Raw genomic sequence first — 72,089 nt, 5'->3', positions numbered from 1 at the left:
AGGTAAACACTAATCATAAGAAAGAGTTAGAATGTCCAACAAGAGCAGAAACAGAAATTAATGAACATAGTCCTAGGCCATGACAGTAAATGTATAGTCAAGCTCATCTTTTGTGAATATGGCCTGCTTCTGTTCCTCCTTTCTTAAGTCAACTGAGCAAGGGGTTGCATTTGATAAATCAGTTGCTGCCTGTTCTCTGAGATCAGCAGATTATCATTAGCTGGGTTCCATGTTTGTCTGGACTCTGCATTCAGGAGGGGTTGTTGGATGGTCTCCCTGGTCAGTCTGGGCCACTGGCTGTGCTCCTTGGTCTGATGGAGTCACTAGCAGAGCTCTGCAGTCACCTCTGGTCAGGCAAGACTATGTTCCCTTACAGGGTGGTGACGCTTGTTGGACTCCACTATTGGCAGGGTTTTGAGCTGAGCTCTGCAGTTAATCCTGGTCTGGTGGGGTCTTAGGCTGTGCTTCCTAACCAGATGGTGCCATTGACTGAACTCTGTGTCCAGGCAGGGCCACAGGCTGGGCTTTATGGTAAAATAAGTTCTCAGGTCATGTTCTGTGATCAGACAGAGATGCAGACTGTGCCCCAAAGTTAAATGAGGCTGCAGGATGCACTTTGTGGCCAGACAGACATCCGGCTGTACCCTGCTGTTGGGTGAGGTCACTGGCTATGTTCTTTAATTGGGAGGTGCCTGCAAGTGTATCCTGCAGCTGAGTGTGCTAGAAACTGTGCTCTGAGGTCAGATGGGATTATTGTTGAGACTTCCTAGTCAAGTGGGGCTGTGAGCTATGTTCCATGATAGTGCAGGTCATTGCCTTTCTGGGCAAGGCCACAGGCTGTCTTCAACAATCTATCAAAGCTATAGGCTGGACTCTGCTTAAGCTGGGCTTTGTGGCTGGGCAGAACCATAATCTGGGTTATGACATTGTTCAGGGTCACTGTTTAGACTTTGTTATGTGGGGCCAGTTGCTATACTTAACAGTTGTGCAGTTCTGTTGGCCTAGCTCCCTGTCCAATGTGTCTGTAAAGCAGACTCTGTGTCTGCCTGGGGTCTCTGGTCAGGTTTCTTTGTTGAGCAGGACCTGAGGCTATACTTCAGATTTGCTTCCCTGCCAGGGCGGGAAGTCACATGGTCTCCAGATCCAGTAAGACTTGTGCTAGGCACCTGAGTCAGGCAGAACTATCCACTGAGCTCCTTGGCCAGATGGGGGCAGGCCCTGGCTCTGCTCTGCAGATGGAAGAGCTACTTGTGGGAGCTCTGCTAAAGCACCACTGCAGGGAGGAATGCAGTCTGAGACCTGAACACTATTCACTTTAAACCCTACCCCTTCTCCATCTCTTTCTGCTCTCCAGAGGTGAAGATTAGCAGAGTTTCTAGTGATCCCTGTGAAATGAGATCTGGGTGGGCCTCCAAGGAAGCATATTGCAGTGCTGGCAAAGCAGGAACTGAACCTTAGGTTTTCTTTTTCCCGCTGGAGAGACGAGGTCCAGAGAGGCTCTCTTGGTGTGGTGCTATGCAGCCTAGCATAGGAGCATGCAGAGTGTAATCACTTTTCTTACTCTTCTAATGTGGTCTTTCTCCATCTCTGTGGTTAGGGGAGTGCTTCAGTCTCATCTCTGGGTACTGGGATTTCCTCAATGGTGCCTTGTCCTTGGGTAGTTGCTAACTGATATTAAGAGTAGTGAAGTCAGGAACAATCTGTGTCTCCATCCTGATGATGTTGCCCAGAAATATTATTTTCATGGTAAAAAAACAAAACTAAAATAAACATTAAATAAGCATGAAACAAATGGAATTTCTATTTCATTTTGAAATGAAAATTCAACATAGTCACTATCCACTGAAGACAAAACCTTAATTTGTTATAGCATCGTGAATAGAAATTTTAATTCTTATATTGAATATTAGATAACTATGTACCAAATAATGTGTTGGTTGATTAGAATGCTCATTCTGACCTCTCTACCACTTCTGCTCAAAGATTTCCATTTTTTAATTTAATATATAAAATGTACTAAATATGAATGAAATTTGGGAATTTATGAATGTGACTCCATTCAGACCATAAGGTCATTGGAATAATCATGCAAAATTAAGTTAGTATGTATGTCTTTGAAACTTGTTTCTATTTATTCTTTGTGTAGTTTAAGTTAGTCATGAGACTAGCAACCTCTCTGAATTGGCTTTCTTTTTAAGATGCATAGCAGACACATGTTAATATGTCTAAATGGTCCTTTTTCCCATTTTCCTGATTTTTGATTCATGTGCAAAATTGTGAATCAGATTGAATTGCCTAAACGAATCCTCACACTCCTGCAAACTTCCTGTGTGTTTGCACCCTGTCTGTTTGAACGTTTATATTTAGAATTCTCATCATGCCCAGGGAGTAAGAAATATACAACAGAAACATCTGTTCCTCTTGGCAAAATTATTTCATGCTTTTTTACTTTTGCAGGGTCAAGAAAAATACCTAGGGATTACTTTCATATCTGAGGGGTTTAACATTTCTTCTTTGTAATCTTAGCCTTATTGCAATGATTTAAACACACACACAAACACACACACCCACTGTACACATGAGACGGAGAAATGCACACAATGGTGAGATCAATAGAAAAAATTGTTTTCCTTTTTTAGATATGTGATTTTTTTTTCCTTAGCAGTTTTCCCAGCTTATTAAAGAGTAAAGAAACCACTTTTTACTGACCCAGCCCATGTTTCTGCTGCTTCATTCCCACTCTCACTCAGGCCACCTTTAGATTTTATAAGTATGAAATAGATATTTAAAAAATAAAAGCAAATATTTTTGACGTCAGCTTATCTCGTTTCTCCCCAGTTACCTAAGGTCAAAACTCTAAAGCGTATTTATATACTTTGGCAGAACTGGAGGTTGAATTCACTTTTTAGAAATATGATACAGATCACAGCTGAATGTGGTATGGTTTTCTGTTAGTTCTTGCTGGGTAAGGCCTGAAGCAGAGAGTTCCCTTTCTAAGTGGCTTTTGACACGAGTGCCCTCGGGAAAAGGAAAAAATGATAATTTTAACATCTTTCCTCCCTGTCTAATCCCTTCTTCAAAATTTAAAATCCATCTAAGCCTGCAGGGCCAATTAATTTTTTTGAAGGCTAAGGATAGCCCCGAGACAAGATAAAGCCTTTAATATTATTACTTATTTTATAGTGAATATCTCTAATGTATTATTATCTTTTACTTGATAGAAATAAAGTTGTTGCCAACTGTGCTGGAAATCACAAAGGTCTTGCTGATGGGAAATGGCTTTAAAAGTTAGAGGATGTGAATATTAAATTAATTATGGTTTAGAACCTTAAATTGCTAGATTTAAAATTATTGGGTATAAGAATTATGAATTCAATATTTATCTAAGATGTATTGTTAAACAACAATAAGAAGGTGGTGTTAGTGTTGTTGTTCAGTCACTGAGTTGTGTCCCACTCTTTGTGACACCATGGACTAATAGCACACCAGGCTCCTCTGTCCACAGGGTTCTCTAGGCAAGAATACTGGAGAATACCAGGTTGCCATTTCCTTCTCTGGGGGATCTTCCCGGACCAGGGATCAAACCAAGTCTCCTACATTGGCAGGCAAATCATTTTACCACTGGCCACCATGGAAGGTATACCAGAAGCAAATTTTAATATCAGAGTAAAATAAGACTGTGATGAAAAACATCTATTCCAGAAGGAACATATTTAGAATATTGTTGTTGTTCAGTCACTAAGTTGTGTCCAACTATTTGCAACCCCATGAACTGCAGTATGCCAGGTTCACCTGTCCTTCACTCCAGGAGTTTGCACAAACTTATGTCCATTGAGTCATTGATGCCGCTCAACAATCTCATCCTCTACTGCCCACTTCTCCTCTTACTTTTCAATCTTTCCTAGCATAAGAGTCTTTTCCAGTGAATCAGCGCTTCACCTCAGGTGGCCAAAATATTGGAGCTTCAGCTTCAGCATCAGTCCTTCCAATGAATATTCAGGATTGATTTCCTACAAGACTGACTGGTTTGATTTCCTTGCTGTCCAAGGGACTGAAGAGTCTTCTCCAGCGCCACAATTCAAAAGCATCAATTCTTTGGCACTCAGCCTTCTTTATGGTCCAACTCTCACATCCATACATGACGCCTGGAAAAACCATAGCTTTGACTGTATTGACCTTTGTTGGCAAAATTATGTCTCTGCTTTTTGATACCCTGTCTAGGCTTGCCATGGCTTTTTTCCCAAGGAGCAAGTGTCTTTTAATTTTGTGGCTGCAATCACTGTCTCTAGTGACTTTGGAGCCCAAAAGAAGAAAATCTGTCACTGTTTCCATTTTTTTCCCATCTATTTGCCATAAGGCTCTGGAACGGATGCCTTAGTTTTTTGAATTTTGAGAGGTTTTTCACTCTTCTGTTTCAGCTTCATCAAGAGGCTCTTTAGTTCCTCTTAGCTTTCTGCCATTACAGTCGTATCATCTGTATATATAAGGTTATTGATATTTCTCCTGGCAATCTTATGCCAGCTTGTGGAATGTCTTACATTATAGAATGTGTTTTATTCTATGGCACTCACTTTAAAAAATATATTTAGCAGCTTTTTGAGATATAATTCACATGCCATAGGGTTCTCTGGTAACTCAGATGATAACGAAACTGCTTGTAATACAGGAGACCTGGGTTCAATCCCTGGGGTCAGGAAGATCCCCTGGGGAAGGGAATGGCAATCCACTCCAGTATTCTTGCCTGGAGAATTCCAAGACAGAGGAGCCTGGCAGGCTAGGGTCCATGGGGTCCCAAAGAATTGGACACAACCGAGCAACAAACACAATTTACCCATTCAAAGTGTTGAATACATTGGTTATAAAACATCTAGAAGAAAACAGAGAAAATATTTACTTTGGTTTAGGTAAAAGTTTCTTAGGTATGGAAACAAAAAGGAAAATTGTTAAATCTGACTTCACCAAAAAACAAAAACAACAACAACAACAAAAAACAAACAAACCCAAAATCTACTCTTTGAAAGTCCCTACTAAAAGCATAGAAACATAAACCATAAATGGGAACAAAATATTTAGAAGTCATATAATTCTGTGGTCTCCAATCTTTTTGGCACCAGGGACTGGTTTTTTAGAAGATAATTTTTCCATGTACCATAGGGTAGGGAGATGGTTTGGGGATGATTCAAGTGCATTACATTTATTGCTCACTTTATTTCTATTATTGTTATATCAGCTCTACCTCAGATCATCAGACATAGATCTCAGAGGTTGGGGACCCTAGATATAATATGTAAAAGACTTTTTATCACATATGAATATTTAAGAAAGGCTCTCAAAGTATAATAAGAAAACAGAATATAAATTTTTTTAAGTGATGAAATATTTCTAATGCTTTATTTGAAAGAGCCCATGAAAATCCAAGGAGTGAAATGATACTCTACATCATCAGTCATTTAGATAAATACAAATTCAAATCACTTTTATATATCATTAAAGACCTAGAAAAATTGGTAAATTTTAAAGAATGACAATGCAAGTCATTGAAACCATGGGACATTAAAAATGGTACAACCACTTTGGAAAAAGATAGCAGTTAAGTTTTTAAAAGTTAAAAAGCAGTTATCTTTTTCTAAAGTTAAACTTCAGTTCAGTTCAGTTCAGTTGCTCAGTCGTGTCTGACTCTTTGCGACCCCATGAATTGCAGCACGCCAGGCCTCCCTGTCCATCACCAACTCCCGGAGTTCACTCAAACTCACGTCCATCGAGTCGGTGATGCCATCCAGCCATCTCATCCTCTGTCGTCCCCTTCTCCTCCTGCCCCCCAATCCCTCCCAGCATCAGAGTCTTTTCCAATGAGTCAACACTTTGCATGAGGTGGCCAAAGTACTGGAGTTTCAGCTTTAGCATCATTCCTTCCAAAGAAATCCCAGGACTGATCTCCTTTAGAATGGACTGGATGGATCTCCTTGCAGTCCAAGGGACTCTCATAGTCTTCTCCAACACCACAGTTCAAAAGCATCAATTCTTCGGCACTCAGCTTTCTTCACACAGAATGTGGTCCACTGGAGAAGGGAATGGCAAACCACTTCAGTATTCTTGCCTTGAGAACCCCATGAACAGTATGAAAAGTTAAACCTACTGCTACCATAATAGTCATTCTACTCTCCGCCACTTGAGAGGCAGGTAAGCATATTTCCATACACAGGTATATTCACAAATATATGAACATCCATACATGCAAACATTTACAACAGCTTTCTTTATAATGGCTCAAAACTGGATAAAGCTCAAATGTCCTTCAACAAGTGAATAGATACACAAATTGTGGTATAGTTGTGCAATTGGTTTAACAACTGGTAAAAACAAAAACTATTGATACACAGTCAATATGGGTGCATAATCTCAAAATAATTATGCAAGGCCAAAATATCTGTATGATTCCATTTATATAAATTATCTTAAGTACAAAATAACTTTTAGAAAGAGAGAAAGGATGGCATATATTTGCTCAAAAGTTGGTAGCTGTATAGTACTTCTCCTCCCTCCAAAATGTTAAATACATAACCACATGCATCTGAATAACTACAGATACAATTAAGACTTAAAAATTTATTCAGCTAATACCATCAAACTCTGAAAGTCAAGTCATCTGAGAAAAGTTTTTTTTTTCAAAAATGTTTTTCAACTCAGTTATTGAATGATTAAGTCTCCTAAAAGTTTGGTGAGTTCTGAGCACAAGACAAATGAAAAGGACAATAAAGAAGACCATATTGAGGCACTAAAATTATGGAACCAGAGTTAGAACTCTTTGAAGATTTAAAACAGGTGGGGAAAAGAATGAAAATACATTCATAAATATATTCCCCAGTCAAAAGCAGTCAGTCAGTTCAAAAAGTATGCATGAAAGCCTGAGTGATTTCTAGTACTTTTAGCATCTGCTGATACTACTGGTTGAAGCAGACAAGCATTGTTATTTCCATAATAATGACTTTTGAACGTGGGCATGACCATAAGGTAAGGTATTGGATCAATGAACAGGTACACACAGGAGACATATATTAAAGATTTTTTCTCTGTAACACACAACCAATTTATAGGCTTTAAACTGCAAAGAACTTGTTAGTGTCCAGTAATACGCAGCACGTAAAGCAGCAAAAACAACATATGGTTGTCAAGAGCAGCCATTTAAAGTAGCAGGGAGTGAATGAGTGAGAGGTGTATTTGCTTTTTATGAATACAGTAATGGCTATATATTTGTCATACTTTTCACTGAATTTAATACTGCTCTGTTTAGGCCTCAGTCTTTTTGAATATTGTACAGTGAGGTTTAGAAGCACATCCTTAATATCAACTCTTTACAGCAACTGGAAAATAGAAACTATAAAAATTGAATAACTAATAAAGAGAATATGGACATTAAAAGGTTTCTATAATATGAAAAAAACACAAAGGCAAATATATTCCAATAATTAAGTAACAGACAATAAACATTAAATAATTCTTAGAGTTTTCTCTCTCAACAACAATGATTTTTCTTTCTGGGAATTGCATACAAAGAAGACAAGGAAAATATCTTTAGTGCATTAAAAGTGATATTAGAAAATTATGTAAGCTTTTTTTTTTTTATAAAGCAGAGAAGCTATTTTCACTTAGCCATTTAATCATTATCTGTTCTTGCCACAGATTCACACTGTAGTTTTTATGAGGCTGATTATGTATTAGAGACACTGTAATAAGTCTGCTTTTTCCTTCATCCCTCTAATCCCTTCTCCATGATTTAACAATGTGGCCTTTCTTTCTTAATCAGACTGCTTGCCTTGCTCTCTATTTTCTCTCTAGAGCCTCTGCCTTCTCCCTCTATGCTCTGAATTTCTATCTCTTTACCTGTATGAGATTTTAATACATACTTTATCATTTTGATCCCCTCATTTCATATACTAGTCTTGTCTTGCCTTCAGTTCAGTTCAGTTGCTCAGTCATGTCCGACTCTTTGCAATCCCATGAACTGCAGCATGCCAGGCCTCTCTGTCCATCAGCAACTCCTGGAGTCTACCCAAACTCATGTCCATTGAGTCAGTGATGCCATCCAACCATCTCATCCCCTGTCGTCCCCTTCTCCTCCTACCCTCAATCTTTCCCAGAATCAGAGCCTTTTCAAATGAGTCAGCTCTTTGCATCAGGTGACCAAAGTATTGGAGTTTCAGCTTCAGCATCAGTCCTACCAATGAACACCCAGGACTGACCTCCTTTAGGATGATGGACTGGTTGGATCTCCTTACAGTCCAAAGGACTCTCAAAAGTCTTCTCCAATACCACAGTTCAAAAGCATCAATTCTTTGGTGCTCAGCTTTCTTTATAGTCCAACTCTCACATCCATACATGACTACTGGAAAAACCATAGCCTTGAATAGACAGACCTTTTTGGCAAAGTAATGTCTTTGCTTTTTAATATGCTGTCTAGTTTGGTCATAACTTTCCTTTCAAGGAGTAAGCGTCTTTTAATTGCATGGCTGCAATCACCATCTGCAGTGATTTTGGAGCTCCCCAAAAATAAAGTCAGCCACTATTGCCACTGTTTCTCCATCTATTCCCCATGAAGTGATGGGACTGGATGCCATGATCTTAGTTTTCTGAATGTTGATCTTTAAGCCAACTTTTTCACTCTCCTCTTTCACTTTCATAATGAGGCTCTTTAGTTCCTCTTCATTTTCTGCCATAAGGGTGGTGTCATCTGCATATCTGAGATTATTTATATTTCTCCTGTCAATCTTGATTCCAGCCCAGCATTTCTCATGATGTACTCTGCATATAAGTTAAATAAGCAGGGTGACAATATACAGCTTTGACGTACTCCTTTTCCTATTTGGAACCACTCTGTTGTTCCTGACCTGCATACACGTTTCTCAAGAGGCAGGACAGGTGGTCTGGTATTCCCATCCCTTTCAGAATTTTCCACAGTTTATTGTGATCCACACAGTCAAAGGCTTTGGCATAGTCAGTAAAACAGAAATAGATGGTTTTCTGGAACTCTCTTGCTTTTTCCATGATCCAGTGGATGTTGGCAATTTGATCTCTGGTTCCTCTGCCTTTTTAAAACCAGCTTGAACATCAGGAAGTTCACGGTTCACATATTGCTGAAGCCTGGCTTGGAGAATTTTGAGCATTACTTTACTAGCGTGTGAGATGAGTGCAATTGTGTTGGGGGCCGGCGTGAGGCACTCCGCCCATGGCAAAGGTCATGAGGAAGGAGGCTCGACATACGCAAAGGTGGGATTGAGCCTCAGGAGTCCCCCTGGAAATCCTTGAGCATCTACCCCCATAACCAGAGCCTGCCTACTTTACTACTTTGTGCTCTTACCTACACCTCTGACTTTATGGGGGGGCTGTCCCCCACCACCTCTTTCGGAGAAGGAGTTAACTTAGAGCTCCAGTTAATAATAATTCCTGGGTGTGATAGGAGTGTTTCAACCTACAAACTCCTCTGAAGGTTCTCTAGCCTGCCTGACAGTCTTGTCCGGCCACATGTGATTGCTCACAGCCTCCCAACCGTGAGAGGCACGAGATGCTTTAAACCTTCTAAAAACAGGTTCTTTAGAGAAGTTAGAAAACCATTAGCATAAGTATAGTGGGCTGATTAGAAATTGTATTGGTGAAGGGTTTTTCATTTGTTGAGCCAATGTTTGTTGCTAAGTCTCCATGTCCCCTGCCCTTACACACATTAATAAATATATAGAAGAAATAAGTATTAACCTTTGATATTAATCATGTTAGACCTTAGGCTAAGTAAATTCTTTCCTTAACTAAAACCCACTACACCCTCACCCTATAGGAATGTAACTTTATTTGGGTGGCATCTGTTTTAAGAATAATCACCCCTGGAGAAATAAGTGTCCTGGTTGACTGACCGCTGTCACAAGGAGAGGGTCATAAATTCTCAGCAGGCCCCCCGGCCAGAAGATGATGTAACACCCCTAAGACCTCTGTATACATTTGTATGAAGCACCTGACTGATAAAAGTCAAGACTGCTGACCCCGCGTGACTTTTGCATAACATCTCAGTGTATAAAAGTAGACCATGGAAAATAAAGAATTGGGATCAGTTCCTTGAAAGACTGGTCTCCCCATGTCTCTCTCTCACTCTGGCTGAGTCTCCGTCTGGAGTGCGGAACCCACCATGCTTACTGATTATGCCTGGGCTTCTAAGATCCGACCGGGGAGGCCTCAGTGTCTCCTCTCCTTCGGGAGAACTGAAGGATGCCTGTGGCCTACGTAAGTGGTGCAAACTTCTTGTCTTGAAGTTTTATTGGTCCCCCGCGTAAACCAAGCTACTCAGCCTCTTTTCTCCACTGAATTTTCCTACTGAGCTATCCTCATTCTATTACTCTTTATATCTTTGATGAATAAATAATTTAATAGGTCGCCGACGCCATCCCTGCTTCGAATACCCTGGATCAGCCAGGGCTGGACCCCGGCACAATTGTGCGGTAGTTTGAGTATTCTTTGGCATTGCCTTTCTTTGGGATTGGAATGAAAACTGACCTTTTCCAGTCCTGTGGTCACTGTTGAGTTTTCCAAATTTCCTGGTATATTGAGTGCAGCACTTCACAGTATGATCTTTCAGGATTTGAAATAGCTCAACTGGAATTCCATCACCTCCACTGCTTTGTTCATAGTGATGCTTTCTAAGGCCCACTTGACTTCACCTTCCAGGATATCTGGCTTTAGGTGAGTGATAACACCATCGTGATTATCTGGGCCATGAAGATCTTTTTTTGTACAGTTCTTCTGTGTATTCCTGCCACCTCTTCTTAATATCTTCTGCTTCTGTTAGGGCCATACCATTTCTGTCCTTTATCGAGCCCATCTTTGCATGAAATGTTCCCTTGGTATCTCTGATTTTCTTGAAGTGATCTCTAGTGCTCGCTTCGGCAGCACATATACTAAAATTGAAGTGATCTCTAGTCTTTCCCATTCTGTTGTTTTCCACTATTTCTTTGCATTGATGGCTGAGGAAGGCTTTCTTATCTATCCTTGCTATTCTTTGGAACTCTGCATTCAGATGCTTATATCTTTCCTTTTCTCCTTTGCTTTTCACTTCTATTCTTTTCACAGCTATTTGTAAGGCCACCTAACACAGACATTTTGCTTTTTTGCATTTCTTTTCCATGGGATGGTCTTTATCCCTGTCTCCTGTACAATGTCACGAACCTCCATTCATAGTTCATCAGGCACTCGGTCTATCAGATCTAGTCCCTTAAATCTATTTCTCAATTCAACCGTATAATCATAAGGGACTTGATTTAGATCATACCTGAATGGTCTAGTGATTTTCCCTACTTTTTCCACTTAAGTCTGAATTTGGCAATAAGGAGTTCATGATCTCAGCCACAGTCATCTCCCGGTCTTGTTTTTGCTGACTGTATAGCGCTTCTCCAACTTTGGCTGCAAAGAAGATAATCAGTTTGATTTCGGTGTTGACCATCTGGTGATGTCCATGTGTAGAGACTTCTCTTGTGTTGTTGGAAGAGGATGTTTGTATGACCAGTGCATTCTCTTCCCAAAACTCTATTAGCCTCTGTCCTGCTTCATTCTGTACTCCAAGGCCAAATTTTCCTGTTACTTCAGGTGCTTCTTGACTTCCTACTTTTGCATTCCAGTCTCCTATAATGAAAAGGACATCTTTTTTGGGTGTTAGTTCTAGAAGGTCTTGAAGGTCTTCATAGAACCGTTCAACTTCAGCTTCTTCAGCATTATTGGTTGGGAATAGGCTTAGATTACTGTAATATTGAATGGTTTGCCTTGGAAATGAACAGAGATCATTCTATTTTTGAGACTGCATCCAAGTACTGCATTTCGCAGACTCTTTTGTTGACCATGATGGCTACTCCATTTCTTCTAAGGGATTCCTGCCCACAATAGCAGATATAATGGTCATCTGCGTTAAATTCACCCATTCCAGTCCATTTTAGTTCTCTGATTCCTAGAATGTTGACAATCACTCTTGCCATCTCCTGTTTGACCACTTCCAATTTGCCTTGATTCATGAACCTAACATTCCAGGTTCCTATGCAATATTGCTCTTTACAGCATCGGACCTTACTTCTATCACCAGTCACATCCACAACTGGGTATAGTTTTTGCTTTGGCTCCATCCCTTCATTCTTTCTGCAGTTATTTCTCCACTGATCTCCAGTAGCATATTGGGCACCTACTAACCTGGAGAGTCCCTCTTTCAGTATCCTAGCATTTTGCCTTTTCATACTGTTCATGGGGTTCTCAAGACAAGAATACTGAAGTGGTTTGCCATTCCCTTCTCCAGTGGACCACATTCTGTCAGATCTCTCCACCATGACCCGTCCATCTTGGGTGGCCCCCTCCATGGCATGGCTTAGTTTCATTGAGTTAGACAAGGCTGTGGTTTGTGTGATCAGACTGACTATGGTTTCAGTGTGTCTGCCCTCTCGCAACACCTAAGGTTACTTGGGTTTCTCTTACCTTGGACTTGGGGTATCTCTTCAGGTCTGCTCCAGCAAAGTGCAGCTGCTGCTCCTTACATTGGACGAGGGGTATCTCCTCAGGGCTGCCCCTCCTGACCTTGAACATGGAGTAGCTCCTTTTGGCCCTCCTGTGCCCAGGCAGCTGATGCTACCTGGATGTGGGGTAGCTCCTTGTGGCCGCAGCCCCTGACCTCAGGCATGGGGTAGCTCCTCTGGGCTGCTCCTGTGCAGTCGCTTCCTGGAGCTCTCGGCTGCCGCCCCTTCCTGGTGCTCTTGGCCGCTGCCCCTCATCTAGGAAGTGGTGTAGCTCCTCTTGGCCGCCACCACTGACCTCGGACGTGGGGTAGCTACTCTTGGCCACGCTTGTGCGTGGTCCGTCGCAGTATCAGTGTGCTAATACAAACATTTAGGATGGCGATATGAAATGTTGTTGTTTTAGTTGTTAACTTGTCTCTGACTCTTTTGCAATCCCTTTGATGATAGCCCACCAGACTTCTCAGTCCATGAGATTTCCTAGGCAAGAATACTGGAGTGGGTTGCCATTTTCTTCACCAGGGGATCTTCACGACCCAGAGATAGAACCCACATCTCCTGCACTGGAAGGCAATTCTTTACCATTGAGCCACTATGGAAGCCTGACATGAAATATTATAAAACACATTTTGCAAATGAAATGTACAATGAGGCCTCTACGTTTCCCATTTGTCCACTTTAAATACTATATGCTTTGAAATAATTAAAAGAGTATTCAAATTTCCCTCATAGAATACTTGCATGCAAGAGCTACTAAAGATTGATTTAATTGTGTTGATTAACCACATGAATTTTACAAATTGTGTTGACATTGATGTTGCAGTATTCTGAAATAATGAAACAAATTAATAAACTATAAGCAAAATTCAGTCTTATTTAGATTTACATCATAATTACATTCCTGAAAATTATAGTTTATAAATCCATCAAAAAGTATAAGCTCAAGAAATTATAAAATGATTCTTTAAGTGACAGTATGTCACATCATGTTGAAACTATGGTGGCTCAGCTGGTAAAAATCTGCCTGCAATGCAGAAGACCTGGGTTTGATCTCTGGGTTGGGAAGATTGCCTGGAGTAGGGCATGGCAACTGACTCCAGTATTCTTGCCTGGAGAATCCCCACGGCAGAGGAGCCTGGCAGGCTACAGTTCTTGGGGTTGCAAAGAGTTGGACACGACTGAGCAACTAAGTGCACATACACACTCTTACTGCCAATACTATATTAGAGTGACAATAAATACTTTAAATATATATGTGTGTGAGTGTGTGTACATATCCACACATGCATAAATACACCAGGAGAAAAGAGAGAATAACTCGTAAGAGATTTCAAAAAAGTTTAAAAAAAAAAGGCATTAAATTATTGGAGGTGTGGTTATTAATACAACCAAAGCAAGGAAGTTAAACTTGGGTATGTGTAGAATGTGACACCAAAACAAGAATTTAAGTCAAATAATATGTTCCTTGACAGTGGAATGAACTATAAGAATTATAGCAGAAAAATCTAGATAATGTCTACATAAAACTATAGCCATAGAATTATTTAAATAAACACTCATATTACTCATGGGTTGAAATCAAGAGAAAAATTTGAGAGTGTTTTGAATCAAATGAAAATAAAAACACTACATATAAAAAATGTTGGATCCTACTAGAGCAGCACATGGAAGGATATTTTAGCACTAAAAATATTTATATATCTGAAAAAAATTGTCTAAAATCAATAATCGTAATTTATACCTTAATAAATCCAATCCTGATGCAATCTCCGAGTAAAATGAAGAATAAAGGGTAGTTTCCTCAGTCCCTTGAAAGCACCAATGAAAAATCTACAGTTAACAATTGAGTGGAGAAAGACTTTTTTCTAAGATGGAAATTATAGAAAAAATGATGTCTGCCCTCATAACTTCTCATTATATTTGGGATTCTAGCTAGTACAGTAAAATGAAAAAGAGTTCAAGGTAACCAGATTGGAAAATAAATGGTAAATCTAGCTTTATTTGTGAGTAAAACAAATGTCTATATAGCATATCTATTGGAACATGCAAAAACCCAAATAAGCTAGCTCTGGTTACCATACCTACCAGAGCTATGACGTGATCTTAGCAAGCTTTCAGGATATACAATCAGTATAAGATAACCACATGTACTACTATAAATAGCCAAACAAACAAACAAACAAAAAGAAATCAATTGGACAATTGAAATTAAATAATATTATATAAAAACATAATGTACTAGAGACATGTTACAAAATACATACAAGATCTACACGTTGAAAACAGACACTATTTAAAAAATTCAGGGTCTAAATACAGAGAAAAATGTACTATATTCAACTGTGAGAAATTTCAAAACTATTAAGATGTCAAGTCTCCAAGTTGATTAATAGGTTTCATGCAAGTCCAGTCAAATCCTAACAGGATTTCTTTTTGTGAAAAGTTGAGAAAAGATTTTAAAATTCACATTAAAAATACAAAAGACCTAAAAGAGTCAAAACAACTTTAAAAAAGAACATATTTCAAAGATTAAAATTATATTATTTCAAGTTTTATTCTGTTCCTGTGGCTCATGTGGTAAAGAATCTGCCTGCAGCATAGCAGGCCTGGTTCAATCCTTGGGTCAGGAAGATCTCCTGGAGGGGACCATGGCAACCCACTCCAGAATTCTTGCCTGGAAAATCCTATGGACAGAGGAAGCTGGTCGACTACAGTCTATGGAGTTGCAGAGTTGGACATGACTGAAGCAACTTAGCACATTATAGTCATAAAAGTTTAGGACTGATATAAAAGATAGGAAAATAGATCAGTGGAGTAGAACACAGTGACTAAAAATAGAAGATTCATTAAAAATAGAATTGATTTTCAACAAACTTTTAAAGATAATTCATGGGAGAAAGGTTAGTCTTTTTAGTAAATGACACTAGAAAGCTGTGTGTTTTTATGTATATATGTAAAACAAAACAAAACAAAACAAACAAAAAAGAGGAAACTATAATCCATACTTCACATCTTATATAAAAATTATCTTAAAAATGATCATAAACCTAAATAAAAAATTAAAATTATACTTCTATTAGAGCACATAGGAGAAATTGTTTGTGTGAGTGGGTTTAAAACTTTCTTCATATGAGACCAAAAGCACAATCCATAAAAGGAGATAAAACATATATTGCTTATCATGAAAATAAAACTTCTAGCTGTTAAAGACACTAAAGAGGATAAAAGACAAATTGCATATTGACAGAATATGTTTGCAAATTGTATACCTGATCAAAATACTTTTATCTAGAATATATAAAGAACCCTTAAGATTTAATGAGAAAACAAGCAATTTATTCTTCAATATAGTTGAACAGAAACTTCAACAAAAGTAGACATATGAATAGCAAAAGTACGTATGAAAAGATGTTCAACATCATTAGTAACTAGGAAAATCCAAATTAAAACTTCAGATTGATACAATGATAAATATATTCAGTTCAGTTCAGTCGCTCAGTCGTGTCTGATTCTTTGCGACCCCAAAAATCGCAGCACACCAGGCCTCCCTGCCCATCAACAATTCCTGGAGTTCACTCAGACTCACGTCCATCGAGTCAGTGATGCCACCCAGACATCTCATCCTCTGTTGTCCCCTTCTCCTCCTGACCTCAATCCCTCCAAGCGTCAGAGTCTTCTCCAATGAGTCAACACTTTGCATGAGGTGGCCAAAGTATTGCAGTTTCAGCTTTAGCAACATTCCAAAGAAATCCCAGGGCTGATCTCCTTCACAATGGGCTGGTTAGATCTCCTTGCAGTCCATGGGACTCTCAAGAGTCTTCTCCAACACCATAGTTCAAAAGCATCAATTCTTCAGTGCTCAGCTTTCTTCACAGTTCAACTCTTACATCCATACATGACCACTGGAAAAGCCATAGCCTTGACTAGAAGGACCTTTGTTGGCAAAGTAATGTCTCTGCTTTTGAATATGCTATCTAGGTTGGTCATAACTTTTCTTCCAAGGAGTAAGCATCTTTTAATTTCATGGCTGCAGTCACTATCTGCAGTGATTTTGGAGCCCCCCAAAATAAAGTCTGACACCGTTTCCACTGTTTCCCCATTTGCCATGAAGTGATGGGACCAGATGTCATCATCTTCGTTTTCTGAATGTTGAGTTTTAAGCTAACTTTTTCACTCTCCACTTTCACCTTCATCAAGAGGCTTTTTAGTTCCTCTTCATTTTCTGCCATAAGGGTGGTGGGCATCTGCATATCTGAGGTTATTGATATTTCTCCCAGCAATCTTGATTCCAGCTTGTGCTTCTTCCAGCCTAGCATTTCTCCTGATGTACTCTGCATATAAGTTAAATAAGCAGGGTGACAATATACAGCTTTGACGTACTCCTTTTCCTATTTGGAACCACTCTGTTGTTCCATGTCCAATTCTAACTGTTGCTTCCTGACCTGCATATAGGTTCCTCAAGAGGCAGGTCAGGTGGTCTGATATTCCCATCTCTTTCAGAATTTTCCACAGTTTATTGTGATCCACACAGTCAAAGGCTTTGGCATAGTCAGTAAAGCAGAAAGAGATGTTTTTCTGGAACTTTCTTGCTTTTTCGATGATCCAGCAGATATTAGCAATTTGGTCTCTGGTTCCTCTGCCTTTTCTAAAACCAGCTTGAACGTCAGGAAGTTCACGGTTCATGTATTGCTGAAGGCTGGCTTGGAGAATTTTGAGCATTACTTTACTCGCGTGTGAGATGAGTGCAATTGTGCAGTAGTTTGAGAATTCTTTGGCATTGCCTTTCTTTGGAATTTGAATAAAAACTGACCTTTTCCAGTTCTGTGGCCACTGCTGAGTCTTCCAAATTTGCGGGCATATTGAGTGCAGCACTTTCACAGCATCATCTTTCAGGATTTGAAATAGCTCAACTGGAATTCCATCAACTCCACTAGCTTTGTTCATAGTGATGCTATTAGGTAGATACAAAGACTGACCATACCATCTATTAGTGAGAAAATGAACTGGGACTCTAATGCACTGCTAGTGAGAACTTGAATCACACAACCACTTGGCAAAACTGACAGTTTCTTTAAAAGTTTAAGAAATACATACTATGTGATGTGGCTCTTATAGTGTAAGATATTTACTTAAGAAAATTTTTTAATTGTCCATAAAAAGCTTGTATATGTGTATATTCATAGAAATAGAATTTAAAAATTTTTTGCATTAGCTAAATCTGTATCAACCCAAATGACCATTAATAGATGAATAGATAAATTGTGACATGTTGTTTTGTTCAATTGCTAAGTCTTGTCTGACTCTGCAACCCCATGAATTGAGCATGCAGGCTCCTCTGTCTTCCGCTATCTCCCAGAGTTTGCTGAAATTCATATCCTTTGATGCTCCTCTGCCACCACCACATCCTCCTTTTGCCTTCAATCGTTCCCAGCATCAGGATCTTTTCAAATGAGTTGGCTCTTTGCATCACGTGGTCAAGTATTGGAGCTTCAGCATCAGTCCTTCCAATGAATAATCAGGGTTGATTTCTTTAGGACTGACTAGTTTGATCTTCTTGCAGTCCAAGTAACTCTCAAGAGTCTTCTGCACCACAGTTGGAATTGTGATATATCAATACAATTAAGACTTTCTAGCAATAAAAAGAAAAAAGCAATTATTGCACATTAAAGCAGTGATAAATTTCAAAATAATTTTTCAGCAGAAAAAAATCCAGATAAAAATACATACTCTATGATTCCAATTTGTAAATTTTCAAAAAATGTAGACTAATATGTAGTAATAAAAAAGAGATTGATGGTTTCCTAGTTATGTGTGGGGTAAAAGGAGGGAAAGGAGAGATTACAAAAAAAGCCTGAAGGAACTTGGGGGAGTAATAGATATCTTTATCTTGATTGTGTTGATCATTTTCCAGGTATGTATGTAGCTATGAGTATAAGTATGTATCTTTAATTATACATTTAAGATATATGCAGCTTATTGGATATTAAAATACATCCAACAGAATTAATTGTTGAAGACAATTACCAATAATTTTCTGAAACTGATGAATGCAGTACCTTTGTGCCACACGTTTAATAAAGATAAACTGAGGCAAGTAAACATACAAAGAACCTGGTGCATCACAGTAAAATTGCTTAAGTTAAAGAAAAAGAGAAAACCTTAAAAGCATTGAAGAAAAATAGAAACATCATCTTCAGAGGAACACCCATCATATGCGGGAAGACTGACCAACAAAAATAATGGAGCCATAATCTGTGCGATGTTATCTTTATGATGCTGAAGGAAAAAAAGAAAGATGCCATCCTAAATTTCTATACCTAGCAAATTGTTGGTTAAAAAGTGTCCAGCACATCGATAAAAAAAAATAGAAAGATTCATCAATATACTCTCAATAAATTTCATGACCATTTATAATCTTTCCTTTCCACCCGTCTCCCCATAAAATCAGTGATTTGCTTTCTGTTATTATAGATTAATTTGCATTTTATAAAACTTTATAAGTTGGAATCCTAGAGTATATATAATTTAATGTGTATTATAAGTACAGGCAGAGGAAATAGTCTCATCCTTAACTAAGGAATGACAGTAATCCTTTTGTAAACTTTTCCAGAGAATAAATTAAATTAATGAGAAACCACCCACCAACTTAGCTAAAATTAAACGAGTGGCAACACTAAGTTATGACAAAAAATATAGGGAAATTGGAACTTTTTATATATTCCTAGTAGAAGTAAAAATTAGAATAATCACTTTGGAAAACTCACAGAATTTATTATGGCTTATTTTATAACCCAGTGATTTCATTTTTAAATATATTTCTAAAATAAATACAGACATATGTCCATAAAAGGGCATGCATAAGACTATTCATTGCATTGTTATTTAAACTAGCTAAAACCTGGAAAGAAATCAAATGTCCGTTAGTATTAATATGGATCATAAATTGCAGTATAACAGGTGATAAAAGTAACAAGTATGAATTAACTATAGCCACTCACAACATAGATGAATGTCACAAATACTATTGAGTAAAATATATATGTACTTATGATTTTATATATGATTTTACTTATGTAAATTTTGAAAGGGTCTGAAATTTCTTGTTTCTTAGAAGTTGGCATGGTGGTTTCCACTGATGCTAGAGGATGGGGTGGTTAGTTACTGTTTCCTGTGTGTGTGGGAGGAGGGAGGGGGTTGTGCAGTGCTAATTATCCTGTTTTTTGATTTGTGTGGTGGTTACACACATATTCCAATTGTAAGTGTTTATTGAACTATACATTATGTGTGTACTTTATGCTACATTTCAATTATTAAAGTTTTTAAAAAAATGACATCTTAGTATAAAAAAGATCAATCAAATAATAAGAAAAAAATCTTGGAAAATGAACATATAACAGCAAAGAAAATCAATAGAACATTTTAATGATAAAGTTCAGAAAATCTCACTGAATTATAACAAAATTAAGTGCTATAGAAAATAAATGTTAAGAAAACTAGAGTACTGATGAACCTATTTGCAGAGTAGCAATGCTCTGGAACAAACCAGAAGAGTAGGATGGAGTGGGAGGTGGGAAGGAGTTTCAAGAGGGAGAGGACATATGTATACCTATGGCTGATTCATGTTATTGTATGGCAGAAATCACAATATTATAAAGCAATTATCCTTTAATTAAAAATAAATTTTCAAAAAATTAAATAAAAAAGAAAATTCAGAGTATTAGTGCAAGAAACAAGATCTAAATCCAGAGATACTAAAAAAGAAAAAATGGAGGAAAATTATCAAAAAATTAAGGTTAAAAAATTAGAATTTAGGACCATGTCTCTTCCAGTTAAAAAGTCTCTTTGAGCCTTTAGTACTGCAGAAGAAAAAGACTAGCGAGTCACAATGCTATAAAATTTCAGAATATCAAAATATAAAATTAAAATTGCAAAATTTTCCTAAAAGAATGAAATTACATACAAAATAAAGAGAATGGAATTGTTAATAATATTGTAATATATGACATTGGAAAAGCATTTAAAATCATATATTGAAATGTTTTAAAATATATATTCATTCCATACTAAAACTACCAATCAAGTTGAGAGTGAAAGGAATAATTTCTAGACATCAAAATTCTCAAAATATTTAGTTCTCATGCTAACTCTCTCATGTGATATAGAAAAATAGGAGTTTAAACCCAGTAGGGGGAATATATGGGATTTAGAATTCAGCATGGGAAAGAGATGAAGACAAATATTAGAATGATAGGTGGGTAGCAGATTTAGAGTATTCTGGTGAGAAAAAAGAGGGCTTTTGAAGTGGGGTTTCTGGGAAAGGAAATAAATAGATTTTTTTTTTTTTTCTATTAAATCAGTCAGTCAGTTCAGTCACTCAGCTGTGTCCGACTCTTTGTGACCCCATGAACCGCCAGGCCTCCCTGTCCACCACCAACTCCTGGTGTTCACCCAAACTCATGTCCATTGACTTGGTGATGCCATCCAACCATCTCATCCTCTGTTGTCCCCTTCTCCTCCTGCCCTCAATCTTCCTAGCATCAGGTTCTTTTCAAATGAGTCAGCTCTACGCATCAGGTAGCCAAAGTATTGGAGTTTCAGCTTTAGCATCATTCCTTCCAAAGAACGCCCAGAACTGATCTTTAGGATGAACTGGTTGGATCTTCTTGCAGCCCAAGGGACTCTCAAGAGTCTTCTCCAGCACCACAGTTCAAAAGCATCAGTTCTTTGGCGCTCAGCTTTCTTTATAGTCCAACTCTTATTAAATAACTTATTAAATAAATATGTTTATTTAAATAAAAATTAAAAAATAAATTAATTTTTCTAAATAGATAGATGTGATCAAGCACGCTGCTGCTGCTGTGAGGTCCAACACTTTGCGACTCCATAGACTGTAGCCTGCCAGGCTAATCTGTCCCTGGGATTCTCCTGGTAAGAATACTGGAGTGGGTTGTGATGATCCTTCTGCTGGGGATCTTCCCAACCCAGGGATTGAACCCACAGCTTCTACCCTGTCCCCTTCATTGCAGGTGAATTCTTTACCACTGAGCCAGTGGGGAAGCCTGTGATCAAATGTAATGACTTACCATATTAAGTAGAAGACAGAGGTACTGGAACACATTGAACGAAATTAAAAATGCAATAAAAATGCAGGACAGCTTGTTTTTAAGTGTACTTTTCGGATATTTCCTTATATCTTATGTTGAAAAGCCAACAACCCAGTACTTTAACCAAACCCCCTCTTTTTTTTTTTTTTTGATGTTTGCATTTATTTTTCAATTAATTTTATTTTAATTGGAGGCTAATTACTTTACAGTATTGTGGTGGGTTTTGCCATATATCAACATGAATCAGCCATGGGTGCACATGTGTCCCCCCATCCTGAACCTCCCTCCCACCTCTCTCCCGACCCTATCCTTCTATTAACCCCCCTTCTTTAACTGATGATTACAGCTTTAAATACTACTGGGAAAATATTAATGTCACCCAATATCCCAGACCTCTCTCATTAGCTCTAGATTCATACATCTAACTGCCCACTCTACATATCTATATGAATGACTAATAGACATTCAAAACCTAACATAACAAACATGAAATCCAGATTTTCCTCCAAACCTACCTTATTTGCCATCTTCTTTAACTCAGTTGATGGCAATTTTATCCTTCCAGTTGCTTCAGGAAAAAACTCAAAGTAATACTTGATTTGTCTGTATATCTTATACTCCCAAATTCAACCCATTAGCATACCTCTCATAGCTAACATTAAAATTTAACCCCAAATCTGACCATTTCTTAATGGAACATCTATCCTTCTTCTATTGGACTCCAAATACCACTGAAATGTTTTCATAAATGATATTCTTGCTTTATCTCTTGACTTACCTTCATTCTATACATAGAAAACAGCAACTTTCTAAATATAAATGATTATAATATTTATCTGCTAAAAACTATGTATAAAATCTTTTTCTAGATCATATGAAGCATCCCCTGAAGTCTGTGCTAGTTATTCCCTTACTATCCTATCTAAAATGCCACTTTCCTCCAGCATCCTCATAATACCACTTCCTCAAGTTAAGTTACATATTGGGGTTTGTATTTTGTTTACTGCTGCCCCTTTCTCCTCAATTCAAATTGTAAGATCTTCAAGGAAAGAATTTTATCTCTTAACTGTTGTTTCCCTAGTGTTCAGTACATATAGTAGAAATCCAGTAAATATTTGTTGAATAAACCATTTTGTTCTCTCTCATCTTAAAGTAACATGTAAATATGACCTATTCTTTTGTTTTCTGTGATTAAGAGCTAGTTAGAAGCAAACAACCTCAAAGTTTTGCTCTGTGAAATTGAAACAGAATAACTGTAAAATTGTTTCAGAATTTCCATGCTATCTATTCTCTTTGGCAAGATTTTCCATGGTTCCCTATAAGGAGAGGTAAGAGATAGTTGAATCAATCATTTAGATGGGAGATTATGTAGAATGTCACACAGGTAAATCAATATTTATCCAATCTGTGAACACATTCAGCTAAAGTAAGTTTTGATATTGCTTCATGGGATAGGCCTTGTGGGTTTTCTCCTTAATATTCCATAGACTCAGTCTTGAGTACCGATAGGCTCAAGTATGAGAGAGAATCAATGAGAGCAAGTAAGTCAGATAAGAACAGAGCCTTTCAAATAATCTGATTTCCAAGTTATTCAGGTATCTGTATACCACACAAACATTTATATATTAAAGATACAATAACCAAAATCTAGATTTCTATTTCAGTTCAGTTCAGTTGCTCAGTAGTGTCCGACTCTTTGTGACCCCATGAATTGCAGCACGCCAGGCCTCCCTGTCCATCACCAACTCCCGGAGTTCACTCAGACTCACAACCATCGAGTCGGTGATGTCATCCAGCCATCTCATCCTCTGTTGTCCCCTTCTCCTCCTGCCCCCAATCCCTCCCAGCATCAGGGTCTTTCCAATGAGTCAACTCTTCGCACGAGGTGGCCAAAGTACTGGAGTTTCAGCTTCAGCATCAGTCCTTCCAAAGAAATCCCAGGGCTGATCTCTTTCAGAATGGACTGGTTGGATCTCCTTGCAGTCCAAGGAACTCTCAAGAGTCTTCTCCAACACCACAGTTCAAAAGCATCAATTCTTCGATGCTCAGCTTTCTTCACAGTTCAACTCTCACGTCCATATATAACCACTGGAAAAACCCTAGCCTTGACTAGATGGACCTTTGTTGGCAAAGTAATACCTCTGCTTTTTAATGTGCTATCTAGGTTGGTCATAACTTTCCTTCCAAGGAGTAAGCATCTTTTAATTTCATGGCTGCAATCACCATCTGCAGTTATTTTGGAGCCCCCCAAAATAAAGTCTGACACTGTTTCCACTGTTTCCCCATCTATTTCCCATGAAATGATAGGACCAGATGCCATGATCTTAGTTTTCTGAATGTTCAGCTTTAAGCCAACTTTTTCACTCTCCTCTTTCACTTTCATCAAGAGGCTTTTTAGTTCCTCTTCACTTTCTGCCATAAGGGTGGTGGCATCTGCATATCTGAGGTTATTGATATTTCTCCCAGCAATCTTGATTCCAGCTTGTGCTTCTTCCAGCCCAGCATTTCTCACGATGTACTCTGCATATAATTTAAATAAGCAGGGTGACAATATACAGTCTTGATGTACTCCTTTTCCTATTTGGAACCAGTCTGTTATTCCATGTCCAGTTCTAACTGTTGCTTCCTGACCGGCATAGAGGTTTCTCAAGAGGCAAGTCAGGTGGTCTGGTATTCCCATCTCTTTCAGAATTTTCCACAGTTTCTTGTGATCCACACAGTCAAAGGCTTTGGCATAGTCAATAAAGCAGAAATAGATGTTTTTCTGGAACTCTCTTGTTTTTCGATGACCCAGTGGATATTGGCAATTTGATCTCTGGTTCCTTTGCCTTTTCTAAAACCAGCTTGAATATCTGGAAGTTCATGGTTCACTTTTTCTATTTAGTGATGTACAAATCCATTGTCCTGTTTCAAATAGATCTCACTTATTCTTAACCTAATATTTTATTTGATGTATATAAATTAGTCATTTGGAAATACTGCAATATTGAAACAACTTAAAAATACTTCAAAAGTAGTATCCAAGATATTAGAAATTTTCTTTATTCATATAATTATATAAAAATCTGGAGAAGGAAATGACAACTTACTCCACTATTCTTACCTGGAGAATCCTATGGACAGAGGAGCCTGGCAGTCTATAGTGCATGGGGTCGCAAAGGGACAAATATGACTGAGTAACTAACACACACACATACAAAAATATTATTCATGTTATTCTCTGGTGGATTAAAACAGGGGGTGAGGAGAAATATACATACATCATTAATATTTAGAAGTAGTAAGAATAAAATCAGTTATACAAATACATGAGTAAATTGATTTAGTTTTCCTTTCTGAAATATATATAATATAGCACAATGTTTTTTTTTTTCCCTCCCTAGTGCTTAAAGTATTTCCTGATCTAATATTCTTGTCACTTTGTTTACCAATGAATAGTAAGGTCCTTAAAACACTTTTAAGTTGTTAACATGCAAATAGTTTTCTCCTAAAGAAAAAATAGTTTTATTCTGTCCCGATGAAATTCCTACACTTTTGCAAAGTCAAAATCCACAAGAACTCATAAACTCTATTACACTGATAGATAAATGAAAATAAAAATGTACCAATTTTGGCAATCAAAAACGTTGTCTTTGTTTTTACCTCCTTTTATTTTCAAATTATTACTTCAAATTCATTATAGAAATCAGCAGCATTGTTGTATACAGTTACCTAAGTGAACACTGAGCTTAACTTATGCCATACTGTGTAGAGATATTTTGCCATCATTAGAGACATTCTCTTGGTATTCTAAATAGATTGTTGGTGAGAAACAGTTTGAAAATTTTGATGAAACAAGATTGATTGATTTGTCTCATAAGGTTGAAACATAGCTAAGTGGCAGTTATAGACAGTGAGATGTTTTCATTTTTTTCTCTCTTTTTGAGGCCAGAAAAATATGGTCATAATGTGTATATGTGTTTCTCAATCAATTGGGGTTTAGTTCTATGAGTATATATTTACCAAGAAGGTTTAAATGGATATAGCCCTCATATATCTCTGTTTTAAATTGTTTTTTTTTTTAATAGATCTTAGATTATGGATGCCAGTCTGTAAATCTCTCAATATGGTCATTTGTATTTCCTCAGTCTTCCCACTATTGACTTATGTAAGTTAGGAAAGAAGACAAAATTTAGAAAACTGAATTTTCCTGAAAAGAGGGGAAGAAAACCTCACTGATGTGTGTGGTATCTCAGAAGGCAATGTTAAAATGAAATGAAAGCAGTACATACTTTTCTTTCTGGGACAGTGCAGTAAATTGGGAAGTCAGATTCAATTATGTGGTGTGACTTGCTTCTTGGAACAATGTTGTCGGCTACTTTTTGTATTATAATAATTTTTGATAATTGGAGATATGGAAGAACCTACTAATATCATGTTTGACACAAAATTTGTGCCCCCAAATTACCTGTTAAATCTATTGCTGAATCTAGTTCTTTATCTGTCCTATGTTAAGAAAAAAATAGGCTTACCTCATCTTCTATTTGTAGAGGATTCAATTTCTTCCAACAGCTGTGCAATGCAAAATTTCTACAATTGCCGTCTGGAGAATTTTGATCAATTTCATATAGGAATGTCTCAGTATAATAGACTTCAGTTCAGTTCAGTTGCTCAGTCGTGTCTGACTCTTTGCGACCCCATGGACTGCAGCACGCCAGGCTTCCCGGTCCATCACCAACTCCTGGAGCTTGCACAGACTCATGTCCATTGAGTTGATGATACCATCCAACGATCTCATTCTCTGTCATCCCCTTCTCCTCCTGCCTTTAATCTTTCCCAGCATCAGGGTCTTTTCCAGTGAGTCAGTTCTTCTCATCAGGTGGCCAAAGTATTTGAGTTTCAGCTTCAGCATCAGTCCTTCCAATGAATATTCAGGACTGATTTCCTGTAGGATGGACTGGTCTATCTCCTTGCAGTCCAAGGGACTCAAGAGTCTTCTCCAACACCACAGTTCAAAAACATCAATTCTTCATATAACAGACTACTCAAAGACAAATTAAAATTTTAAATACAGAATAGTTATTAAATATATCTCTAAAAATTACACAATTATACTGTTCATTTTAATGATACAAAACAGTATCCTAAAATTGGGCCTGTAACAAAGTTATATATTCCATATACTTGAATAAACAGTGAAATATAATAATTTGGGAACAACATCTTCCAAAGTACATTCCACGGAGTTAATAACTGAAACACACTATTAAAAACCTCTACAGTCAAATAGATTTGGCTAATGCTGAGTTAAATAAAGTTAAATAGTTGATTTTGCAATAAGACGTCTCAAAGTTGCTAATCCATTAATACACATTTGAGTATACAGGTACAGTTTTAAGCAATAAGCAAAACTTTTGATATATATTTGATCAAAAATCAATTTTTAGATGCAAATCTTTAATACTGGAGTTTTAAATTGAAAAAGGCCTTTTATCTCCCTCTTCTAAAACAGTTTTCAATCACTAGTCAGGCTGTCTTCCCTATAGCATGGTGCTTGCTATCTAGTTGATATAGGTATAGCTACATATGCATATCAGAGATCTGGTATGATATTTGCAGTCAGTTTTGAGATGTTGGGTTAGGCTTTCCTGACACTGAACACTGTCTTGATATAGTCAATAAGCAGCTGTCTGTTTACTCATAGGTGAACCACTCTACAAGCCTCAGTTTACAATTTAAGAGGATCAATTCTGATCATTCTTTATTATTTGTTGGTATTTGATTTTATGTGCTTTATTTTTTTATTTAAATAATTTTTATTCAATATTGGGGTATATTTGGTTTGCAATCCTATGTTAGTTTCAGGTGTATGGAAAAGTGACTTAGTTATTATGCATATATATATTTATTCTTTTTCAGATTCTTTTGCCATATAAGTTATTAAGAGTAAATGGCAACCCACTCCAGTGTTCTTGCCTGGAGAATTCCAGGGACGGGGGAGCCTGGTGGGCTGCCATCTATGGGATGCCATCACGCAGAGTCGAACACAACTGAAGTGACTTAGCAGCAGCATTGCATAGAGTTACCTGTGGTATGCAGTAGGTCCTTGTTGATTACCTATTTTATATATAGTATTGTGTTTATGTTAATCCTAACTTGCTAATTTATCCCTCCTCTCCTCCTTTCCTCTTTGGTAACCATAAATTTTTTTCAAAGTCTGTGAGTCTTTCTGTTTTGCAAATAAGTTTATTGGTGTGTGTGTATATATGTGTGTGTGTGTGTGTGTATATATATATATATATATATATATATATATATATATATATTTAGATTTTAGTGATATCATGTGATATTTCTCTTTAACTTACTTCATTTGGTATGATAGTCTCTAGATCCATCAATTTTGCCACAATTGGCAGTTTTTCAGTTTTTCTTATGACTAACATTCAATTGTGTATTGAGCTATTTCAAATCCTGAAAGATGATGCTGTGAAAGTGTTGCACTCAATATGCCAGCAAATTTGGAAAACTCAGCAGTGGCCACAGGACTGGAAAAGGTCAGTTTTCATTCCAATCCCAAAGGAAGGCAATGCCAAAGAATGCTCAAACTAGTGCACAATTGCACTCATCTCACACGCTAGTAAAGTAATGCTGAAAATTCTCCAAGCCAGGCTTCAGCAGAACGTGAACCATGAACTTCCAGATGTTCAAGCTGGTTTTAGAAAAGGCAGAGGAACCAGATATCAAATTGCCAATGTCTGCTGGATCATCAAAAAAGCAAGAGAGTTCCAGAAAAACATCTATTTCTGCTTTACTGACTATGCCAAAGCCTTTGACTGTGTGGATCAGAATAAACTGTGGAAATTCTGAAAGAGATGGGAATTCCAGACTACCTGACCTGCCTCTTGAGAAACCTGTATGCATGTCAGGAGGCAACAGTTAGAACTGGGCATGGAACAGCAGACTGCTTTCAAATAAGGAAAGGAGTACGTCAAGGCTATATATTGTCACCATGCTTATTTAACTTATATGCAGCGTACATCATGAGAAATGCTTGACCTGATGAAGCATAAGCTGGAATCAAGATTACCAGGAGAAATGTCAATAACCTCAGATATGCAGATGACACCACCCTTATGGCAGAAAGTGAGGAAGAACAAAAGAGCCTCTTGATGAAAGTGAGAGAGGAGAGTGAAAATGTTGGCTTAAAGCTCAACATTCAGAAAACTAAGATCATGACATCTGGTCCCATCATTTCATGGAAAATAGATGGGGAAACAGTGGAATAATTGACAGACTTTATTTTTTTTTTTTTTTGGTCTCCAAAATCACTGCAGATGGTGATTGCAGCCATGAAATTAAAAGACTCTTGCTCCTTGGAAGAAAAGTTTTGACCACCCTAGACCGCATATTAAAAAGCAGAGACATTACTTTGCCAACAAAGGTTTGTCTAGTCAAGGCTTTGGTTTTTCCAGTAGTCATGTATGGATGTGAGAGTTGAACTATAAAGAAAGCTGAGCACTGTAGAACTGATGCTTTTGAACTATGGTGTTGGCAAAGACTCTTGAGAGTCCCTTGAACAGCAAGGAGATCCATCCAGTCCATCCTAAAGGAAATCGGTCCTGAATATTCATTGGAAGGATTGATGTTGAAGCTGAAACTCTAATACTTTGGCCACCTGGTGAGAAGAACTGACTCATTTGAAAAGACCCTGATGTTGGGAAAGATTGAAGGTGGGAGGAGAAAGGGACAATAGATGATGAGATGGTTGGATGGAATCACTGACTCAATGGACATGAGTTTGAGTAAACTCCAGTGATTGGTGATGGAAAGGAGGGCCTGGTGTGCTGCAGTCCATGGGGTCACAAAGAGTGGGACAGGCCTGAGCAACTGAATTGAACTGATGTATTCTTTGGAGAAACGTCTGTTTAGGTCCTCTACCCTTTATGACTGGCATTTGTGTGTGTCTATGTGTGTGTGTACTAAACTGCATGAGCTACTTCTATGTTTTGGAGATGAATCCCTTGTGGATTTCACCATTGCAAGTATTTTCTCCCCTTCTTTTTCATTTGGTTTGAGATTTCCTTTGCTGTGCTGTCGGGAGCCACATTAGGCATTACTGACAAAATGGAGGCACGGCCCCACTCCCTCTCCTTGTCCCGCAGGCACGGACCCGGGATGAAGGAATTAGGCCTTGTGATTCTGACTTGTTTTTTCCTCTCCTTGGTTGAGTTGACTGAAAAGAATATTAAGGTGCTTATTGTTCTTGAGAGGAGCATGAGAAGGCACAAGCCTTCTGCAGCTGTGCTCAGAGAATAATTCATAAAGTTAATCATTGACATTCGTTCAAGGACCTTTACAGAAGAGTGTTCCAGGATGAGCATGTAGGCTGCAGCTTGAGGCCATGGGAGGGATTACTATCTGAAACCTATTTGTGAGGGAAATGTTTATGGAAAAAGAGTTTGCTGAATTTAGGGCTTAGGAATAATTGAAATAGTTAGAAGCTAAAGATTTAAGGAATGTTGTAATGTTAGCATATTTTACTATAGCTTATAGAGATTAGGAATTTTGGAGATATTAGTGGTTAGAAGCCTTTTTAGAGAAAGTGAGCTCAGGATACTAGGGGCAAACAGGATTTAGAAAGATAAGAAATAAACTGAGGAATGTGGTATGCAGCCCAGACATTAGCATGAGTTACAATGTATTCACAAGGACACATGAGAAGAAGTAGATAAGAGAATTGCTGAGTTAGGAACTCCTTTTGAGGGGCAACAATGATTTATGGAGATAACAAATCTGGATCAGGGGGAACTGAAAATGTCAAACCTCTGACCTAATGCTTTTGTAAAAGTATAAAAGAGAATCTTAAGCTTGAAATAAATATGCAGTCCAAGAAAACTGAGAGGCTGCGTCATTACTCGCTGACACCACCCATCCCTTCAGGTTGATTCCCTGGCTGCTGGAGCTGGACTCCAGCACTGTGTAAAATGCTTTAAGATTAATCAAGTACCCCCCCCCCCTTTTTTTTTTCATTTTTCTTACTCTAAAAGGTATTGCTGTGATTTATGTAAAAGATTGTTCTGCCTATTTTTTCCTTTAAAAGTTTTATAGTGTCGGGCTTTACATTTAGGTTTTTAACCCATTTTGAGTTTATTTTTATGTAGGGTGTTAGAGTATATTCTAAATTTCATTCTTTTAGACATAGATGTCTAGGTTTATCAGCACGATTTATTGAAGAGAATGTCTTTTCTCCATTGTATATTCTTGCCTCTTTTGTCATATATTCATTGACCATAGGTGTATGAGTTTATTTCTGGACTTTCTAGTCTGTTCCATTGGTCTGTAAGTCTGTCTTTGTGCCAGTTCTTGTTCAGTCACTCTGTCATGTGCAACTCTTTGCGACCCCATGGATTGCAGCACACCAGGCTTCGCTGTTGTTCACCATCTCCTGGAGTTTTCTCAAACTCATGTCCTTTGATTCAGTGATGCCATCCAACCATTTTATTCTCTGTCATCCCCTTCTACTTCTGCCTTCAATTTTTCCCAGCATCAGGGTCTTTTCCATTGAGTCAGCTCTTCATGTGAGGTGGCCAAAATATTACAGCTTCAGCTTCAGCATTAGTTCTTCCAACGAATATGCAGGGTTGATTTCCTTTAGGATTGACTGATTTGGTTTCCTTGCTGTCCAAGGGACTCTCAAGAGTCTTCTCCAGCACCGCAGTTCGAAGGCATCAGTTCTTCAGTGCTCAGCCTTCTTTATGGTCCAACTCTCACATTCATACATGACTACTGGAAAAACCATAGCTTTAACTATACACATCTTTGTCAGCAAAGTAGTGTCTCTGCTCTTGAATACTCTGTCTAGGTTTGTCATAGCTTTTCTTCCAAGGAATAAGTGTCTTTTAATTTCACAGCTGCAGTCACTGTCCACAGTGATTTTGGAGCCCAGGAAAATTAAGTCTCTTACTGTTTCCATTGTTTCCCCTTCTATTTGCTATGAGGTGGCGGGACTGGATGCCATGATCTTAGTCTTTTGAATGTTGAGTTTTAAGCCAGCTTTTTCACTCCCCTGTTTCACTTTCATCAAGAGGCTCTTTAGTTCCTCTTTGCTTATTGCCATAAGGGCGATGTCATCTGCATATCTGAGGTCATTGATATTTCTCCCAGCGATCTTGATTCTAGCCTGTGATTCATCCATCCTGGCATTTCATATGATGCACTCTGTACATTAAAAAAACAGGGAGACAATTTATAGCCTGGACATACTCCTTCCCAATTTTGAACCAGTTCATTGTTCCATGGCCCGTTCTAACTGTTGCTTCTTGACCTGCATACAGGTTTCTCAGGAAGCAGGTAAGGTGGTCAGATATTCCCATATCTTTAAGAATTTTCCACAGTCTGTTGTGATCTATAGGGTCAAAGGCTTTAGCATAATCAATGAAGCAGAAGTTGGTGTTTTTCTGGAATTCTCTTGCTTTTTCTATGACCCATCAGACACTGGCAACTTGATCTCTGGTTCCTCTGCATTTTCTAATCCAGGTTGTACATTTGGAAGTTCTTGGTTGACATATTATAGAAGCCCAGCTTGAAGGATTTTGAGCATTACTTTGCTAGCATGTGAAATGAGTGCAGTTGTTCAATAGTTTGAAAATTTTTTTGTATTGCTCTTCTTTGGGATTGGAAGGAAAAACTGACCTTTTCCAGTCTGTGGCTACCATATTGTTTTGATTACTGTAGCTTTACAGTATTGTCTGAAGTCAGGCAGCTTCATTTCCCCAGCTCTGGTTTTCTTTCTGAAGATTGCTTTGGCTATTTGTGGTCTTTTGGGTTTCAAAACAAATTTTAAGATTTTAGTTAGGTATCTTCAAAGAATATCATTGGTGTTTTGATCGAGATTTCATTGAATTTGGAGATTACCTTGTGTACTTTAGTCATTTTGACAATATTGATTCTTCTTCCCATCTCTTAGTGTCATCTTCAATTTATTTCATCAGTTTCTTATAGTTTTCTGAGTACAGGTCTTTTGCCTTCTTAGGTAGGTTTATTCCTAGGTATTTTATTCTCTTTGATGTGATGCGAAATGGGATTGTTTCTTTAATTCCTCTTTCATCATTCATTTTTGGTGTATAGAAATGTGAATGATTTCTGTGAATTAATTTGTTTCCTGCAACTTAACCACATTCACTGATTGCTCTAGTGTTTCTGGTTATATCTCTAGGATTTTCTTTGTTTACTCTCATGTCATATGCGAACAGTGATCATTTTACCTCACCATTTCCAATGACATCATTTCCATTTCAATTCTTATATGAAAAATATATTGCTAATTTTAATTCATATCTATAAGCTTTTGAAAACATTCCATTTGTCTTGATAAGTATTTTAAAATTAAAATTATTCCATGTATTATGCCATTTATTGAAAATCTTAAATATAAATAAATTCAAAACTTGCCTCCTATGATATGTACAAGACTTGTACTAAATAATTTATCTATTTTTGGAATATGTTCAGGTATTCTTTTCCATTGTTTACCTGTCAAATTAAAAATGCATACTTTTTATTCCCACTTTATGAGTTAGCACATATATGCACAAGGCATTTGAAATCCTATTCAAGGCAATTACATGTATCCTTGAGCCTCAAAAGTTTACCCTGTACTGTAAAATGAAAACATTTTTGTTCTGATAGAATATATTTTTCACAAAGCCATGTTAACTTGAAATTTCTTCAATGTTTGCTTTCTAAGATTCTATTATATTTTTATGTAGGTAAATGAGGTTTATAGAAATTGAACATGCTTTTCCATTTTATAAAACATACTATAGGATGCTTCCAAATTTCTGATTCAGCATGTAAAGCACTTACTATCTCTCTTCCTCACATTAAGAAAAAAAATTAGCAAACTGAAAATCAACCTGTTTTTTATAGCCATCAGAAAATTGGGAAGACCACAGTCCACCAAACTGAAGAGAGAGGCAAACACGGAGCTTCACAGCTTACTGGGAGCAGAAGCCACCGCTAGAGGCCAGTCAGAACAGTTAAACGGTAATGGACTAATTACTGGAAACTGAGCATGAACCAGCTTGGGAGGTAAAAGCTAATGCATTATCTTATATCATAAATTTTTCTTCTGGGAGCCCTACCAAATTCTTCAGAGTAAAGACAGACAAAGAGAAGCAAAAACTAACCATTTCAAATATATCAAGTGTCCTCCATTTTCCTTAGAAAAACTTGCTCTCAGTGAATATATCTTTAACAGAGTCTAACTAAATTGAGGGAACAGAAGTACCCAACTCCAGCCTCTACTTTCCTACCCCTTGGGTCTTACCTAAGTTGGAAGAAAAAGTTCAGTAGGTCATGAACAACAGAGCAGAGAGAGAGAACACAAGCTCATGACAGAGACCAAATTTTATGGGATTATATAATGCTTCCTCTCTCCTCAAAGCATGTCACCACACACCTCAATCCTTATCACCTTATCATCACAGTTCAACTCAGTTCAATCACTCAGTCATGTTCAACTCTTTGTGACCCCATGGACTGCAGCACCCCAGGTCACCCTGTACATCATTAACTCCCTGAGTTTACTCAAACTCATGTCTATTGAGTTGGTGATGCAATCCAACTGTCTCATCCTCACTTGTTCCCTTCTCCTCCAACCTTCAATCTTTCCTAGCATCAGGGTCTTTTCAGTTGAGTCAGTTCTCATCAGGTGGCCAGAGTATTGGAGTTTCACCTTCAGCATCAGTCTTTCCAATGAATATTCAGGACTGATTTCCTTTAGGATGAACTGGATTGATCTCCTTGTTGTCCAAGGGACTCTTAAGAGTCTTCTCCAACACCACAGTTCAAAAGCATTAATTTTTCGGTGCTCAGCTTTTGTTATAGTCCAAGCTTTTCATCCATACATGACTACAGGAAAAATCATAGCCTTGACTAGACGGACCTTTGTTGGCAAAGTAATGTCTCTGCTATTTAATATGCTGTCTAGGTTGGTCATAACTTTTCTTCCAAGGAGCAAGAGTCTTAATTTCATGCCTGCTGTCACCATCTGCAGTGATTTGGGAGTCCCCAAAAATAAAGTCTGTCACTGTTTCCACTGTTTCCCCATTGATTTCCCATGAAATGATGGGAACAGATGCAATGATCTTTGATTTGTGAATGTTGAGTTTTAAGCCAACTTTTTCACTCTCCTCTTTCACTTTCATCGAGAGGCTCTTTAGTTCTTCACATTCTGCTATAAGAGTGGTATCATCTGCATGTATGAGGTTATTGATATTTCTCCCTGCAATCTTGAGTCCAGCTTCTGCTTCATCCAGCCCAGCGTTTCTCATGATGTACTTTGCAGCTAAGTTAAATAAGCATGGTAACAATATATAGCCTTGACATACTCCTTTTTTTATTTGGAACCAGGCTTTTGTTCCATGTCCAGTTCTAAATGTTGCTTCCTGACCTACATACAGATTTCTCAAGAGGCAGGTCAGGTGTTCTGATATTCCCATCAATTTGAGAATTTTCCGCAGTGTGTGGTGATCCACACAATGAAAGGCTTTGGCATAGTCAATAAGCAGAAATACATGATTTTCTGGAACTCTCTTGCTTTTTCAATGATCCAGCGGTCATTGGCAATTTGATCTCTGGTTCCTCTGCCTTTTCTAAAACCAGCTTTAATATCTGGAAGTTCATGGTTCACGTACTGCTGAAGTCTGGCCTGGAGAATTGTGAGCATTTATTTACTAGCGTGGGAGATGAGAGCAATTGTGTGGTAGTTTTGAGCATTCTTTGGCATTGCCTTTCTTGGGGATTGAAATGAAAACTGACTTTACCTGTTCTGTGGCCACTGCTGAGTTTTCCAAATTTGCTGGCCTATTGAGTGTAACACTTTCACAGAATCATCTTTTAGGATTTGAAATAGTTCAACTGAAATTTCATCAGCTCCATTAGCTTTGTTCCTAGTAATGCTTCCTAAGTCCCACTTGATTTCACATTCCAGGGTGTCTGGCTCTAGGTTAGTGATCACACCATCATGGTTATCTGGGTCATGAAGGTCTTTTTTGTATAGTTCTCTGGGATTCTTGCCACCTCTTCTTAATATCTTCTGCTTTGGTTAGGTCCATATCTTTTCTTTCCTTTATTGAACACATCTTGCATGAAATGTTCCCTTGGTATCTCTAATTTTTTTTGAAGAGATGTCTAGTCTTTCCCATTCTATTGTATTCCTCTATTTCTTTACCCTGATCACTGAGGAAGGCTTTCTTATCTCTCCTTGGTGTTCTTTGGAACTCTGCATTCAAATGGGTATATCTTTCCTTTTCTCCCTTTCCTTTTGCTTCTCTTCTTTTCTCAGCTATTTGTAAGGCCTCCTCAGACAGCCATTTTGTTTTTTTGCATTTCTTTTTCTTAGGGATGATCTTGATGCCTGTCTCCTGTACAGTGTCACAAACCTCCATCCATAGTTCATCAGGCACTCTATCTATCAGATCTAGTCCCTTAAATCTATTTCTCACTTCTACTGTATAATCACAAGGGATTTGATACAGATTATACCTGAACAGTCTAGTGGATTTCCCTACTTTAGTCAATTTATGTCTGTATTTTGCAATAAGGAGTTTATGATCTGAGCCACAGTCCGCTCCTGGTCTTGTTTTTGCTAAGTATAGAGCTTCTTCATCTTTGGCTTCAAAGAATATAATCAGTCTGATTTTGGTATTGACCATCTGGTAATGTCCATGTCTTTTCTTGTTTTATTGGAAGAGAGTATTTGCTACTACCAGTGGATTCTCTTGGCAAAACTCTATTAGATACTGCCTTGCTTCATTCTGTACTCCAGTATAAAATTTGCCTGTTACTCCAGGTGTTTCTTGACTTCCTACTTTTACATTCCAGTCCTCTATAATGAAAAGGACATCTTTTTTGGGTCTTCATTCTAGAAGGTCCTGTAGGTCTTCATAGAACCATTCAATGTCAGCTTCTTCAGCATTACTGGTCAGGGAGTAGACTTGGATTACCCTGATATTGAATAGTTTGCCTTGGAAACAAACAGAGATCATTCGGTCATTTTTGAGATTGTATCCAATACTGCACTTTGGATTTTTTGTTGACTATCATGGCTACTCCACTTCTTCTAAGGGATTCTTGCCCACGGTAGTAGGTATAATGGTCAACTGAGTTAAATTCACCCATTCCAGTCTATTTTAGTTCGCTGATTCCTAAAATATTGATGTTCACTCTTGCCATCTCTGTTTGATCACTTCCAATTTGCCTTGATTCATGGGCCTAACATTCCAGGTTCCTATGCAGTATTTCTCTTACAGTATTGCTCTTTATCATCACAAGGCTGTTGCATAATAACAGAGGACCACAGATAAAACAGGGCTTCCCACGTGCCATAGAGGTAAAGAATCTGCCTGCCAATGCATCAGACACAAGAGATGTGTGTTAGATCTCTGAGTGGGAAGTTCCCCTAGAGAAGGAAATGGCAACCCACTCCAGTGATTTTGTCTGCGAAATCTCATGGACAGAAGAGCCTGGTCGGCTACGCACACACACACACACACATACAGATAAAAAAAACTACAAGCCTCAGTCCCTATTTAACAAGGCTTTAGGAAAAGTCGAAGACAATAGAGGAGACAAAAGGAAGGACAGTATAGCAAATTTTGTTAACCAGTAAACAACCACATAAACATAAAATCTCACACTAGATATCTATATCCGGAGAAGGCAATGGTAACCCATAACCCACCCCAGTACTCTTGCCTGGAAAATCCCATGGATGGAGGAGCCTGGTAGGCTGAAGTCCATGGGGTCGCTAAGGGTCGGATACGACTGAGCTACTTCACTTTCATTTTCACTTTCATGCATTGGAGAAGGAAATGGCACCCTCCTCCAGTGTTCTTGCCTGGAGAATCCCAGGGAAGGGAGCCTGGTGTGCTGCTGTCTATGGGGTTGCACAGAGTCGGACATGACTGAAGCGACTTAGCAGCTGCAGCAGCAGAGGCCTATTTCACCTCAGTTCCTTTTATCTAATACATCAGGTTTGTCTTTGAAAAAAAATTAAAAGGCAAAATCAGTCTCAAGAGAGATAGTAATCATCATATCCAGAGCGACGATTTGGAATGTTCAGATCAGGAGTTTAAACAACTATGATTCATATGCTAAGGACTCTAATACAAAAAGTAGACAACATGCAAGAACAGATAAATAATGTTAATAGAGTGATGCAATCTCCAAGAAAGAATCAAAAGGCAAAGCTAGAATTTAAAACACTATGATAGACATGAAGAATGATTTTGATGGGCTCAGTAGCAGACTGGGCATGATCAAGGACAAACGCAGTGAGCTTGAATATATATCAATAGATACTTTACAATATGAAAAGCAAATTGAAAAATTAATGGAAAAAATCCATGGGTCGATTATGATAGAAAAACCCTATCATTAGTGTTACAGAAATACCTTAAGAGGAAGAAAAGGAAAGGGAAGATAAAATAATTAAAGTATACTGACTAAGACTTTTAATGATAGATATTAAACCAAAGATCAAGAGCCTCAGAGAGGAAGCTGGATAAATACTTAACCACTTAGATGCTGGTCTGGCTCTGAAAAGTCTCAAGACACAAAGAGTTTACTCTTCTGTCACTCAGTCTCCTGGCCTTCCATCCAGTTCATTTCTATGTCAGCTCCCATATTCAGGTCCATAACATTCAAACCTTAACAGGATAGTTTGCATCTTGATAGAAATTCTTGCATCTAGGAAACAAATAACTGGTACCCTTCTAGACATTATACAATCTGGCTACCACTGCTGGCTGATACTCCCTTGGGGTCATTCCCACATAACTATTGAGGAAATCGAGAGAGCCAAGGAAGGTAAGGAGAAGTAGTAGAAAGATAGTAACAAGAGTAACTCCAGGTTCTGGCCACCAAAGGAATTTGCCAATGAGTGGCACCTCCATTGCAGAGAGGGGACTCGGATTAAGGGACTGCTCCCACGTAGGTGTCAGATTCTAGAGGATTCTTAGATCATGGTTTCTCTTTTTCATTATTCCTATTGAATTTTGACCTTATTTAATGTGTTTGGTAAAACCATCACAAGCCTCATCCTTCATAGGAATTCAGTTCAGTTCAGTTGCTCAGTTGTGTCCGACTCTTTGCAACCCCATGGACTGCAACATGCCAGGCTTCCCTGCCCATCACCAACTCCCAGAGTTTACTCAAACTCATGTCCATCATGTCAGTGATGCCATCCAACCATCTCATCCTCCGTTGTCCCCTTCTCCTCCTGCCTTCAATCTTTCCCAGCACAAGGGTCTTTTCCAATGAGTCGGTTCTTCACATCAGGTGACCAAAGTATTGGAGTTTCAGCTTCAGGATCAGTCCTTCCAATGAATTTGTAGGAATTAACAGACTTTGGCTTTTTATCAATAAAAGGAATATCCAATTGTTACAGAGGATTTGCTGTATGCAAGATACTGCAATAGAATTATATTAAATTATAAGAATACTATGAAAGTGAAAGTTGCTCAGTCGTGTCTGACTCTCTCTGACTCCATGAACTATACAATCCATGGAATTCTCTAGGCCAGAATACTAGAGTGGGTAACCTTTCCCTTCTCAAGGGAATCTTCTCAACCCAAGGATAAAACCGAGGTCCTCCCACATTGCAGGTGGTTTACCAGCTGAGCCACAAGAATACTATAGATTTAGCTTATCCCCATTAATAGGTGAAGTAATAGAAGCATAATGAAATTACTTAAAATATAAGTAGCAGAGAAGGAATTGAAATATATTCAGCCTAATAACAGAGTCCAGTCTCTTAAATGGCACACCACCCTAATTCTGCAGGTTTAACTTTCCGCCAATTAAGAATGGCAGTGTAATAAAATACTCTCATGACTCTTTCAATAATAGAGATGTTGAACATGAAAAATAATTACAGAATGGGTTAAATACTTTTAATGTTCAGTTCAGTTCAGTCACTCAGTCATGTCCGACTTTTTGTGACCCCATGAATCACAGCACGCCAGGCCTCCCTGTCCATCACCAACTCCCGGAGTTCACTCAAACTCATGTCCATTGAGTCAGTGATGCCATCCAGCCATCTCATCCTCTGTCGTCCCCTTTTCCTCCTGCCCCCAATCCCTCCCAGCATCAGAGTCTTTTCCAATGAGTCAGTACTTCACATGAGGTGGCCAAAGTACTGGAGTTTCAGCTTTAACATCATTCCTTCCAAAGAAATCCCAGGGCTGCCCTCCTTTAGAATGGACTGGTTGGATCTCCTTGCAGTCCAAGGGACTCTCAAGAGTCTTCTCCAACACCACAGTTCAAAAGCATCAATTCTTCAGCATTCCACTTTCTTCACAGTCCAACTCTAGCATCCATACATGACCACTGGAAAAACCATAGCCTTGACTAGATGGACCTTTGTTGGCAAAGTAATGTCTCTGCTTTTCAATATGCTATCTAGGTTGGTCATAACTTTCCTTCCAAGGAGTAAGCATCTTTTAATTTCATGGCTGCAATCACCATCTGCAGTGATTGTGGAGCCCCCAAAAATAAAGTCACCCACCGTTTCCACTGTTTCCCCATCTATTTCCTGCGAAGTGATGGGACCAGATGCCACAATCTTCATTTTCTGAATGTTGAGCTTTAAGCCAACTTTTTCACTCTCCTCTTTCACTTTCATCAAGAGGCTTTTTAGTTCCTCTTCACTTTCTGCCATAAGGGTGGTGTCATCTGCATATATGAGGTTATTGATACTTCTCTCGTAGTTGCTGTTGAATAAAGTGGAAAGGAAAGATGATTTAGTACCTTGATGGCAAGAAAAATTCTTTAGCTTTTGATGATACAAATAACCTAATAATCTTCCATTTAATGGGGAAATTTTTAGAAGAACTTAATATACTCTCTTGTCAAATAATTGCGTAAAAGCACTAGTTAGCTCTCTATTCATACACACAAACACCCACGCTATTCAAATAAACTGGACGCTAACTTATAAAAATTGATTGATTTTACTTTTTTAAAATTTGAAACAAATATTTCAATGTCCATAATAGATCATGATATAAACAGGTTTATTAAATGTGACACATTTTATCATATATAGATTATTCAGAAAATTAAATGCTTATTTATTAACTTTTATATATATTTATTTATAGACCTACTAATATTAATTTACTGATGGTTAAATATTTGAGTATTACCTTTTTTACCAAGAAAAATGATATTATCTTGTATATGGTTTTATATCTGATCAGTCAGTTCAGTTCAGTGGCTCAGTCATGTCTGACTCTTTGCAACCCATGAACTGCAGCACACCAGGCCTCCCTGTCCATCACCAACTCCCGGAGTTTACCCAAACTCATGTCCATTGAGTCGGTGATGCCATCCAACCATCTCATCCTCTGTCATTCCCTTCTCCTCCTGCCTTCAATCTTTCCCAGCACCAGGGTCTTTTCCAATGAGTCTGTTCTTCACATCAGGTGACTAAAGTATTGGAGTTTCAGCTTCAACATTAGTCCTTCCAATGAACACTCAGGACTGATTTTCTTTAGGATGGACTGGTTGGATCTCCTTGCAGTCCAAGGGACTCTCAAGAGTCTTCTCCAACACCACAGTTCAAAAGCATCAATTCTTCAGTGCTCAGCTTTCCTTATAGTCCAACTCTCACATCCCTACATGACTACTGGAAAATCCATAGCCTTGACTAGATGGACTTTTGTTGACAAAGTAATGTCTCTGCTTTTTAATATGCTGTCTAGGTTGGTCAACATATTCCTTCCAAGGAGTAAGCATCTTTTAATTTCATGGCTGTAATCACCATCTGCAGTGATTTTGGAGCCCCCAAATATAAAGTCAGCCACTGTTTCTCCATCTATTTCCCATGAAGTGATGGGACCAGATGCCATGATTTTAGTTTTCTGAATGTTGATCTTTAAGCCAACTTTTTCATTCTCCTCTTTCACTTTCAACAAGAGGCATTTTAGTTCCTCTTCATTTTCTGCCATAAGGGTGATGTCATCTGCATATCTGAGGTTATTGATATTTCTCCTGGCAATCTTGATTCCAGCTTGTGTTTCCTCCAGCCCAGTGTTTCTCATGACATACTCTGCATCTAAGTTAAGTAAGCAGGGTGACAATATACAGCTTTGACATACTCGTTTTCCTATTTGGAACCAGTCTGTTGTTCCATGTCCAGTTCTAACTGTTACTTCCTGACCTGCATACAGGTTTCTCAAGAGACAGGTCAGGTGGTCTAGTATTCCCATCTTTTGAAGAATTTTCCACAGTTTATTGTGATCCACACAGTCAAAGGTTTTGGCATAGTCAATAAAGCAGAAATAGATGTTTTTCTTGTTTTTTTGACCTGATACTGAACACCTTATTCCTTCATCTAAAAACATTGAGACAGAACCATGAATGATGAAAAATTTAAGTAAAAGTATGACACTCATAAAACAGGAAATATTAAATTCCAAGGAATTTGTGAACTAGAATGCAGTTATTACCAAAAAAATCTTAAATATACTAGATTTATAATGAAAAAACAGATTGCAGTTTAGCTATGAAGAGATACAGTTCTCTGCCTCATTAGAAATGAGACAACTACAGTAATAATGCAGTAGACAAAATTTTAGTGTTATTAAACATTAAATTGAGTTGGAAGATCAAGGATCTTCTACACTGTACTGTGAAACAAACCAAAACAGGCTTAAAGACAGAATAAAAAGTTACATGCATTGATGATAGACTGCGGTGTTATAATATTCCTGTTATAGAATCTCTACAAAGCAATAATACAAAAACATTCCTATTCACATTTTAGATTGAAATAATTGTCCATGAAGAATAAATGTATAAAAACCATACCTAGAAACATCTGATAAAATTTTAGAAGGCCTGGGGCAAATGGGAAAAAAATCTCCAGATAAAAACAGAAAGACTACCAACAAAGAAAAAAGCATTAGATTCTCTTCAGATACTGGGTCAAGAATGACCTAAAAGTTCTTAGGAAATATTCTTTTTGCACCTGGAATTCTGTGTCTAGCAAAATGATCATTTTAAGTATGAAGTCAAAATAAAGACTGATACATTCAAGGCCTCAGACTGTTTAGCACTCAAAGCTGTATTTACATGTTGTGAAAGAACAATTTAAAATACAGATATACATACACATTCTCACACAAAAAATCAGTACAAGAAAAGATATCAGTAAGCATATAGTCTGTCCTGAATACTGAAGAGTATTTCTGAAGCTTAACATAATTAAGGAATTATTCTTAGAAAAAGGTAAAATAACAAAATTGGTGAAAACTGAGAATTAGAATTGAATTCAGGATAATAGGAAACAAACATATTCTGACCTGGTATGAGTCCTGTCTATATTCTGGGTGAAGACACTGTAGACACTGCTTCTTCTTATTGCGATATTAAAGAGAAGTTTAAATATAGGTATTGCACATTTGGGCTTCCCTGGTATCTCAGGTGGTAAAGATTCCACCTGCAATGCAGGAGACCTGGGTTTGATCCCTGGGTTAGGAAGATCACCTGGAGAAGGACATGGCAACCCACCTTAATATTCTTGCCTGGAGAATCCCATGGACAGAGGAGCCTAGCGGGCTGCAGCCCACGGAGTCATAGAGAGTTGAATGTGACTGAGTGACTAACATTTTCACTTTACTGAACGTTTAAGATTATCTACTAAGCGAATATACAAATAAACAAAGGTACAGCTTCCAAAACACTAGGGGGAGAAAATAACTCTGTAAAGGAAAGGATAATAGATAACAAACAGAAAACAACATGATCAGTTCAGTTCAGTTCAGTTGCTCAGTTGTGTCCGACTCTTTGCGACCCCATAAACTGCAGCACGCCAGGCCTCCCTTTCCATCACCAATTGCTGGAGTCCAGCAAACCCATGTTCATTGAGTTGGTGATGCCATCCAACCATCTCATCTTCTGTCGTCCCCTTCTCCTCCTGCCCCCAATCCCTCGCAGCGTCAGGGTCTTTTCCAATGAGTCAACACTTGGCATGAGGTGGCCAAAGTACTGGAGTTTCAGCTTTAGCATCAGTCCCTCTAATGAACACCCAGGACTGATGTCCTTTAGAATGGACTGGTTGGATCTCCTTGCAGTCCAAGGGACTATCAAGAGTCTTCTCCAACACCACAGTTCAAAAGCATCAATTCTTTGGCACTCAGATTTCTTTATAGTCCAACTCTCACATCCATATATGACCACTGGGAAAACTGTAGCCTTGACTAGATGGACCTTTGTTGGCAAAGTAGTGTCTCTGCTTTTTAATATGCTGTCTAGGTTAGTCATAACTGTCCTTCCAAGGAGCAAACATCTTTTAATTTCATGGCTGCAATCTCAATCTGCAGTGATTTTGGAGCCCAGAAAAATAAAGCCACCCACTGTTTCCACTATTTCCCCATCTATTTGCCCTGAAGTGATGGGCCTGGATGCCATGATCTTAATTTTCTGAATGTTGAGCTTTAAGCCAACTTTTCCACTATCCTCTTTCCCTTTCATCAAGTTGCTCTTTAGTTCTTCTTCACTCTCTGCCATAAGGGTGGTGTCATCTGCATATCTGAGGTCATTGATAATTCTCCCAGCAATCTTGATTCCAGCTTCTGCTTCCTCCAGCCCAGGGTTTTTCATGATATATTCTGCATATAAGTTAAATAAGCAGGGTAACAATATACAGCCTTGACGTACTCCTTTTCCTATTTGGAACCAGTCTGTTGTTCCATGTCCAGTTCTAACTGTTGCTTCTGACCTGCATACAGGTTTCTCAAGGGGCAGGTCAGGTGGGGTATTCCTATCTTTTTAGAATTTTCCACAGTTTATTGTGATCCACACAGTCAAGGCTTTGGCATAGTCAATAAAGCAGAAGTAGATGTTCTTCTGGAACTCTCTTGCTTTTTTGATGATCCATCAGACATTGGCAACTTGATCTCTGGTTCCTCTGCCTTTGCTAAAACCAGCTTGAACATCAGGAAGTTCATGGTTTACATATTGCTGAATGCTGGCTTGGAGAATTTTGAGCATTACTTTACTAGTGTGTGAGATGAGTGCAATTGTGCAGTAGTTTGAGCCTTCTTTGGCATTGCTTTTCTTTGGGACTGGAATGAAAACTGACTTTCTTCCAGTCCTGTGGCCACTGCTGAATTTTCCAAATTTGCTGGCATATTGAGTGCAGCACTTTCACAGCATCATCTTCAGGATTTGAAATAGCTCAACTGGAATTCCATCACCTCCACTAGTTCTGTTCGTCATGATGCTTCCTAAGGCATACTTGACTTCACATTCCAGGATCTCTGGCTCTAGGTGAGTGTGAGTGTTCACACCATCATGATTATCTGGGTCCTGAAGATCTTTTTTGTACAGTTCTGTGTATTCTTGCCACCTCTTCTTAGTATCTTCTACTTCTCTTAGGTCCATAATATTTCTGTCCTTCATTGAGCCTATCGTTGCATAAAATGTTCCCTTGTATCTCTAATTTTCTTGAAGAGAACTCTAGTCTTTCCCATTCTATTGTTTTCCTCTATTTCTTCATACTGATCACTGAGGAAGGCTTTCTTATCTCCTTGCTATTCTTTGAAACTCTACATTCAAATGAGTATATCTTTCCTTTTCTCCTTTGCTTTTCACTTCTCTTCTTTCCACAGCTATTTGTAAGGCCTGCTCAGACAGCCATTTTGCATTTTTGCATTTCTTTTTCTTGGGGATGGTCTTGATTCCTGTCTCCTGTACAATGTCACAAAGCTCCATTCATAGTTCATCAGGCACTCTATCAGACCTAGTCCCTTAAATCTATTCTCACTTCCACTGTATAGTCAATTCCTTATTGCCTGTATTCACTGTATCATGAAGTCCTTATTGCCAAATTCAAACTTATGTGAAGAAAGTGAGGAAACTACTAGACCATTCAGGTATGACCTAAATCAAATCCCTTATGACTTAATGACATGATAGTGGTATTTAAAAAATGTAGTGTTTATTAAATTGAAATGGATAAATTCCCCTTATAAGATGGAAGTCAGCCCACTAAATTTGTTCAAAGTGTAGACTTTGAAAAGCCCTGTGACTGGGCTCCAGGACATCCTAGCCACATTCAGTGAAAAGCCTTGTCAGCAGTTTGGTTCAGGTGCTCAGTCTGGTTCTTTGCGACCCCATGGACTGCAGCACACCAGGCTTCCCTGTCCATCACCAACTCCCAGAGTTTACTCAAACTCGCTCATGTCCGTTGAGTCGGTGATGCCCTCCAACCATTTCATCCTCTATCACCCCCTTCTCCTCCCACTTTCGATCTTTCCCAACATCAGGATTTTCAGCAGGTGACCAGGCAAAAGACAATTTCCTCTATGTCTCTGGAGGTTCTGAAAGGCTCTACATTTGGTTCTATACATCTTAGATTTTTATATTATTTAAGTCTCTCACAAACCAATGGAGAAAAAAAAAGTCACTTTCATTTTCTAGATAAAGAAAATGAAACAAATAATTCCATAATTCCATCAGTATCATACAGTGTACAAGTGGGAGAGATGGATTTAAGAACCTAAGGAATTTTGGCCTGCACTCTTAAGCCTGAAGTTAAAATACAATTTTATTTGATTGTTTTTTTCCCATATACTATCTTAAAAAAACAAAAATAAAAAAAGTGATATTGAGACTGAGCATCAATGCCTAGATGGGATCTAATATCTACTCTGTATTTTTTTAAAAAATGTAGTAATATGGCCTTCAAATTCAGGGGCAACTATCTACCAATAAAAAAAGACACACTTTACAGACATATCCAAATGCCTTGAGCAGCCATGCAATTGAGTCTAGGCCAATCGAACATGAGGTAAAATGCAGCTTTCAAATTATACTCCTAAAGAAAACGGGGGTGCCCTTTTTTTCCCAAATCTGACTGGTTGAAATATCTTGCTAAAGAATCTTCTTAGGCATGTGAGCAAAGGCAGCATCTTAAGGGATGACAGAACAATAAAATGGAAGACTAGTTCTCTATCTCTGGAGTATTTTCATTTGTGTTATTGTTCTAGAAATAAACATATAACTTTAAAATCTACTTTTAGTTTTATATTGTAGCATGACTTATAAGAAAGTTTTACAGAATTTGATTCCAGATGTAGAGCTACGGTTACAAGTCTCAAACACCAATCATCAGCTTGTTTGTGTGGCAGTCCCAAGCACACAGATGTTGTAAGCAAGAACTTTAGTTACCTTTGTTGTGTAGAACAAAATATTTGTTACCAGCCTTATCCAATAGAACTTTCTGTGATATTAGAAATTTCAGAAGTCTGAATACCAGACAAAAGTGTCTATGGCTTAAGGGGGTGGGACAGGGGGAAAAAAATCCGAATATTGAAAAAGTGTTGCTTGCTTAGTAACATTTGTAGCAAGATCTTGTTATAGAGACAGCATCTTGGAAAAGTTATGGAGATTTCAAAGAAGAAATACTTGAGAACAACAGTTTTGATAAGGGGGATTGTTGTGGTTGTGGCCCTTTTTTTTTTTTTTTCTTTCAACAATTCTGGTCATTTCAACCCTGGCAAGGCTGAAAAAGCCAACTGCTTTTGTGGACCAAACTAAAGTAGTGGTAAAACGTGACTCTGGGGATACAACTTTGAAAACCTATGAAACTGTAGCCTTTCAGATTTAAACAACTATCATTGCGGTATTTCATAGACAGTGGGAAACAGTTCAACAGCAAAATTCAGAGGGTGGTTATTGCTGCTGTACTTAAGCCTTTGTTTCAGATAGCCTCAAGGTAAACACCATGAAGGAGTGTGGAATAGGGAATGCACAGAATACAGACTAAAATAACTGTTCAGGATTAGAAAGTATATCTAGAATGTAAACTTGTCTATGTCTCCTCATTCATGGTAGTGTATGAAAGTAAACAGAAACAAAATCTACTGTTTTCAAGGGATTATATTACCTGGAAAAACTATATGCCTAGCTTGAAAAAGCCTATAATTGTTGATACTCAAAAATTACTCACAGGTCCCAGAGACTGTATCAATATGAAATAGACTGTGAAATAATTTAAACTCTCAAGGGCACAACCTGAATTTGCCAATTCAAGATATGCAGAAAGGGAATAAATGAGGAAGCAATTTCCAGTGGGCAGAGTCAGGGACAATAAAGATGATAGAGGAGTCCTTCAGAGAGAATAGTAAGAACCGAAGGCTGTGATATGGACCAACATAGGAATGTTCTCTAGTTGTACTGCAGAGGGTTTTGCAGCTTATCTAGTAGGATATAAGAGCTGTTTGGGGTGACTAATAGCTATGTGTTTTCTATTGTTCCCTGCTCTATGTGAGAGTTTTTCTTACAGTTATCCTATTTCAATGTTTACCATTATATTTATATTGGATAAGGGGTAGTTGGAGAGAAGGGTGGGGGAAGCTTTAATGTATTTTTGGTTGCCAGATTACAAATAGCTATATTTATGCTTATAGTAGCTGAAATAAAAATCCTTAGAATTTTCTCGTACATCCCATTGCCTCTATCTTCCAAATACACAGAGTCATCACTTACTTTTGCATATGCTAATCCAGCATTCAGTTCAGTAGCTCAGTCATGCCCAACTCTTTACAATCCCATGGACTACAGCACGTCAGGCTTCCCTGTCCTTCACCAATTCCCAGATCTTGCTCAAACTCATGTCCCTTGAGTCGGTGATGCCATCCAACCATCTTATCCTCTGTTATTCCCTTCTCCTCCTGCCTCAGTCTTTCCCAGCATCAGGGTCCTTTCCAATGAGTCCGTTCTTCACATCAGGTGGCCAAAGTATTAGAGTTTCAGCTCAGCATCAGTCCTTCCAGTAAATATTCAGGACTGGTTTCCTTTAGGATGGACTGGTTTGATCTCTTCGCAGTCCAAGGGACTCTCAAGAATCTTCTCCAACACTACAGTTCAAAAGCATCAATTCTTTGGTGTTCAGCTTTCATTATAGTCCAACTCTCACATGCATACATGACTACTGGAAAAACCATAGCTTTCACTAGGCAGACCTTTTTGGCAAAGTAATGTCTCTGCTTTTTATTATGCTGTATAGGTTGGTCATAGCTTTTCTTCCAAGGAGGAAGTGTCTTTTAAAATCATGGCTGCTGTCACCATCTGCAGTGATTTTGAAGCCCCCAAAATAAATTCTCTCATTATTTCATTTATTCCCCATCTATGCAGTCAAACCCCATATCCTCCAAAGATGCTTGGAGAGCTCAAACAAAACCCTGTGTGCACCAGGAAACCCCACAGAGACTGGGCCAGACCTGCCTTTGAGTGTTTGAGTGTATCTTCCAGAGGCACAGGTCAGCAGTGGCCTGCCCCAGGGGCAGGCAGGGGCTCTGGGTGCAGCAGACCTGAGTGTGGAATAAGCCCTCTTGAAGGAGGTCACAGTAACCCCACAATGTGCTGCCAGAACTTATACAAGACTGGGAAAACAGACTCTTGGAGGGCACAATCAAAACCTTGTACCCACCAGGACCCAGAAGAAAGGAGCAGTGACCCCACAAGAGATTGACTCAGACTTGCCTGTGAGAGTCCAGGAGTCTCTGCTGGAGTTGTGGGTTGGCAGTGGCCTGTTACAGGGTCAGTGGCAATGAGTGTGGCAGTGCATCCATAGGACCTTTTGAAGGTGGTCACCATTTTCTTCGTTACCTCCACCATAGTTTGGTCTCAGGTCAAACAACAGGGAGGGGACACAGCCTCGCCCATCAACAGAAAATTGGATTAAAGATTTACTGAACATGGCCATGCCAATCAGAATAAGACCCAGTTTCCCCAGCAGTCAGTCTCTCCCATCAGGAAGCTTCCATGAGCCTCTTATTCTTATCAGTCAGAGAAATGAAAAAATAAAAACCACAATCACAGAAAATTAATCAAACTGACCACATGGGCCACAGCCTTGTCTAACTCAGTGGAACTATGAGCCATGCCCTGTAGGGCCACCCAAGACAGACAGGTCATGGTGGAGAGTTCTGACAAAATGTGGTCCACTGGAGAAGGGAATGACAAACCACTTCAGTATTCTTGCCTTGAGAACCCCATGAACAGTATGAAAAGGCAAAAAGATAGGACATTGAAAGATCAACTCCCCAGCAGATTGGTAGGTGCCCAATATGCTACTGGAGAAGAGTGGAGAAATAAGTCCACAATGAAGACACATCCAAAAGCAAAAACAGTGCCCAGTTGTTGATGTGACTGGTGATGGAAGTAAAAGTCCAATGTGGTAATGAACAATATTGCATAGGAACCTGGAATGTTAGGTCCATGAATCAAGGCAAATTGGAAGTGGTCAAATAGGAGATGGCAAGAGTGAACATTGACATTTTAGGAATTGGTGAACTAAAATGGACTGGAATGGGCAAATTTAACCTGGATGACCATTATATCTACTACTGTGGGCAAGGATCCCATAGAAGAAGTGGAATAGCCCTCATAGTCAATAAAATAGTCCAAAATGCAGTTCTTGCATGCAATCTCAAAAAACAACAGAATGATCTCTGCTCTTTTTCAAGGCAAACCGTTCAGTATCACAGTAATCCAAGTCTATGCCCCAACCAGTAATGCTGAAGAAGCTGAAGTTCAATGGTTCTATGAAGACCTGCAAGACCATCTAGAACTAACACCCCAAAAAGATGTCCGTTTCATTATAGGGGAGTGAAATGCAAAAGCAGGAAGTCAAGAAATACCTGGAGTAACAGGCAAATTTGGCCTTGGAGAAGCTCTATACAGTCACTGAAAACAAGACCGGGAACTGACTGTGGCTCAGATCATGAACTCCTTATTGCCAAATTCAGACTTAAATTGAAATCCATCATCACCTGTGCCAAATTTATCTCTTGACTGGATCCTTCTTCTGTAACCTTATAATTTCTCTCTTCTATATGCTCTCTATAGTCTATTTTTGGAGAATCTGCTGGAGAAATCATTTTAAGGATAAGAATGATAAGATTATCTGACTCTCTGCTCAGAGATCATCAGTTGAGTGCCTAAGCATTTGAATCACATAAAAAGACCTTCTAAACATTGACAAAGCTCTACGTGGTCTCACCTCAGTTTCCTCTTTGCCTTCATCTCCTACACCACTCTTTATTTGCTTGGCCGCAGCCATGCTTGTCAGTTTACTGTTCTTCAGAGTACCAGATCCTTAATTTTTAGCAAAGGTTCTTTCTTCCTTTGAAAGAACTTTTCTCCCATATATCCAGTTAGCACAGATGTCATTGTGTTATATATCTGTTTCTAATCATGATATCAAAATCTAAAACCATACCTTTCTTGAAGTCCTGTGATATGCTGGAGTGAACTCGCACAGTCTCATGATAGTCAACTGTTAATATTTTAGAAATTTTGCAAAATGGTTGATATCACATTGGTAGCTAAAATTGTCTGTGGTGCAGGATTATTTACTACATGGAAATTGGAAAATGCTATAAATTAGAAATTATTTTCACATCTGGTTATTAAACATTGCCAGCACATTACTATCAATCTCTTTTACTTCCTCTATTTCTATAGTACTTATAATTTTCTAAAATGCATCTTAATATACTTAATTTTATGTTTATTATTGTCACTCTTCTCTATTAAATTATAAAAACAAGGATAGACATTTTTATTTTCACAGATATATATCTAATGTATTTGTACTTGGAAAAGTGTTGATACCTAGGATCTATTCAATAATACTTGTGGAATATATAAGCCATTAACAATATAAATTCTTTGATAGGAGACAGAAAGAAGTACATCCAAAAGAAAGGTTATATTTCTCAGATTCCTTTCAAGTTAATCATGGTTAGTAATCATTTTCTGGCCCATAGAATATAGCCAGAAGTGATGTGTTCAGATCTTGCACTAAGCTTCAATAGGGTAGGAATGAGCTTTCAAGCAATTTAGAGCACAGGGTAGGAACGAACCTTTTAGCAAGTTAGAGTACAACTATAGTCATGTACCATCCTGGATAACTCGTATGAGTCAGTACTTTACAGATGTCAATATAAAGTGGTTCTAGATCCCTAAGGCAGAGGTGATGCAATTTTAGCCCTGGATTGATCATGCTTAGATTGTTATTAAAGAAGTAAATAAAATTCTGTGTTATTTAAGCCAGTGCTTGACACTATATTTAACCTTATTGCACACATGGAAAATGCTGTTTGTATAGCATGCTGGGCATACAGATGAGGTAAAAAGCTCATTGGTTTCTGCTACCAGTGGCATGGGCTTCCCTCATGGCTCAGCAAGTAAAGAATCTGTCTGCAATGCAAGAGATCCAGATTCAATCTCTGGGTGGGGAAGGGGAGGTAATGGCTACACATACCAGTATTCTTGCCTGGAGAATCCCATGGACAGAGGAGCTTGGAGGGCTATAGTCCATAGGGTCACAAAGAGTCGAACACAACTTAACGACTACTCATGTATGCATCAGTGACATACTGTCCGTGACACAACTATTGCAATGATCTGCTTTCTACCAGTGTTATTTGGTTTCTGTTAGGGTAGCCAGACCTGTATTAATAAAGGAAATCATCCATGTTGTTGAATAATATATTTGTCTAGAATAAATTTATTGTAACTACTCCCTTTGTTATTATATAATAATATTGGATTATAAATAGAAAATTTAGGTACCAGGTTTCTTTCACGTTGGCTATTTTTACTTGCTGACTTCTTTATCTGTAATATAGTATAACTTCATTCTCTTTTTCCCAGTTAATTTCTACTCATTCTCCAGATATAAGTTCAAATTTCACTTCCTTAAGAAAGGTTTCCCTGATATTTCAGCAAAGATCAGTTTCCCCCAATTATATGTACTTTCATGTTTTTTTGGTCATATTGTTTAAAACAACTTTATTTGTGTCATTGATGAGTGTGTTTGTATCATAGAGGGTAAAAGGGAACATACTTGTTTTGCTCATTTCCTGGCACCTTGCAAGTATCCAGTTAACATTTGCCAAAGAATGAATTAGCAAAGTAACTTAATATTCCTGAAATTGATGTTCTTCACTAAAAAATGACATAATAAATTAATATATGCCATGGTAAGCTTGAAGTGTTTATGTGAACATTAACTGAGTCAATAGTTGTTATGGCATTTTAATAATTGTATGCATGTATGCTAAGTTGCTTCAGTCTTGTCCAACTCTTTGCAACCCTATGGACTCTAGCCCGCTAGGCTCCTTTGTCCATTGGCTTCTCCAGGCAAGAATCTGGATATGACAAAACTGAATCTTGTTGCACATGATACATTATAAGAAATAGGGTTTGCAGGTTTTTTATTTCATTAAATGACTTAATTTTGCTTACTCATATACTCATTAGAAATAATAATAAAACTAGATAGATTTTTAAATTTCATTCCCATTTTTAAAAGTCGACATGGTTCTATTTTCATAAATACACGATTCTGTTATTTATAGTCAAAGCAAGATTTGGGGTTTGATAAAATCCCAAATTAAGATAAGATGGAGTTATTGACCTTTATAAGTCTCCAAAGAAAACATTTGATTTTTTATAAACAAGATAAACAATTTTGAGAATTAGTGAAAAGCTTTGGAATGTAATAATTCCCCTTAAACCAGTGTTTTGGAACTAAGTATGTGTGGATCTCATTCCAGATGGTGACCTTTAATTTAAAACTTTCTGAGTTTATGCAATTTGAGCTCCTGAGAATTGCTGTCTACCAGCTGGTAGCAGGGCACCATTACAGAGTTAAAGACAATCTAACTTCATTTATCACAGTTCCTAGGACTTATTTCTACATAGTTCTATCCATCCTGTCAGGCGCCAAGTATTTCATTAATACCTACTTTTTTTCCAAGCATTGTACACACACCAGTGAATGTCCCTGTGTTCTCAGGTGACCTAAAATCTATTGTAGAGTACATGCAATGAATGAATAAAATGAAACAAATGCAAAACATAAATATGATAGTTCCACAGTTAGCAGTTAATTCAATGAAAAAAATTAAATGGGACAGAGATTGGAGTAATATTTCTGCAAAGACAATGCAAAAGAGGCGGCTGCATGAAAATCTGAGTAAAGTGCATTTTAACATTTATTAAGCGGTCATTAAATATTTGTTAAGTATGAAAGGAGTGTACAGATACAAATTACATAAGGCAATAGTTGTGCAAAGATATGGATAGGCAGGAATGAGCAAGTTAAGTTCATTAGAATTTTGTAATTTCAGAAGTCAGATAGAAAGAGGTTCCAACAGCATTGGAATCTCAGCTTCTTCCATCAAATAGGAATAATATCTAAATTCATAGTATTGTTGTGAGCCTATACGATCTTATGTATATAAAGCAGCTAACAATAACTAGCATACCCTAGCACCTGCTTTTGAATATATCATAATCTCTCTTTCCTTTTCTTTGGATTTGCTGTAGTATAGTATCTCTCCTGGTACATATAGTGAGTATTTTCCCAAGGGAAGAAAATGTAAAGCATATAAAACGAAATTCCTGGCTCCCTGTTTTTTTTTTTTTTTTTAATACCTTAAGGACTATACATAAATTAGATGTAAGAAATTGTTTCTAAAACTTTTTAAAAAGAGGACTTGTTGGGTAGGTGGTTGTTTTTTGTTTACTCAATTTCCCTGTGTTTTCCCCCTGGGTTCCAAATTTTTGAGTAGCACACTTAAACAATGATACATTGCTGTATTCAATCCATGCAGACAGGCCTGCATAGTTTTAAATTGGTCCCAGTGGAACTAATAGTAGAGTCATTGGGGACTATGTCACAAAAAAACAGAAAAACAATTCTTTGGCCAAAGGTGTGATGCTAAGCAACTTGCTTATGTCTAGCATGTTTAGTAAGAATATTAAAAATGTAAAGTAATATACATATTACATATATTACATATTTTATTGCATATGTATAAAGAAATTATTTAACTTAAATTGTTAAATAACAATAATGGCACCTAGAGGTAGTTTTACAGTATAATTGAATGTCTTCTATTTTGTAATTTCATTATATACACAAAGGAATATTGGAAGTGTTTGTGTCTGTATATTGGTCTATACATAAAAATATGGATATAGATAAATAATAGATATATAAAATATACAGCAAAAATAAATATGTTAAATCATATATTTGCACACAAATGTAACATAAACACATCAAATACTCCTAATTTGGACTTATGAATACACAGGTTTTACTTTAGCCTAATGTTAATTAGTATTTTGTTAGTTTTCAGTATAGGTAAAATATAGCCAAGTGAGAAAGTCAGCCTTTGAGAAAGAATATCTGGTTTGTAGAACCAAAAATTTAAGTGGCGAGTATGAAGATATTTTAGCTAAAGCTGGAAAGGCAAAATGTACTATAATTGCTCTAATAGTGCAGGCATCCACATTCGTGTTGAGTTTTACGATCAATATTTTAAAAATTCACAATGTGTAATCGTGCTTTGGTAATAGTAATAGCTTTTCCATTCCTTTTCAGAGAAAGTAATGATCTTTCAAAATCAGAATGAAAAGAAACTTTAAAACAATAACTTTCAAATTTCCTATTTTAACAAAGGCTTACTTTCCAGATGTTTTTTCTGGTTAAGGAATGAAACAATCAAATAGGCAGTTCAGAAAACTGATGCTGCCTGTAGAAATGCCATTGTCTTCCACACAGAGAATTGTCTAATCTATTTCTGGGATCAAAGCTAGTGTTCATGATTGATATCTGATTAAAGACAGCAATATATACATATATCACATGAACCATAAAGAGAATTAATTATTATAAAGAAATTGATATATTATTTATAAAGGAAAGTAATCTACAATGAATGTGAAATAGGTTGCTTTTTCAGTTGTAATATTACATACATTTATTTTAGCTCAGGAGAAAATGAAAGTTTTAACTAAAAACTGACAGGTACATCAGAATCATGCAAAGTTGATAACCTTGTTATACAGAAATTGTATTTCTCAAACATTTGATATTTCTAATCTCTACAGTGAATTAATGATAAATTTAATTTTTAAAAAATAGTATAATAAAGATTTCAAATGAAAAATTTATAAATTGACAGTTTTGGCGGCCTAATTTTTTCTTCTGTGAATTCATGAAAAAATACCAGTATTAAAGCTAGAAGAACAGAGGTATAGAAACATAAATGTTTTAAAATATGTTTGGCAAAACTAATACAATTATGTGAAGTTTAAAAATAAAATAAAATTTAAAAAAAAAGAAAAAAAGATCAGAAATCAAGTTCTAATTATAAATGAAAAAAATTTTTATAAAATCTAAGGTAGATGTTGTACCTACTTTTATGTTGTATAGTTCTGCTGAATGTAATTCATTGGTTCAAACATAAATGGAAAAGATTTAATAACTATGAAATAAAAATAGATTATAAGAAAAAAGGAAATAATGTGTTAATAAAAACAAAATTTCTATATTCCCATTTTGGTTTTAATGTCAGTAGTGATTAACTTCATTGTCCTTTTTATATTCATTCCTTACTCTTCTCCTTTTCTCAAACCCTCTTATTATGTCTTTTGATCAAAATAACTAACTTGTTTTTCCAAAAAAAAAAACCCCTCTATAGCTCTATACTTCCTTTCATTTTTTCTGAAATAGACAAAATGCATAATTACAATATTATTATTTCAACATAATCCAACTGTATGAAATTAAATAGAAGGAAATATATATATATATATGTGTGCGTGTGTGTGTGTGTGTGTGTATATATATATAAAGATTATCTTGATGACTGTTTTACTATGATGATTTATGAACTACCAAAAACATATGAACACTCCCCAACCCCCCATACATACACACCACACATTCAGCAAACAATAATGGGACATTAAAAAGAAACAAGCAACTTGTAGCTATTCCTCTATGACAGTTACTGTGTTTCACTCCATGACCTAAATGCCACATCTATAATCCTTCCTGAGCAGACTCTTTTCTACTTTGGGTGTGTGGCCAGTCTTCCACATTATAATGGGACAGTTCAGTTCAGTCACTCAGTCATGTCTGACTCTTTGCGACCCCATGAACCACAGCATGCCAGGCCTCCCTGTCCATCACCAACTGCCAGAGTCTACTCAAACCCATATAATGGAACAATTCCATTATAATTCACAGAGATCTTTTCTGCAGCTGAGAATGTCTAGATTGAGAGTGTCTTTACTTTTTTAGATGTCTTAATAAGAGTTTAGTGCATAAACATCTTTCTTAGTTATCTGTTCCTGTATTACAACCCACTCAAAACTTAATGACTTAATCTAGCAGTGGCTTATCATTGCTCACAATTCTGTGCTTTGGTTGGACATAGCGGGTTTGTTGTGCTGCTCCACTAGGGTTGTCTGTAATCAATCTTTGGGCCCTATACAATGGGAAGTTTTGGTTCTGCTTGAATATACAAGATGGCTTCACTCAGATGTCTGATGTCTGAGTTGGAATAACTGGAATAAATGTGATTTGCTGTCTTTTCTCTAGCAGGATAATTGACTCCTTAAATGTTCCACCTGTAGCTCCAAGATAGCATAAGTGGAAGTTGTCAAGCGTTATATGGGCTTTGTCTGGAATTGGTGCGTTATCACTATTCTACATAGTATTGGTTAAAGCAAGTCACAAGGCCAGACTAGATTCAAAAGGTAGTAAAAGGATTCTACCTATTGAAGAAAGAACTAGAATGACAATATAGGGATGGGAAAATTCTTGTTGACCATCTTTGGAGGTGATCTTTGCACATATGATAAGTTGACCATAAAAAGATTAACAAAACAAATCATCAGTATCCCTCACCAGACAAAGAATAAGTAAGTAAGTAGGTGTTAGTCACTCAGTTTTGCCCAACTCTTTGTGACACCAGGGACTGCAGCCCATCAGGCTCCTCTGTCCGTGAGATTTTCCAGGCAACGATACTGGAGTGGGTAGCCATTTCCTTCTCCAGGGATCGAATCCAGGTCTCCCGCACTGCAGGCAGATTCTTTACTGACTGAGCTACAAGAGAAGCCCAAGAATAGGTCCCTTCTTTTACTCAACAGAAATCATCAAATGATCAGAAAATTAAATCTTAGTTCCCAAACACTACTGCCACCAATGTGAAAGTCATGTTTAAACTAGAATCAAAACTACACTTGGCCAAAAATAACGAACAAATGAAAACAGTCAGAAGTGAAAACACAGAATCAGAGACGCAGCAGAAGTAAAATTCTTTTGCTGCTCTGGTTTCCTCGAAGAAGAAAATATATATATACATGCCTGGACTTAAACAGCATGTGAAGTACACTTTTTTGGGCTACATGGTTTAATTGTCTTCAGCAGGTGATCCTACTTAGATGTCTTATGTTAAAGGATTTTTTTTTTTTTTAAGTTGAAAACCATTACACAAAGGTCAGTATGCTTTAAAGATTTATTTAATTCATAAATGGGGAAAACAATAAAATGGTAATACTGATTTTGGCCATATAGTCTTTAATTATATAAATGAAGCTACTTTATCTTAGCAAAGCTATTTGCTGAAAATCACGTGGACAGTAAGTGTTAGACATGAGAATAAAGTACTCTTACCAGTTAGTTCTGTGTTGTTTAGGGTTCTAGTCCAGGTAAGATAAGCCAAAAGTTAATTTGGCGCAAAGAGAGCCATAATTTTGGCTTAGTTCAGTTCAGTTGCTCAGTTGTGCCTGACTCCTTGCAACCCCGTGAATCACAGCACACCAAGTATCCCTGTACATCACCAACTCCCAGAGTACACTCAAACTCATGTCCATTGAGTTTGTGATGCCATCCAGCCATCTCATCCTCTGTTGTCCCCTTCTCCTCCTGCCCCCAGCCCCTCCCAGCATCAGAGTCTTTTCCAATGAGTCAACTCTTCGCATAAGGTGGCCAAAGTATTGGAGTTTCAGCTTTAGCATCAGTCCTTCTAATGAACACCCAGGACTGATCTCCTTTAGGATGGACTGGGTGGATCTCCTTGCAGTCCAAGGGACTCTCAGGAGTCTTCTCCAACACCCCGGTTCAAAAGCATCAATTCTTTGGCACTCAGCTTTCTTCACAGTCCAACTCTCACATCCATACATGACCACTGGAAAAACCATGGCCTTGACTAGATGGACCTTTGTTGGCAAAGTAATATCTCTGCTTTTCAATATACTATCTAAGTTGGTCATAACTTTCCTTCCAGGGAGTAAGTGTCTTTTAATTTCCTGGCTGCAATCACCATCTGCAGTGATTTTGGAGCCCCTAGAAATAAAGTCTGACACTGTTTCCACTGTTTCCCCATCTATCTCACATGAAGTGATGGGACCAGATGCCATGATCTTCATTTTCTGAATGTTGAGCTTCAAGCCAACTTTTTCACTCTCCGCTTTCACTTTTCTCAAGAGGCTTTTTAGTTCCTCTTTACTTTCTGCCATAAGGGTGGTGTCATCTGCATATCTGAGGTTATTGATATTTCTCCCAGCAATCTTGATTCCAACCTGTGCTTCTTCCAGCCCAGCATTTCTCATGATGTACTCTGCATATAAGTTAAATAAGCAGGGTGACAATATACAGGCTTGACGTATTCCTTTTCCTATTTGGAACCAGTCTGTTGTTCCATGTCCAGTTCTAACTGTTGCTTCCTGACCTGCATATAGGTTTCTCAAGAGGCAGGTCAGGTGGTCTGGTATTCCCATCTCTTGAAGAATTGTCCATAGTTTATTGTGATCCACACAGTCAAAGGCTTTGGCATAGTCAATAAAGCAGAAATAGATGTTTTTCTGGAACTCTCTTGCTTTTTCCATGAGCCACCGGATGTTGGCAATTTGATCTCTGGTCCCTCTGCCTTTTCTAAAACCAGCTTGAACATCTGGAAGTTCGCGGTTCATGTATTCCTGAAGGCTGGCTTGGAGAATTTTGAGCATTACTTTACTAGCATGTGAGATGAGTGCAATTATGCGGTAGTTTGAGCATTCTTCGGCATTGCCTTTCTTTGGGATTGGAATGAAAACTGACCTTTTCCTGTCCTGTGGCCACTGCTGAGTTTTCCAAATTTGCTGGCATAATGAGTGTGGCACTTTCACAGCATCATCTTTCAGGATTTGAAATAGCTCAACTGGAATTCCATCACCTCCACTAGCTTTGTTCATAGTGATGCTTTCTAAGGCCCACTTGACTTCACATTCCAGGATGTCTGGCTCTACGTGAGTGATCACACCATCGTGATTATTTTGGTCGTGAAGCTCTTTTTTGTATAGTTCTTCTGTGTATTCTTACCACCTCTTCTTAATATCTTCTGCTTCTGTTAGGTCCATACCATTTCTGTCCTTTATTGTACCCATCTTTGCGTGAAATGTTCCCTTGGTATCTCTAATTTTCTTGAATAGATCTCTAGTCTTTCCCATTCTGTTGTTTTCCTCTATTTCTTTGCACTGATCACTGAGGAAGGCTTTCTTATCTCTCCTTGCTATTCTTTGGAACTCTGCATTCAGGTGCTTATATCTTTCCTTTTCTCCTTTGCTTTTTGCTTCTCTTCTTTTCACAGCTATTTGTAAGGCCTCCCCAGACAGCCATTTTGCTTTTTTGCATTTCTTTTCCATAGGGATGTTCTTGATCCCTGTCTCCTGTACAATGTCATGAACCTCAATCCATAGTTCATCAGACATTTTATCAAATCTAGTCCCTTAAATCTATTTCTCACTTCCATAATTTAGGCTACTGTTGCCTATATAAGTTTACATCAGACTTCTGGTAATCTTAACCCCTCTGTATAGTAATACAAAATGTTGTTTCCTAGCTATATCTAAAAATGTATTTACTAAATAGAGTATCATATAATATGCCATTCCAATCACTATTTGTATGAGTGAGAAGACACTACTGAAAATTATACTCAGAAAACAATTGCTTATAGATCAAGAATGTATTTTTATCCAATTAACAAGTTGTTTCCACTATAAGAAATACAAGCTGGAATCAAGATTGCTGGGAGAAATATCAATAACCTCAGATATGCAGATGACACCACCCTAATGGCAGAAAGTGAAGAGGAACTAAAAAGCCTCTTGGTAAAAGTGAAAGTGGAGAGTGAAAAAGTTGGCTTGAAGCTCAACATTCAGAAAGTGAAGATCATGGCATCTGGTCCCATCACTTCATGGGAAATAGATGGGGAAACAGTGGAAACAGTGTCAGACTTTATTTTTTGGGCTCCAAAATCACTGCAGATGGTGATTGCAGCCATGAAATTAAAAGACGCTTACTCCTTGGAAGGAAAGTTATGACCATCCTAGATAGCATATTCAAAAGCAGAGACATTACTTTGCCAACAAAGGTCTCTCTAGTCAAGGCTATGGTTTTTCCTGTGGTCATGTATGGATGTGAGAGTTGGACTGTGAAGAAGGCTGAGCGCCAAAGAATTGATGCTTTTAAACTGTGGTGTTGGAGAAGACTCTTGAGAGTCCCCTGGACTGCAAGGAGATCCAGCCAGTCCATTCTGAAGGAGATCAGCCCTGGGATTTCTTTGGAAGGAATGATGCTAAAGCTGAAACTCCAGTACTTTGGCCACGTCATGGGAAGAGTTGACTCATTGGAAAAGATTCTGATGTTGGGAGGGATTGGGGGCAGGAGGAGAAGGGGATGACAGAGGATGAGATGGCTGGATGACATCACTGACTTGATGGACGTGAGTCTAGGTGAACTCCAGGAGTTGGTGATGGACAGGGAGGCCTGGCCTGCTGCCATTCATGGGTTTGCAAAGAGTCGGACACGACTGAGCGACGGAACTGAACTGAACTTCCACTATTCTGTATTAGTAATCTGTATGATACACAGTATATCAGAAGACCTCAAATTCTTAAGTCATCAGGACACTGATATACTTTTTCTAGAAACAAAAACTATTTTACTAGAGAATATGTGTTATAAGGCATTCCATATGTTCAAGGATAGTGGTACTCACATAAGCATGAAAACCAGAGGCAAAACTCACTCAGAAAATACAGTGCCATTGCTTCTTTCTAAAACCTCCGTGTAATCAAATGTCCAGTCTTTTTCTTTCCATGTTCCTCATTATTCAGTACATTTTGTCTTACCCTTCGACGCCAGGCAGAACCAGGCACAAACCATAATATATACTCACTATAAGTCATTCGTTCTTCTAGGATAAGCAGGCAAAATGGCCACGCGAAAGATTGACTGTCTCCATTGTCTTCAAGAAACATACCTAGATGGGAAGGACATGCTAAAGCAGTCTATTTACGAAAGTGAAAATGAAAGTTGCTCAGTCGTGTCTGGCTGTTTGCTGGTCCCCACGCCATGGTCTATATTTGTGCCCTTAGAAGCAACCATAGTAAGCAGAATACTTAAGACATCTGTATGAAAGTGAAAGTTGCTAAGTTGTGTCCTTCTCTTTGTGACCCCATGGACTATATAGTCCATGGAATTCTCCAGGCCTGAATACTGGAGTGGACAGCCTTTCCATTCTCCAGCGGATCTTCCCAACCCCGGGATCGAACTCAGGTTTTCCACATTGCAGGTGAATTCTTTACCAGCTGAGCCACAAGGGAAGCCCAAGAATACTGGAGTGGGTAGCCTGTCTCTTCTCCAGTGGATCTTCCTGACTCAGGAATTGAACTGGGGTCTCTTGCATTGCAGGCAGATTCTTTACCAACTGAGCTATCATTTATAGCTGGTGACAGATATTATGCAAAGTCATTGGTAAGCCAGGCTCAAGCTGTTTCCTCCTCTTTGAGCTGGTTATAGAAATCTCTCTATGAGGTCATATTTATGGCTTGAAGTAGGGGCTGCAATGTGGTGAGACATAGATATATATGGAATATGAGAGAAGTTGAATTTTACTTTATTTGTTCCTTTAGTATATGCCTGGACTCATCCTGATCCTTGCCTGATTACCGAGGCCTGATGGGCAGGCCTAACCTTGGTGGTTGTGGTGGTTTAGTCACTAAGTCACGTCTGATTCTTGTGACCCCATGAACTGTAGCCTGCCAGGCTCCTCTGTCCATGGGATTCTCCAGGCAAGAATACTGGAATGGGTTGCAACTTCCTTCTCCAGAGGATCTTTCTGACTCAGGGATTGAACCCAGATTTCCTGTATTGCAGGCGGAATCATACCAACTGAGCTATGAGGAAAGCCCTACTGGGTAAGTCTTATTCAAGTGAGGCAGCGTAGGTCACCTTGGTCATCTGGTATCCTGGGGCCCTGTAGCAAGCCAAAAATTATTTCTTAAATAGCAAGCTCCTGGAAATATTTTTAAATTTCTTACATTGAACTCCAAATTCACTATTCCATTCCAGGGTCTTTCTGGAAGAGTTGGAAAGTACATTATTGTCAGTCAATAAAATTTGCATAAAAAGGATTTTGGATCTTTACATGACTACAGCAATACTTATGGAAACACCTTGAGTGAAACCACAGAGTTGAGCATTTATGCTTTCTGCTTGAGACCACAGGAGGATTAATGACATAAAATAATAAAGAAGCAGAAATATTCAAAGGATATACAGGTCAATATTGCCCATTTTAATGCACAGTTATCATTTTATGCAACAGGGAAACCAGCCCTGTTGCATAAAATGACAAGTTTTCCCTGTTGCATAAAATGATAAACAAAATTTGTTTACAATGTGCTTGCCTTGGCCTTTGCTGTACAGTGTAACAATGTATTTATTATTGAAATGAGAAATTTGGAAATTTGGTAAGGTTTATAGCATATGTTCTGCTAGAGAAAAACTCCCCATTGATGTTCAGTGTGGTGAAATATTTTGAACCCCTTGGAGACTCATTGATGTTCCTGGAGTCTGAGGCATCAGCAATAACCACGAATGTCTCCGTTCATTTGTAAAGTGCTCCAGCCAGAAAATTAAGCTGCAAGATGAAGATCTTGCTTCAGTGATCCATACTTTTGACATATTCAGCCTTTCAACCTAGTATATTTCAAACCTCTTTATTTGAATCTCTCCAGGGAAGCTAGTCAAAGAATAAAAATGGCCCGTAAAACAGCAGACTTCTTTTTGAATTGAACAAACAGCATTCTGCCGTGATTTTCTTTACCCTTTTCTCATTGCCAGGATACTCCCAAATATAGGAAAGCCCTTTCTTCTCATTTTCAAAGCATCACACAAGATAAACCCTAGCTTCTTCAAACAGGATCAAACTCCACACTGTTATATCTGAATCCAGAATAGCATTGAACCAAAATGGCACAAAATTCCTAGAATCCCAGATGTTGGAACTTTCTATTAAAAGGTCATGGGGGAGAAAAAGAGAGCAAAGAATTCCTCATACACTAAGACAAGTACCACAGAATAATAATTTAGACAACTAGTGTGATAAATATAAATTACTTACTATAATAATAACTATAAGTTTATACATTTATATATATATATGTATATATAATTTTAACCATAGTAAATATGTTAGTGTTATATACATATCAGGGTATAAAACATCACTCTGTGTAAAGACAGTGTTATAAATTGTATGCAAAATATTATAAAATGCTTATATTGTAGGTTAAATTGTGTCACATCTGTATATATTGGATGTCTAGTATGTATCACATTAAGCAAAAAAAGTAGATGTCTTTTATCTCAGGTTTTAAACAATCAATATTGAATCATGTCTCAATATATTCTATATATTAAGACTATAGTAGGCAAAGTGAGGTCATGTTAATACAAAGGACTGAGTTGTCAAGCTGATTTATGCAAGTTATACTTCTTACCCAATACCAAACTTTACTAATGATTTCAAGGATATAAGATAGAAATAAGTACATTAATAGACATTTTCTGGAGAAAACCCCATCCATCAAATACAGCTTCCCCTAAATGTCCCCTTTTCCTATATTACAGGTGGCTTTTGGATTCAGATAAATAAAAATTCTGAACACTGTATACAAGAACATTGCTACAAAGGAAGCAATTTTGTATTGGGAATCCTGTGTGTCTAATTCATTTGCTACATATACAGAACAATATCTTTTACTTTTTTCCCCAGCTAACCATGAAGAATCCATAAATATAGGTTTGCTTATAATAAGTGATCTAGACAGACCAGATATATCCTGCTAAAAAGCATTTTTAGATAGGGGCATCCCTATCCTTCTTGCAAATGATATTAACATGTTTACAAGGAGGTCTGGTCAAGATCATTAGATGTCTCATATAGAAAAGAAATAGAGAGTGAGTTATAAGCTGAAGTTAACCCTTTTCCTTTCAGAAGTAAGAGCATAAATGAGGTAATATAAAGTCCTTGAAACCTAAAGAACTCATTTATCCTTTTCTTCTTTTCTGATCTGTAGTTGCTTATCTTTTAAGGAATTTGTCCTTTTCATATGGATTATCAAATATGCTGACCTAAAATTGTTCATATTTCCTTATTATCTTTTGCATATCTATAGAATCAGTAGTTATATTACCTCTCTTATTGCTGATATTATTAAATATTGTTCTTTATTTTTTTTCCTCCCTAAACAGTCTGGCTTGAGAGTTACCAATTTTGTTAATATTCTTAAGAACTATCTTATGCTTTTATTGATTTTCTCTAATATTACTTTTTCTATTTCATTTATATTTGCTCTGTTCTTTATTATGTTCTTCTGCTTACTTTGGCTTTAATGTGTTCATCTTTATCAGTTTCTGGTTGAATTGATTTGAGACATTTCTTCCTTTCTAAAATAGTCATTTAGTTGTGTATGAAGGGAGATAGACCAAAATGGTATAGTAAAAGGGTGTGGAGTTCAGCTAAACCAAGGAACATATCAAAAATATATCTACATATGAGATAATTCTCATTAAAAACTAACTGGAAAATGGCAGAAGGACTCTTGTACAAGCCAGGGTGTAAGAAAGTTGTACATATAATAGGGTAGGAAGGGAAGAAAAGCAATAAGGTTGGGCTCAGGGCTCCTGCAGTGAAAAAGGAAAAAATACACAGACAGACACCTACCCAGGGGACTGAGCAGTGAGAGCTGCAGACTGGGTACTCTAGTCCTGGGATCTGATGTGGGTGTTGTGTCCTTTTGGCTGGTTGAAAGATGGACAGGACTAACAGGAGGGCTGTGGGAAGCCTGGACTCTGCTCCTGAGGAGCACACACGTGCTGGTTTTCTCCCAAGACAGGGCAGAGAGAGGTCTGCTTTAATGACTTACATTTCCCATGACCACCTTAGCTCCCATCTCAGCTCCTGTGGTCTTAAATGATGTAATAGATTAATAGCTGGGATTAATATTCACATAATATTAGGCTTCCCTGGTGTCTCAGATGGTAAAGCGTCTGCCTACAATGCAGGAGACCCAGGTTCGATCCCTGGGTCAGGAAGATCCTCTGGAGAAGGAAATGGCAACCCACTCCAGTACTCTTGCCTGTAAAATCCCATGGACAGAGGAGCCTGGTAGGCTACAGTCTATGGGGTCGCAAAGAGTCGGACATGACTGAGCAACTTCACTTTCTTTCACTTTCACATAATATTACATCCCCAAATAGTAGAATACACATTCTATTTAAAGGACATAAAAATTCTTTGGGTGGATCACATGCTAGGCTATAAAATAATTATCAACAGAGACTGAGACAGAACTGTGTTTGAGTGTCTGCTATGGAGGTATGGGTCAGCAGTGGACTGCCGCAGGGGGAGGGGCTCTGGGGGCAGCAGATATGGGTATGGGATAAGCCCTCTTGTAGGAGGTAGCCATTAACCCACCATAGAGCCTCCAGAACTTACACAAATAGGGAAACTGATTCTTGGAGGGCAAGGACAGAACCTTGTGTGCAGAATCCAGGAAGAAGGAGCAGTGACCCCACAAGAGACTGACCAAGACTTGCCTGCGAGTGTCCAGGAGTTTTTGGTGGAGGCGTGGGTTGCCGGTGGCCAGCTGCAGGGTTGGGGGCATTAAGTGTAGCAGTGCGTGCATGGGACCTATGAAGGAGATCACCATTATCTTCATTACCTCCTCCATAGTTTGGCTCCAGGTAAATAACAAGGAGGGAACACAGCCCCAACCATCAACAGAAAATTGGATTAAAGATTTACTGAGCATGGCCCGGCCATCAGAACAAAACCCAGTTTCTCCAGCAGCCAGTCTCTTCCATCAGGAAGCTTCCATGAGCCTCTTATTCTTATCAGTCAGAGGACTGACAGAATAAAAACCACAATCACAGAAAACTAACCAATAACATCACACGGACTACAGCCTTGTCTAACTCAATGAAATTATGAGCCATGCCCTGTAGGGCCACCCAAGACAGGTGGGTCATGGTGGAGAGGTCTGACAGAACGTGGTCCACTGGAGAAGGGAATGGCAAATCACTTCAGTATTCTTACTTTGAGAACCTCATGAACAGTATGAAAAGGCAAAAAGATAGGACACTGAAAGATCAACTCCCCAGATTGGTAGGTGCCCAATATACTACTGGAGAAGAGTGGAGAAATAAGTCCACAATGAAGAGACATCCAAAAGCAAAAACAGTGCCCAGTTGTTGATGTGACTGGTGATGGAAGTAAAGTCCAATGCGGTAATGAACAACATTGGAGAGGAAACTGTAAAGTCCATGAATAAAGGCAAATTGGAAGTGATCAAACAGGAGATGACAAGAATGAATGTTGACGTTTTAGGAATCAGTGAACTAAAATAACTGGAATGGACGAATTTAACTCAGATAAGCATTATACGTACTACTGTGGAGAGAATCCCTTAGAAGAAATGGAGTGGTCATCATAGACAACAAAAGAGCCCAAAATAAAGTTCTTGGATGCAATCTCAAAAATGACAGAATGATCTCTGTTCATTTCCAAGGCAACCATTCAATATCACAGTAATCCAAGTCTATACCCCAACCAATAATGCTGAAGAAGCTGCAGTTGAATGGTTCTATGAAGACCTACAAGACCTTCTGCAACTAACACCCAAAAGATGTCCTTTTCATTATAGGGGACTGGAATGCAAAAGTAGGAAGTCAAGAAACACCTGGAGTAACAGGAAAATTTGGCCTTGGAGCACAGAATGAAACAGGGCAAAGGCTAATACAGCTTTGCTAAGAGAATACACTGGTCATAGCAAACAACCACTTCCAACAACAGAAGAGAAGACTCTACACACGGACATCACCAAATGGTCAATACCAAAATCAGATTGATTACATTCTTTGAAACCAAATATGGAGAAGCTCTAAACAGTCAGCTAAAACAAGACAGGGAGCTGACTGTGGCTCAGATCATGAACTCCTTATTGCAAAATTCAGACATAAATTGAAGAAAGTAGGGAAAACCACTAGACTATTCAGGTATGACCTAAACCAAATGCCTTATGATTATACAGTGGAAGTTAGAGATAGATTCAAGATATTAGATCTGATAGACAGAGTGCCTGAAAAACTATGGAGAAAGGTTCATGACATTATACAGAAGACAGTGATTAAGATCCCCTAGAAAAAGAAATGCAAAAAGGCAAAATGGTTGTCTGAGGAGGCCTACAAATAGCCATGAAAAGAAGAGAAGTGAAAGTCAAAGGAGAAAAGGAAAGAAATTCCCATTTGAATGCAGAGTTGCAAAGAATACCAAGGAGAGAGAAGAAAGCCTTCCTCAGTGATCAATGCAAAGAAATAGAGGAGAATAGAACGGGAAAAACTAGAGATCTCTTCAAGAAAATTAGAGATACCAAAGGAAAATTTCATGCACAATAAAGGACATTAATTGTATGGACTTAACAGAAGCAGAAGATAGTAAGAATACACAGAAGAACTATACAATAAAGACCTTCACGACTGAGATAATCAGGATGGTGTGATCACTAACATAGAGCCAGACATACTGGAATGTGAAGTCAAGTGGGCCTTAGAAGTATCACTATGAACAAAGCCAGTGGAGGTGATGGAATTCCAGTTGAGCTATTTCAAATCCTAAAGATGATGCTGTGAAAGGGCTGCACTCAATATGCCAGCAAATTTGGAGACTCAGCAGTGGCCACAGGACTGGAAAAGGTCAGTTTTCATTCCAATCCCAAAGAAAGGCAATGCCAAAAAATCTTCAAACTACCGCACAGTTGAACTCCTCTCACATGCTACTAAAATAATGCTAAAAATTCTCCAAGCCAGTCTTCAACATTTTGTGAATCATGAAATTCCAGATGTTCAAACTGGATTTAGAAAAGTCAGAGGAACCAGAGATCAAATTGCCAACATCTGTTGGATCATAGCAAAAGCAAGAGAGTTCAAAAAAAAACATCTACTTCTGCTTAATTTACTATATCAAAGCCTTTGATTGTGTGGATCACAACAAACTGCAGAAAATTCTTAAAGAGATGGGAATACCAGACCACCTGACATGCCTCTTCATAAATCTATATGCAGGTCAGGAAGCAACATTTAGAACTGGACATGGAACAACAGACTGGTTCCAAATAGGAAAAGGAGTACATCAAGGCTGTATACTGTCACCCTGCTTATTTAACTTATATGCAGAGTACATCATGAGAAATGCTGGGCTGGAAGAAGCACAAGCTGGGATCAAGATTGCTGGGAGAACTATCAGTAACCTCAGATATGCAGATGACACCACCCTTATGGCCGAAAGGGAAGAGGAACTAAAGAGCCTCTTGATTAAAGGGAAAGAAGAGAGTGAAATAGCTGGCTTAAATCTCAACATTCAGAAAACTAAGATCATGGCATTTGGTCCCATCACTACGTGGCAAATAGATGGGAAACAATGGAAATAGTGACAGACTTTATTTTGGGGAGCTCCAAAATCACTGTACTGTGACTGCAGCCAAGAAATTAAGAGATGCTTGCTCCCTGGAAGAAAATTTATGATCACCCTAGACAGCATATTAAAAAGCAGAGACATTACTTTGCCAACAAACGTCCGTCTAGTCAAGGCTGTATTTTTTCCAGTGGTCATGTATGGATGTGAGAGTTGGGACTATTAAGAAAGCTGAGAGCCAATGAATTTATGCTTTTGAACTGTGGTGTTAGAGAAGACTCTTGAGAGTCCCTTGGACTGCAAGGAGATCCAACCTGTCCATCCTGAAGGAAATCAGTCCTGAATATTCACTGGACAGACTGATGCTAAAGCTGAAACTCCAATATTTTTGCCACCTGATGCAAAGAATTGACTCATTTGAAAAGACTCCCATGGTGGGAAAGATTGAAGGCATGAAGTGAAGGAGATGACAGAAGATTAAATTTTTGGATGGCATGACCGACTCGATGGATATGAGTTTGAGAAAACTCCAAGAGTTGGTGATGGACAGGGAGGCCTGGTGTGCTGCAGTCAATGGGGTCGGAAAGAGTCGGGCATGACTGAGTGAATGAACTGAACTGAGCTGATAAGGTGATATAAATAATATCCATCATTTTTTCAAACAACAGTAATATGAAACTATAAGTCAATTACAGAAAGAAAAATAGGAAAAGAAGAAATATAAACAGTATGCTATTAAAAAACAAAACAGTGGGTGAATGAAAAAGTCAGAGGCAATCAGAAAAATACATCAGAGAAATGAAAATGAAAATACCATTTAAAAATCTATGAGATACAGCACAGAAAAAGGAGCATTGGCTGCGCAGGCACAGGAGGGCTGAGAGGAGCTACTCTATGTTCAAGTTCAGGAGGGGTGACCTCGTCCAAGGTAAGGAGCAGTGGTTGCCCTTTGCTGGAGCAGCTGTGAAGAGATACCCCACGTCCAAGGTAAGAGAAACCCAAGTAAGACAGTAGGTGTTGCGAGAGGACATCAGAGGGCAGACACACTGAAACCATAATCACAGAAAACTAGCCAATCTGATCACACGGACCACAGCCTTGTCTAACTCAATGAAACTAAGCCATGCCAAGTGGGGCCACCAAAGATGTACGGGTCATGGTGGAGAGGTCTGACAGAATGTGGTCCACTGGACGAGGGAATGGAAAACCACTTCAGTATTTTTGCCTTGAGAAGCCCATGAACAGTATGAAAAGGCAAAATGATAGGATACTGAAAAAGGAACACTCCAGGTCGGTAAGGGCGCAATATGCTACTGGAGATCAGTGGAGGAATAACTCTAGAAAGAATGAAGGGATGGAGCCAAAGCAAAAACAATACCCAGTTGTGGATGTGACTGGTGATAGAAGTAAGGTCCGATGCTGTAAAGAACAATATTGCATAGGAACCTGGAATGTTAGGTTCATGAATCAAGGCAAATTGGAAGTTGTCAAACAGGAGATGGCAAGAGTGATCGTTGACATTCTGGGAATCAGAGAACTAAAATGGACTGGAATGGGTGAATTTAACTCATGATCATTATATCTACTACTGTGGGCAAGAATCCTTTAAAAGAAACGGAGTAGCCATCATGGTCAACAAAAGAGTCTGCGAAATGCAGTACTTGGATGCAGTCTCAAAAATAGAATGATCTCTGTTCATTTCCAAGGCAAACCATTCAATTTCACAGTAATCTAAGCCTATGCCCCAACCAATAATGCTGAAGAAGCTGAAGTTGAACGGTTCTATGAAGACCTACAAGACCTTCTAGAACTAACACCCAAAAAAGATGTCCTTTTCATTATAGGAGACTGGAATGCAAAAGTAGGAAGTCAAGAAGCACCTGAAGTAACAGGAAAATTTGGCCTTGGAGTACAGAATGAAGCAGGACAGAGGCTAATAGAGTTTTGGGAAGAGAATGCACTGGTCATACAAACATCCTCTTCCAACAACACAAGAGAAGTCTCTACACATGGACATCACCAGATGGTCAACACCGAAATCAAACTGATTATCTTCTTTGCAGCCAAAGTTGGAGAAGCGCTATACAGTCAGCAAAAACAAGACCGGGAGATGACTGTGGCTGAGATCATGAACTCCTTATTGCCAAATTCAAACTTAAGTGGAAAAAGTAGGGAAAATCACTAGACCATTCAGGTATGACCTAAATCAAGTCCCTTATGATTATACGGTTGAATTGAGAAATAGATTTAAGGGACTAGATCTGATAGACTGAGTGCCTGATGAACTATGAATGGAGGTTCGTGACATTGTACAGGAGACAGGGATAAAGACCATCCCATGGAAAAGAAATGCAAAAAAGCAAAATGTCTGTGTTAGGTGGCCTTACAAATAGCTGTGAAAAGAATAGAAGTGAAAAGCAAAGGAGAAAAGGAAAGATATAAGCATCTGAATGCAGAGTTCCAAAGAATAGCAAGGATAGATAAGAAAGCCTTCCTCAGCCATCAATGCAAAGAAATAGTGGAAAACAACAGAATGGGAAAGACTAGAGATCACTTCAATTTTAGTATATGTGCTGCCAAAGCGAGCACTAGAGATCACTTCAAGAAAATCAGAGATACCAAGGGAACATTTCATGCAAAGATGGGCTCGATAAAGGACAGAAATGGTATGGCCCTAACAGAAGCAGAAGATATTAAGAAGACGTGGCAAGAATACACAGAAAAACTGTACAAAAAAGATCTTCACGACTGAGATCATCATGATGGTGTGATCACTCACCTAG

This window comes from Bubalus kerabau, chromosome 7, assembly GCF_029407905.1.
Source record: "Bubalus kerabau isolate K-KA32 ecotype Philippines breed swamp buffalo chromosome 7, PCC_UOA_SB_1v2, whole genome shotgun sequence".
Taxonomy (NCBI): domain Eukaryota; kingdom Metazoa; phylum Chordata; class Mammalia; order Artiodactyla; family Bovidae; genus Bubalus; species Bubalus kerabau.
The sequence above is the reverse complement of the archived record's forward strand: the minus strand, read 5'-3'. Positions refer to the sequence as shown.